Genomic DNA, 72,089 nt, shown 5'->3' with positions numbered 1-72,089 from the left:
AAATCATATTTGGGATGCAGTTGTTTGAAAAGCGCTTTGTGATTTGTCCCTGTTTATGTTCCAGCATGTTTTATGTCTATATTTGCCTTAATGCAGCTGCACAATTCATTACAACACTTACAACATTAGACCAGCCTTTAATGACTTTAAAGTACTCTGATGCCATTCAACTAAAAAACTTTTGAAAATAAAAAATTTGTTTACCCACAAGTCCATGTGGGTGGGGCACCTTTCTGACCTGTTATAAAATATTACTTCTACTACTACTACTTGTCTTAATTAGAATGTAAGGACATTTCTGTTCTTCTTTTCTTCACATGGGGGCGGCAGTAGCTCAGTCTGTAGGGACTTGGGTTGCCAGTTCAAGTCCCGGCACGGACCAAGTCCGGAAATTGGCCTGGTAGCTGGAGAGGTGCCAGTCCATCTCCTGAGCACTGCCAAGGTGCCCCTGAGCAAGGTACCAAACCCCAAAACTGCTCTGGAGTGCTCGCTGTGGGCAGCCCCCTCACTCTGAGACCTCTCCATTAATGCATGTTCATGTTCATTAGACAGAGTGTGAAAATGTAATTTCCCCTCACAGGATCAATAAAGGATAAATTAATAATCTTATTTTCATGTGATTTTGAAGTCGTAATTTTTGCACATGCACATAGAAAAAGTATTTTGAGTAAATTGTAAGTGTTTGCTAAATCAAATGTATTTATGTATTTATTTACGCACACAGGCTTGATATTCATTTTCAAATGGATTTTATTTATTTCAATTTTACATACTTTATTAATCCCTAAAGGAAAATTTGATTTACACTCTGTTATTGAGATATATGCGTCTCGCACACATAAGTCTGAAATACACATGCACAGACAGGACCTGTGGACATGCATTAAGATGTCAGAGTAGGGATACTTAACTACTACACAGGGAGTGTGCCAGTTCTGTTTGGGGTTTCTCTGGTTACTCTGAAGGTGCCCTTGCACCTCTCCAGCTACCAGACCAACTTCAATAATTTGGTCTGGGGACTTAAGCCGGCAACCCTACAGACTGAGCTACTGCCCAACCAGATGACAGTCGGCATTGGCAGTTCTAAACTGATACTATCAGGAAGGACATGCTTTTTGTTGGACTTTTCTTTTTTTCTTTTTTTTTCTTTTTTCTTCCCTTTTATTCGTGAAATAACAAAACAAACAGTGACACAAAGGACAAACCGGGGAGGACAATTTTACAGGCATACAGAAAGAAAAAAGAAAGAAAAAACAACAACAACAACAACAACAAAAAAACTGTGGGAATAGAGTAAAGTAGAACTGGGAAAACAACAACTGGGACAACCTTAGCAGTGCTTACCACAACAACTCCTTGTAGTCATGTTTTTGCTTGTTAAGTCTTACAGGTTAATTTATGTATTAGTATGTCCAAACTGATTACAACAGGTGTCTGTTTGATTTAATGCTAAGAGGTAAGAAAACAAACAGAAACAAACAAGCAAAAAAAAAAACACAAGCAAAATAAAAAACAAAAAGGGGGGGGGGGGGGGGGGGCAGAAAAAAACAACAAAAAAAACAAAACATAAAACTCAAGTTTATATTAATGCAGGAAGAAACAAAAACAGAAAAAACACTAGAGAAGTTGTATAAAAATTAACAGATACAAAGTAGTAGTGGAAACAGATATGGTAATTATTGTTATGATGGTAGTGAGAACAGAAGTGTTTTGTAGTTGATTGATTATGTTGATTGATTAATTGGGTTGAGAGCTCTGGCTGGGGGTCTTGGTTGCTGGGTTGATTATTGACAAGTCTCCCAGTAAGCACAGTAAAGGTGATAATGGAAGGCTGCACCCCAAAAGATTGGACAATCTGTCGATGACCCCCTCCCAGAAGGTACGTACAGGGGGGCAATCCCACATGGCATGATAAGAGTTATCTGTTGCGTTGAGTGTGCAGGATGAGCAAATGTCTGAACCTATAGGTCCCATTTTGTATATTTTATGTTGGGTGAGATGAGCTCTATGTAATACCTTGTATTGAATTAATTGTAAGTTAGTATTTTTGGACATTTTGAAAGTGTTCTGACAGATATGAGACCAGTATTCGGCATTGGGATTGATCAACAGGTCGTTCTCCCATTTTTGAATAGGAAGTGATATTGTTGTATCTAATTTTAATAAAAGTTTATATAGTTTAGATAGTACTTTTTTTGTGCCTTTGATCTTGTGTATTTCTTCTACCAGTGCTGGAGGTCGTAGGTAATTGCTTGTGGTATTGATTTTGGATTTGAGAACAGATTTTAACTGGAGATATTGAAGGTACTGGTCAGTCGTAATGCCATAAATTCTATATAATAAAGGTTTTCAAATGAGATGAGGTTATTATCATGGAAGATGTGATCTAGGTGTGTAATTCCCTTTTCTTTCCAAGTGACAAAGTTGAGAGGTGAATTGTTTAATGTAAAATCAGGGTTGTGCCAGATGGTGGTATATTTACAGGGAGTCAGTGTAGAGGTCAAAGTTGTAGAAATGGCATTCATTTTAAAGCAATTGTGATGTTTAAGGCTTGTGTTTAGGAATGGTAAGTCTGATAGTGATATACCTTTACATTGGGTTTGTTTTATTTCTGTCCATGAATAGTTTTGTGTATTATAGTTAATCCATTTGGTGATGTTTTGTAATTGGTTTGCGAGGAAGTAGAACTGGAAATTAGGTGCCTCTAGTCCTCCTGTGTCTTTACTTTTTTGCAGTGTAGTGAGTGATCCTTGGTTTTTTATTTTTCCAATAGAACTTATTTATTATGGAGTCCAGCGATTGAAACCAGTTGGTGGTGGGTTGGGTTGGGATCATTGGAAATAAATAATTTATTTTTGGTAATATTATCATTTTGACTGCAGCTATTCTACCTGTAACAGAGAGTAGCAGCTTCATCCAGCGGGTTAGGTCTCCCTATGTGTTTTTAAGCAGAGGGGTGAAATTTAATTTTAACAACTCTGACTGGTTAGTTGATATGTTTATGCCTAAGTATTTAATGGTATTAGCAGATAATGGAGCTGGTATATTTTGGATTGAAGCCATCCAGTCTTGTCCACATTATGTCCAATTTATTGCATAGTCTGATATCTTTGCAAACTGGTTAATGAGCTTGATGGATTCTTGTAGTGAGTTGGATGTGGATTGGAGGTACAGTAGAATATCATCTGCATAAAGACTTATCTTGTGATGGGTGTTGGAGATGTGAATACCTTGGATATTATCATTCTGGCGGATAGCTGCAGCAAGAGGTTCAACAAATATAGCGAAGAGTGAGGAGGAAAGTGGGCATCCCTGTCTCAGCAAATGGAGCTGAGGTTATGCCATTGGTTATGACTGTAGCCATGGCTGAAGTGTATAGTGTCTTGATCCAGTTTATAAACAGTTCTCCAAAGCCAAATTTTTTAAGTGTTGAGAATAAGATTGTGCGGTTTACTCTGTCAGATGCTTTTTCAGCATCAAGTGAGGCAATGATGGTTTTTAAATTGTTTAATTTTGAGATATTTATTAAATTAAAAAGTCTGCACATGTTGTCAGAGGAATGCCTACCTTTAATGAAACCAGTTTGATCAGGATGTATTATGAGAGGATTTTCTTTTCAATGCGAATGGATAAAGCGCTACTTATTATTTTAATATCTGTGTTAATAAGTGATATTGGACAATAGTTTGAGCATTGTGTTGGGTCTTTATCTGGCTTTGGTAACAATGAGAGGATGGCCGTGTTCATGTTTTGCAGAATTTTAGATGTATGCTGAGTTTCTTGACACACTTTAATGAATAGTGTCGAGATTGTGCTCCAAAAATGTTTATAAAATTCAGCAGGGAAGCCATCTGGACCTGGTGATTTATTGTTTGGCATTTGATTTAGTGCTATAAAATATTCATTTTGTGTGACTGTTTTTTCTAAGTCATTTGTTGGACTTTTCTAATCAACACATCAAACTGAAACTTTTTTCATGATCAGTGAGAAAAAAATGCAAGAATTTCTTTTGTCTATTTGCTGAGTGACTCAAGCAGGCTGCCCTTATTGTATGGTCCAAATGTCCAACAAAACTTGTAATTCTTAGTGGTTCCGGCAATAGCTCAAAGGTGATAACTGTTACACATAAATAATGGAAGAGGAAGAGAACTGTCTGCCAAATAGTCTGCCAAAGGCACTTTAATATTCACAGTGAACACATGAGAGCCCAACCAAGAGTCAGTTGGTGACTATGAATAAATCAAGATGGCTACTCCTATCCAACACCAAAGCCCATACATTAACCAAAGTAGTGGGCCAAATATTTTGACCATGAGACACCAGAACAAGTCCCATTTCCTGAAAAAGACGAGGCGGGATGTAGTTTTAGAAAAAAAGTTGTGGAGTGCACCTCCACATGATTATTTTAAACTGATTATTTTGACAGACTGAAGATGAACAGTTTTCTTTACCTTTTAGATATTCCATCTTCAGGATGCATCACTTTGAAACGCACTCTGTCCATTAATTGCAAGAAACATGAATAAAATTGCTCAAAAAGAATAATGAATATGGACATTAGGGTCATATGAAAAATAAAAATGCAGCAGAAACAAGCAAACATGTCCCTTGTGAATTATTCATAAAAAGAGAAACAGAGTCCCCAACTTCACCATATTTTACATAGGCCTACAGTATATTCTGAATAATGAAAGGTCAGCGTTCAGGGAAAAATCATTATGGATTCTTTAATGCACTTCAGCTCGAAGACACTTTTCTGTCTGCGTATGCATCCTCCCCAAAAGGCCATTTGAGGTTTTTTTCTCCTCTTTACTGCTCGATTTATACTTGCAGATGTTATCTGTTTGCTCTTAAATAAAAGTCAAATGGATAAAGTTTGTTCGGGCCCGGTCGACAGCTGAAAGGCTTTGAAGAGCTGGCTCCTCTGATGAACAAAGCAGACAGTGTGAGGAATAAAAAGTGTAGATTAAAGTTACATCAAGTGAAGCCTTCAATCCTGGTATACAGCCAACATAACACTCACACTCCAAGGTCCCGTCTGATTTTCTTATATTCTGTTAAAAGGGTTCTTATACAATGAGTCACTATGGGTTTTACCAGAAGGTAAAATGTGAGCCTCTGTAAGCAAACTGACCCATGTGTACAAACATTTTGGAAGCAGGGGAAATTGGCGGCACAGTCGGCAAGGTGGTGAATTGAAGCCAGAATGTAGATCGATGTCTCTTACATGTTTTATTTAACCAATTTTCAACCTTTACTGACAGATCCACGTCATCATAATCATTGAGACCGGCAGTTTTATTTATATGCGCACATGCAGTGAGCCGTTTTCAATAAGTAACTTTTAATATGAAAAGATAAAAACGTAAAAAATGACAACCTCAGAGGACCAGACTGTGCACTAACGTAAACACTGGTCAAAGAAGAAATCAAAATTAGACTAACACATAAAACATAGCGCCACCAAATTGTATTAGAATATTCAAATACTGTGCGATTATCATCAAGTTTGATTATTAGTTTTAATAAGTATGGCTGTGCTGTAAGACGCACAGAGAGCAAAGAGACACAGCGATGGCTTCACATATTTTGCCTTCTCTCGTTACTCAGCACATCTTCATCACCTGCACGTATTTATTCTGTAAATAATTAAAGTGTGGAAATTAAGTCGGTGCATCTCTAACGCTCTGATACAGAGGTCGCATTAACCGAATATTTTCCGTCTTTTACAGAATTTCTTTTAACAATGACTGAAAAATCTGAAAGCTGTCTGTCATTTTGACAGATAAGAATCACCGGGTGTCCACACCTCCTTTCTAATTCTCACGCTGCACTGTCATTTACCACATGTAAAGCACCTGCAGTAGACCTCCCAGTCCAGTTGGGGGTGAGTGTGCATAATTATTTAGTTATTGTTTTATCCTGTAGGCTTTCTGACTTCACGTGCATTATATCATTGTCTAGCTGCTGGTTGTCTTCATAGCATGGTTAAGCTATAGCCTATAGCTTGTGTGCTTCGGCACGTTACAGTACATGCACGAGCACAAGCACGTGGGTACAAAACGTTGAGTTTTATGACTGTATCTGACTAAAATTAGAAAATTAAAACTGTCAGTTTAACACTGCCTGGACTGACAAATACTTGTTTATTGTACCAACGAATCCAAATGTCAAACCGATGTGTTTCATTTGCAATGAGTCAGTTGCGGTACTTAAAGATTACAATGTCCGGAGGCACCACACGGAGAAACACCAGACTTTCCGGACAAACTTTCCCGAGGGTTCACAGGAGAGGGCTGCAAAAGTTGCAGAGTTTGATTGGATCTTATAACCGGAGCTGTGTCATGATGGTGCGGTCATGCACAGCCCAAGAGAGAGCTACAGCTGCTTCCCTCCGTGTGTCCTGGATCTTGGCAAAGGAAAAAAAGGCCATTCACAGACTCAGAAACCGTGAAGGACTGCATGCTGGCTGTCGTAGATGAGGTGATAAATGACGAAAAAATTAAAACGAGTGTGACATCTGCTTTTAAAAACCTACCCCTGTCAGACACTTTCTTGCTACAGATGTGTTTGAAACACTGTTAAAAGAACTGAGGAAGGCTGATGTCATATCTACAGCAGTAGATGAGAGCACAGACAAAACTGATACCGCACAATTGTGTATATATGTCTGTTTTTTTTAAAAAGCAGCTCTCGTTGCTCCCTGACTGACAGTACCTCAGGTTCTGTTTAATTACAACTTCTTTAGTGTTTTTAATGCACATGTCCCTGTCAGATGTGAAAATGTTTATTTTATTTCAAAAGGGAAACAAATGTTATTGCCACTGTGCACTTTTTTGTTTTTATGCACTTTGAGATGTGCTTGGGTCAGATGTGACCAATATGGTTATTTCTATTGTCTCAAAATAAAATTAAAATAATTGCTACTACCTCAGATTCTGTTCAATTGCGGCTCGTTTATTGTATTGTATGCACTTTTAGATGTGCCAGATTTGCTCCAAATTGCACATGTATAATCAGGGTTGGCCTCTGAACCCAGTCACATAGCAATAATAAATTGTAACCATAGCGCCCCCCTACTGCAAATAATAAGTACTACCTCCCATATACAATGTCAGATGAACAATGTCAGTAACTGGCCTGATCACATCTATCCGAATACAATTATGCCATTAACATAGCACCCCCTACTGGAAAGAGGCAGTGCTGCATCTCAGATACTTTGTCTGATCTGCTTCAAATTTCACATGTATGATCAGGGTTGGCCTCTGAACACATTGACATAACAATGGTCAACTTCAACCACAGCGCCCCCTACTGCAAGGACTAAGTACTACATCATATATACTTTGTCTGATCTGATTGAAATTTCACATGTATGATCAGGATTGGCCTCTGAACACATTGACATAACAGTAGTCAACTTCAATCATAGCACCCCCTACTGCAAAGAGTAAGTACTACATCCTATATACAACACTCAATTTCCTCCAAATTTCATAGCTGTCATGACAGTGCCAGCCTGAACTGCTCTACGTCAACATTTTATGTGATCTTCATTACGCTGCCTATTTCAACATGCCAGTACTACGACATTTACACAAATCGGACTGCACGGCCTGCTGCTTAGCCACGTTCCGCTGCTGCTGCACTCCCGTGGTCGCGACACACCCCGACATGCACCAGGGTGCGAGGGCCCTTCATCACCACTTGCAGTTTTAATTTTTATATTGTTCTCATCTGGCTGCAAAACAAATTTCCTCTCGGGGACAATAGAGTTGAAAGTTGAAGTCAAGTTGAAGTTGATCCTGGCACACTTGGAAGAGGTGTGCTTCAGCACAGTACAGTACATGCACAGGCGCACAATGTGGACAGCCTTCATTGTGGAGAAACTCAGAGTGTTATGGCTGAATCTGACTTAAAATGACTCAAAATAAGCCCCAAAGTTAGTAAAGTAGCTGTCATGTTCTCTGTTGTTCTCCGATGTGCTGACGCGGTTACATGACGTGTGTCCCTTTTTTTTTCTCTTCTCTAGTCCGTCTGTCTTTTGTATACTGATCATGCTTCACAATTACGTAAAGTAAGGCGCAGAGTCAACACCAGACTTGATTAAAATATATGCAAAGTTTTTGAAATATCCTGCAAATTAGTAAATAAACAAATGGGAACAAAACCAAAGACTTCATACTGGATGTAAACAAAGAGAGAAGGGAACGTGGCAATACACATTAAGTTTATAAAGTTATAAACTGTGTTTCATTAAAAGATGTCAGAGAAGCAACGTTTTTTTATTGCCTTTTTTAAAACGTATTTCTTTTACACAAATTAATGGTTTGCTTCTTTAACCCAGTAGTTTTGGCCTTTTAGACATCCAAAAGAATAAAATGTGTTCCTTCCTATTGTATGCAACCTAGTAAAACAGTTAAAATACAAAACAGACCAGAACAAAAACAATCAAACTGTGTGAGGTCACACCTCGACTTTCTCAGAAGTCAATCTGTTTGCAGAGAAACACTGAATGGTAATAAGAGGTTGAAAAAAGGCCTCCTCAAATAAACTACTGGTTTCTGGCTTCTTTCCAACTGTCAGCTCCCTGAGCTCCAGCTTTTTGTTCTACTGCACTGAACCCTTAACTGCTGATCTGTTTTATTTTTCCTCCAACTGTAATTATTCAGCATCACATGGAGCCAGCAGCAAGTGAACTGGTGCCCCAACTAAAACCAAATAAAAACGAAAGATATCCAACCTGAAACAAAAAAGAACCAAAGCCAAAGGTCAGAAATCAGAACTGTCTATTGGTAGAGGAAGAAACAAACTGAAACCAAAATGGAAAGAGATGTGGGCTCAAAAACCACAAACGGCAGTGAGTGGTGGAATTGACATCACGTGTGGAAGAAGAGGCTTCTGCTGAGCAGCAAGCTCCCTGCCTATACTGTTTGACCACAACTCAACACTTGTTATCACTGTTTTCAACAGACACCTCGTAGTACGATAACAGCAACAAAAAAAAAAAAAAGAAGAAATCTGTGACCATAATGCCCACCAGCAGGACTCAGCTGTTTCATGTTCTGGAGGTGATTCTGATTTGTGATTTGGCAGCAGGTCTATGGAGTAAAACAGACCAAAAGCTCAGACTCTTCTCTTTAAAACTAAAGTGTACATGTAGACATGATATCCCTTTATGCTTTTCAGGTCTCAAAATTCACAATGAATAAGAGCAACAGGTCCTGCTTTACACACAGGAAAGGTTTATAGAATATATAAATAATCATTTAAAAAATATCAGAAGGTACAGTGATGAGTTATCTAGGTATTTCTGTCATCTGTATGTATTATTAAATTGCATATTGATCAATATCGACTCAATATTGAATTGAATCGTGACCCAAAGAATTGAAATCAAATTGAGTTGTGAGGTTGTGGATAATACCCAGCTCTAATAAACATGCATGTGCCCATGTCCATTAATATTATGAATAACAGGTAATGTATGTGTCAAGTAGCAAGTCAATATTTCAATAAGTAACTGCTTTAGGACTGTGTTTGGTGTAAATGTGGAATTGTTACATGCTTAGTATGATCTTGATTTATGTACTTACTATTTATGTAGAACTATTCTACTGGGAATTTGGCTAGTAGTAATTTTGAATGAACAATCTTTCAGCTATTTACTTAAAACCACATGCTGGCACTATCGAGGAAAGTCAGGAGATCTCCATGTACATCAGCATTTCTCTGGGCACAGAAAATTGGCTGTACCAACTTTAAATGGCAATATACAGCATGCCGCTTGAATTGGAGAAAAAAACATTTATCCTTTGGACACAGTTGTTCAAAATAAATCTGATGAGACTAAAGCTATCAAATTGGATCAAATTTTGAAATCAAGTTTTTATCTGGATAAAACCTCCAGTTTGTCTTGTTCAAAACTTGAAATAAGATTACTCTGATTTTAGGAGCAAAATCAGCATTATCATATCCCTGCAGACTCAGGGTGGTTTTAAGAAAAACACAAATAACTAACATCTTTACAATGAAGCTTATTGTAAAGATAAAACAAAAGTGCTAGACCAGCAAAAAAAAAAAGAAAACAGGGGGGGTTATCTAGAAAAATGTTGAGATCCCACTTTTCTGAAAAAGAAAAAAGAATGCTCTTGATCTTAATTCACAGAACACACACACACTTTACACCAACACAAATATGAATCAATTACATTAAATACTAAATACTAGAACATTTTTGCAACAAAAACGTGATGCAGAGGGTATAGATCACATTGTGCACATACACGTCTCTTAAATCATGTACATTAAGTTTGAGAAATCATTTGCACAAAAAGAGTCTTAAGGCATGAAGAAGCTTACAGTCCGCATGTGCCAAAGTTAATACAATAAGCTTACTTTTGAGACTGTGTACCTTCTTGAGCAGCTTTGCTCCATCAAGCTCCAAAAAACTTTACGGAGTACTTCAAAGTTGCATTTCAGACTCTTGGGATACTCAAGGTTGAGAGCGTAAATCAATCCCATCAACAGCATACATGACATGGTGCGATTTCTACATCTGTTCAGTGCCTTGTCGCCCTCTATCACGAGAGACACATCTGCTGGATCCACCTCAGCTCTGGGGTCATGGATCACAAGCACCACCTTGGTTTGGTCTGTGTGGTCCTCGTGTTCGTCCTCCTGAAAAAAACAAAAAACAAAGAATAAGCACTTTTATTTAAGTTATGCGTACAAGCATGGTGCTTTTCAGTTTGATTAAAAGTTTATTTATTTGAAAACAAGGACATTTAGGTAAATCGGTCATTTATTACAAGCAGGTGAACAACAAAGGCAATCCAGAGTTCTTGACCCCATATCCTTAAATCTAAAACAGGTGCACAGTCACACTCAATCCGTTTAATAAAATTATGTCTGAAATGTAACAATTGTGTCAGAGTTAATTATTGATTAATACCATTGCCGCGTTCCCAGCTGTGCTGAAGATTCGCTCAGATGCGACACTTGGAAGCACAGACGCAGAGGTATTTACTGGCCACCTTGGACAACATCTGAAAGCCCCTTGAATTTAATTTCCACCATTGAAGTGGTTTTGCCTCCATTTCGATGACATCCTCCTGCAGGTATGCCACCAGCTCTGCCTGTGACCGCTCGACGATAGGGATTGGTCTCGGTATCGCGCTCCTTGCCAGTAGACTGGCCAATGCTGTTTTTTTTCCTCGGGGCCTGCTGCTCTCCCTCTTCTCGTTGAGCTCTCTCTCCCTCCTTCACTCTTATGTTGGCTAGACCATTTTTCCTTCCCAGGATAATCATGTCTGTCTCAACCTCCTGTTTTGTCCTGTCGACATTGCAGTCATATTGACCATGGTAACGGGGGTCTACAAAGGTGCATTTGCGCATCAGTTGTTGCACTGATTCATTGGCATATTTGACATCAAGCTTTACCAGCATCCCAGACTTTAGGTCAGCCGTTAGCTGCACATCACGTTCCGATGGGGTCAGAATGTCCTCTTTTAAGAGTTGGAGAATGGGGAGGATGGATGAGCTAGTCACATATTCATCACCCGACAGCGCATCTGTGAAGTTGCTGACTGGTTTCAGCGCCTCATTCACTGCTTTGAGGACATGAAGGTCTTGCCATGTCAGGGAGATTGATGACCGTCTGTCGTCAGCCAGCACCTGTCGAATGGCTTGAGAATGTTCAATGATTCGATCGATCATCTGTTGTTTTGAACCCCGAACGAGTAGGGCAGTCCTACAAATTTAAATTAAATAATATGAATACCGTATGCAAGGTTAAAGTTATTGTTGTCACCATTTTAGCATTATAATCAATGGTAGTAATAATCTTGTATGGAAATAATATCCCAATAATCATTAGTAGAATGGGGGGCTGGTAAGTGGTAAGCCGTGGATCTGGAGCTTCATGCGGCTCTTTGCCCCTCATTGGCTCCCAGTAAATTAACTAAAGCCTTTTGAGTCATATTTATTATTGTTTTTTCAAAGTGTTGTGCATCCAATAACGGTGAAAAATGCACTGCCCTTGATAGTATTATTAGGCTATAGCCTACTATCATTATTTTTAATATTTCTGCCAGACTGCCACTTAAATTTGCGTAATATGCCTCAGGAAGTGCTGTGCGCAACGGCTTCCTTTCCAGTCTTACCGTTAGGCTGTTGTCAGAAATCTGAAAACAACAAACAATAATGTTTAGAGATATTGGTAGAAGAAGCTGCACACTGCATTTTGTGAAAATGATAAAGAAAATAACAGTGACAACATGCACAGAGTGAGGCATGATATTATGCAAATTGGCAGTCTGGTAGAAATCTAAAAAATAATAATAGTAGACTAGCTAGCCTAATAATACTATCAAGGGCAGCGCATTTGTAGGGCATATGTGGTAAAATATATCAAGTAATGCTTATTTAGATCTATAAGTAATGTGAATGGGCTTAAAGGGGCATGCATAAACTTCATTAAAGGTGTGTTTTGCGGCTCCAGGCCGACTTTGGGCAGAGCTGCAGGCAATTTTGATGGAAAAGGTTGTTGGCCCCTGGCCTAATAGCATAATAATAAGCCTAATAATATAGCCTAATAATTATGATAATAGAGTTCATAAAAAGGTTTGAATAAGAGAAGCTGAAAATTAAACATAGCCCATTTGTTCCAATCAAGTGCATTATTTAGGCAGAACATAAAACCAAGTGAGCGGCAAGCATGTAAGATAATTATTAAGTAAGTTAACCTAAGCAAGGGACAGGTCTGTAATTTGGCACTATTGATACTAGCCTACCATCATGAGACTAAACTTCGGCAGTCCCAATTCTTGCTGCTTCTTTTCGAGTTCCCTCTTTCGGGGCCAGCTGTGGGAGAAGGCGGCTATAATGGACAGGCATACTCCAAGGGCCCTCTCAGTCTTTTGCTTCTGGTCTGACAGTGAATTTGTAACAGTGAGGTTGAGATTATGCCCAAAACAATTGAGCCATGGCCATTTCAAGTTTTTCGTTATCACGGCTGTGGTGTTGGCTGCGTTGTCCGTTATTATTGCTGACAGCTTTTTCTCATCTAAGCCCCAGTCTTCGAGGGCCTCGCGGAGGGCTTCACTTAAGTTGTTGGCTGTATGGTTCTCCTGGAAAAAGCTGGTCTGAAGGCATTTTGACTCAAGTTGCCATTCAAAAGTGAGGAAGTGCACAGTCAAAGACATGTAAGGGGTCATATCTAAAGCTGACCACATATCAGTTGTTAAAGCGTAGTTGTTTAAGGACATTACCTTTAAGCTTGCTTTCAGACCATCTAGCTCAAAGAACATCTGTTGAAATACCTCAAATGTTCAGAGTTTGTAGACCAGCCACATCAGCAAGGCACAGCTCTTGGTACATCCAGGTCTTCAAGGATCTGTTTCTTCACTATCTTTGCACTTGCTGGATCAGACATTATGGCTCCTCTGGTAACAACAATCTTCATCAGTATCCTTCACTTCAGAATCCTGGCATAAGGAAGTTAGAATCGACATGTTAGTCATCATGTTTTAAACCAAAAAGTTACACAAGTAGTGTTTAATGTCTGAATAGTCCTCCTTCCCCCAGAGATAAACCCCCAGGCAGTGGATCGCCATCCATAGAAGGGGGAAAACATTTCTGAAAAGTGGTTCTCAACAAAAATGTACAAATAAGTTCATTACAGGGAGGAGAACACTGACTGTTGACCAGTATGTAATTTTTTACAGTACAATATCATGTACAACTAAAATTGATTCAGAAATGTATGATTTTCAAGTCAGACATATCTATCTGTTTTGCATTATAAAATTTAAAGTAAGAATTAAGAAAAAAATAATCAGTCAAATTTTTAAAGTATTAAATGAACAATTCAAAATGTTTAACACAAAAATAACTTTACCATTCTGCCTTAAACATGTCATCGACTTTAACCCAAAAATATCATAATCTACATTTGTCACAAGTTAAACTACACATGAATGGCGGCACAGCCACACAGCCTAATACAAACTTTAAATAATAGCTAAATATAAACACTGGTCCACTTACCTTTTTAGTGTCGAAACAAACAGCCGCATGCTGAGTAACAGCACTCTGCGAAACACAACCAAAAGAAAGAGTACATTGAAAACACTGAAAGCTGGGGCAGTGAAGTTCTCGCAACATGTCAATGCTGCATTAACGTTAGCTTAGGATAAACATCACATTTATTTAAGTTTAGCGCTGTGTTAAAAATATTTTTGGAACTGTGTGCAGGTGCAGACTTGAAAAATAATGCAAATAGCTACTCACAGAGTATCTGAATGATTTTTCCTGAAGAACGTCTTAATTCATGCGCAAAATACTTATTTACTCCCATTATAGAGCTCTGGCAATCTGGATTTGGTAACCCTTAAAGTCTGTATCTGGATGAGTCTGATCAAATCGAGTTTTTATTTGAAACACCAGCACTGTCTTTACAAGTTTATATAATATATTAAAAGTGCGTAATACTTCTCGCTAGTGCAGCGAACAATGAGCTTAATATCAAACTTCTTCTTCTTGATTTCTTGAAGTGTTTTCTCCTCTGACCAACAGAGTTTACAGCATTTGTCCCCTCCTCCCATGCAGCAGGGTTTATTTTGTTAGCAACTTCTCCACAGACTTAAAATGTATTTGGTTAACTTAGCGCGAGAGTTAGAGCTAACATTTTATTCAACCTCATCCTTCTTCGAATTTTAGTTGCATCAAGCACCTTTTCTTTGTTCTCTTTGCCATTATTCCTGGGAGGTAAATATAGTCACGTGGTTATTAAAGAGGTGTTACCACATATGGTTCATTGAAGGTGTTTGTGAATGTAGATGTCCTTAATGTGCAAAAGCCTGCTGATTAAGTGCATGTTAGATTTATCAACACTTATTACTTATTGTGTCTGCATGTTTGATAAATACATATTTTTTGTACTTCTGCTCAGTTTAAATTTTTATTTATAAATTGTAATGTATAAATTGTTTTTGCAGAACTTGTGCAATGTTGTTTTGCATTGGTATGTGCCTTTCTGTTAATGTTTGGATGTGTTTTTGTATTGTTTATATTTATTGATTCAAGTGGAAGCAGCTAAACGTTTGGCAGCACTTTGAGTCCAAGACAAATTTCCCCCGAGGGGACAATAAAGCATGTTGTATTGTAGTGCAGAATTCAGAACACTTTCAACTGCTGATAAACGAGGCCTATGATATAAATTGGAATACTTAATATTCAAATAAAGTAGATTCCCAAATCAGGTTTATTCTTATACAGATTGAACCGTTTCAACAATTTGGCCCTTGTGATCTTTACATTTGTAAAATGGTGTTGAGAAACTTGAGTTTAGATCCAGGTGCTATCCCCAAAGCTAGAATCATAAGCTGATAGCTAATTAATCTTGACTTTATTGGAAAATAAGACTCCCATTGAGATATTATAATGGCTCATATATGGTAACATTTTAATTTCCATACCAACCAGTATGCTTATTGGGGAGTACACAAAGGGGAGTTTGCAGTAAGTGGCTCACGATGAAGTTACAACAAGTGAAAGAACATTTTACTCCCCTTAAAAGGCTTGATTCATAACAGCAGCCGGGAGCCTGCAGAGCTGTGGGTTTGTTAATGTAGTGATTGATAGCTCATGATACGTTTAAGGTTTATAACATAATGTCACTATAATACCCAGAAATGGAGCACAAACATCATTCAGTCTCTGCACCTTTTATTTCAATTTCTCCCCCTCTTTTCATCCAATCCCTCCTTAAACCTTTTCATACTGTTTCCCTCCAAACATCTCAATCCTCTATCCTCTTCTTTCATTCCACCTCTCTCCCCCTGCTCTCTGCCTCTCCCTGGTTCTCTGCCATCCGTCTGCCTCTGTGCCTTAGGTGCCGCTTGCTATTTGGATGATTTAGTCCGAGAGGGAGAGAGGGATTTCATTAGCTGTTTACCTGAGGGCCTCTGGTACCTGTGGCGCTGTAAGGCTGCTTTATTAAAAAAGCCCACATTTGGCTGTGGAGGAGCACAGTGGCTCAGCAGGTTAAGGTTCAACCTGTGCATCTGGCCATGGGTTCAAGTCCTTGGAGTGGGCCGGCACCTCTGGGCCTATGATACCTGCATAGCTACAAAGATGTTTTATAATCAATCAATCTTTATTTGTATAGCGTCAACTCATAACACTTTACAAAAAAGCAGGTAAAATACCTTACTCTTTATTTTTTAATATTACAAAAGAGCAGGTAAAAAGACCATACTCATCTTTAAGTTACAAGAGGCCCGGCTTAATCCATCATGAGCACTTTAGCAACATTTAGCAAGAGTTACAGTGGTAAGAAAAAACGTCCTTATTAAAAGGCAGAAATCTTCATCAGGATCCCAGGCCTCTGACGAAACAGGAATGTTTTGAGTCTATTCTTAAAAGTACAGAGTGTGTCTGCCTCCCGTACCCCGACTGGAAGATGATTCCAAAGGAGAGGAGCCTGATAACTGAAGGCTTTGCCTCCCATAGTGCATTTAGAGACCGTCGGTACCACGAGCAGGCCCGCATTCTGGGAGCGTAATGTTCTCTAAGGATAGTACGGCACTATTATCTCTTTAAGATAGGATGGTGCCTGACCACTTAGAGCTTTTGTGAGAAGAAGGAATAATACACGTGTAGGAGCCAATTTAGTGTGTGTGTATTTATGTATTGTATTTCATTGGGTTTGGGTTATGTGTTTATTTATTTACTTAATTTGGACATTAGGTGGTGATTGATCATTTGGGTTAATTGGTCAGGTGGTATGGTTGAGTGTTTATATGTCACAGGTGAACAGGAAAGGTGGGCATAGGTGGTGGGAACATACGCTTCTTACCGTAACACAACATAAGGCAACGTATTTAACATAACAAAAGAACGACAACAAGCAGTCTAATCTCGGCAATAAGAACTCATCATATCATCATCACAGTTTGTCTCTGCTTCATATGTGACAATAAACTGGAACATCAGAAAGTAATTTAATTTTGGAAATGTGTTTGTTTTTTACACGTCAAGAACTTTCCACACACCTATGCAAGTGACTAAAATCAAGATAAGAAATTTGGACGTTCACTACAGCAAGGGTTTATAGTGATGACGGCAGGGGGTCAACGGGTTAGGGTGCATTATGGGCTGTGAGTTCGAGTCCTCCGAGTGGTTGTACACCTGTGGGCCTCTGATATCTAAGAGGCCATTTAGTAAAAAAAATCTGCACCTTGCTGTTTGGGACATCCCTCTAGGTAACGATGCCCACTGTGTGTTCAGAGTCCTTTTCAGAGGAAACACATAACCAGTGAGAAAAGAGCTGAGCTCACCTGAGGGCATTTGCTGCCGGTCTCACTTCAAGCCTTTTTTATGAGCTGTGTGCCAAGTTATTAAAGGGAAAATCGGGTTTATCATAACTTGAGTCATATTTTCAGGACTATCGTCATGATGTCTGTTGGTAATAATAGCTGTAAGATAGAAAAGTCAAACACGACAAGCAACATGAGCACACCCTGTTTTTTGGAAATTTTATTTTTATTATGTCATGTCTTTTTTGAAAGTCACAGGTCAAAATACAAGTTTCAGGTTACATAATTTACATACTAAGCAATACTACAGGTCTATTCGGCAGTGGGCATTACCTTGATTTGCACATCCTTGCGTCTTCTCTCCTTGACTGACCTGGGAATCATTCTCCCTCTGCCATGATGAAAGGGTCTTCCAATTCCTTAAATGACCCTGGAGTATAGACGAGAAACGAGGAGAGAGGAGACGTGTATTCTCCGCGGGAATCTTTTGACCAAAGACTTGACGTGATTGGTTTGGAGATGCAGCATTTAGCAAATTTACACATGATCATTTAATTTCAATGGAATTCAAGCTTCAGTTTTCATAAATAACAATAATCTGTGCTGACGTGAGAAGCTTTCAAAAATTAAAAGATTAAAATAAAGAACCAAAGTAATACCACTTATAACCAGCTATGTTAAACAATTAACATGTAAAAAAACAAGCATTTTATGACTAAGATATCCATCCATCTATATTTAAAACAAACTAAACTGTTTTCAATGTTTTTTAATGAGGGGGTCATCTATAGGTCAATCAATCAATCAATCATTATTAATATATATATATATATATATATATATTATTTTTTTTGATATACTTTATTAATTAAGAGGAAATTTGGGTTTTACACTCTGTTATTCAGGGATATGCTTCTCACACATACAATAGGTCCGAATCACACACCTGCACAAACAGGACCTGTGGACATGCATTGGTGGAGAGATGTCAAAGTAGGGCTGCTACGCACTGTGATGCAGCGAGAGCACACCAGAGCAGTTGGGGGTTCTGTGCCTTGCTCAAGGGCACCACGGCAGTGCTCGGGAAGTGTCCTTACACCTCTCACTACCAGACCAAATTCCATATTATGGTCCGCACTGGGACTTGCGACCCTCCAGGCGACCCTCCAGTTTCCAAACCAAGTCTATACAAATTTATGTGGGGCGGCGGTAGCTCAGTCCGTAGGGGACTAAGCTACCGCCGCCCCACATAAATTTGTATGGTGCCAATTCATAACAAGTGTAATCTCGAGATGCTTTCCTCGCGTTCCTGTTGTCCACACTTCCTTGCTGCTGAGGTTGAGGTCTAGGATTGTGGTGGTTGTGGGAACTCACAGACCGATGGTGGTGGCTGGGTGTCAGGTAGTAGTGCCAGATCACCTCGCTGATGGTTGGGGGAGCTCCATCTACTTGAGAGCCTGTGCAGTTTATCATCAGGATGCTATATGTGTGGTCGTGTTTAGAAATTTACCATTTCTCATTTGGTAAATTTGTTTCCTCTGTCCTTCTGCTTCTCCTCAGGTCTCTCTTACAATTCCTTGCTGGTAGAAGCTTAGATGCAAGGAAATGACATGAGTGAGTGGTTGGGATCTTAAGAATGAACAGTGCCTGAAACACAGCCCAGTATTGCAAAAAATATGTTATGTTGAATGACAGCAGTGTTATAATTGAAGGTAAGATATCAAAATGTAATGCTACTTCACTGTGCTTTATGCAGTGCTTTGACAAATATGCCTGGGAAATATATTTTATAGATAACCTATATATTACATATCATAATTTACTTTATTTAAAAACACATTTACAAAGTGCTTCACAGTACGAAAACAGCACAAATTGACAGTTCAAGTCAAAGCATATCAATCACAAGACAGGGATCAAATAAACTGAAATAGAGATGGATTTTACCAGCTTTCAGATTCAGCAGATTTGATAGATTGGTGAAATTGAATCCAGAAGGACTAAAATACCAAAGGTGCACTTTTTGTTTTGCAGCAGGATCGGTGAACGTATAAAGGGCTGAGATCTGAGAATCAGAGCAGTTGAGAACAAAAAGGTTGTTTTTTTTATTAGTATTTTTCACTGACTAGTCAGTTCAGGTTAATGTTATTATGATAAAAGTGATGCTATAAGACTGTTTCATCAGGAATTTACACCTGCATAGCAAACAGGGAACAAAAAAAACCCTTTCTTTCTGAGCAGAATTAATCAAAAGTGGATCACTTGAACAGAGATCTCCCTCCTGACAGCGTTTCATAATGAAGCCGCAGCAGTATTTGTGTGGCTGTCTACCTTTAGTAAGTGGCAGAATGAATCAAGCTTATCTTTGTAACGTCAGCTTTAATCAACATTGCCAGGCATGTTCTGTGCCCTTTGACATCATTTGTATGCAACGTTCAGCTCTCTGCTCTCAGAGACAGCTGTGGATATAACAGGTCAAACGAAGCCCCCTCACACAAACATGGACACAGACTTGCACTCGCACATAATTATAAACAGATGAAAAGTTTGCAAACATGTCAGTTCTACACATGTTAACACCCACATGCTTTTGTTTTTTCTCATTTGTATTATTGCTAAAATATTTTTATTATGATTATGATTCTTGTTATTTGTCTTAGTTGAGCAAAGCAGGACTGCCTCACATTAGTCAACTGGGTATCACGAGATACAGTAGCTCTGAGTCAAAAAAGACCCCAAGGCCTCCTTGCAAACATAAGTAGACAGGGCACCCAGACAGGAAGAGACATTCTTGATATAGGTAGCACTGGAGCCAGATGGAGTTATAAAAAGCATTTCACAGTTGGAGTCATTGAGCTGAAGACATAAAAAAAAAAAAAAAAACATCCAACTCCAAATCCATTTCTGACAGACAGGGCATTACGTGTGAAGTGTTGAGTATCATCAACGTAACAACGAAAGTCTATGCTGAGCCTATGCAGGATTTGCCCCATGCAGCAAGTAAATAGTTAATAATAGGGGACCTGTTTATACATGCAACTGCCCCCTGCTTGGGACCAGGCTAGCCCACCTAACGGTTAAAGCTGCATGTAAAGGGATGTGACTCCTGACCGCTTACTCCTTCCACACCTACGGCACCTAGAGGAGCCCAGAAGGTGTGTATGACGGATTCTAAATGATCCCATAGTGGAACTTCCAAAATTCAAGTTTTCCAACTTGCTTTAACTCATTTATAGAGAAATGCCCTAGATACAGGTTCACATGGGGTTTAAGGTGGACAGGAGATTACTTTTTTTTTATTGTGATTGGTATTATCCAAGTATGTGCAATAAATACAATTGCAACATGCACTTTAGACCTTTTGAATAGAACTCTTCATCCTTTTACTTTTCTTTTAAAAACATCAAGCATCCTACACACAAAACACCTGATGCCTACACCCCATCAAACACCTTTCATCCAGTAATATTAAGCCATCACTGCAGTATCTTGCTCATGCTGGGGTTATGCTGTACATCTTTTACGAGTCCCGGTTGAATACTAACTGTGCCAACTAACTGCCAGACCTAAGCCAGATATGTCTATTATGTGTTAGCTACATCATAGAGTGTTGTAATACTCTGTAGACGTCCAGGTTTGCTTTGATGAGGCTCCAGAAATAACAAGAAAAAACAGTCAGAAAAGAACATTCTTACAAGAATCATGCTGAACAACATGAAAGGAGCACACTCGTTGTGTGAGTCTTCCTCTTGGCGTAAGTTGGAAGAGATAACGCTGACTGACAGGTGGCCCAGTGGAAAGGTTGCTTTGGAGGCCCATCACTCTGGGAGAGGCCTCCGAGCTCCACATTGCCTGAAAACCGCCAGCGCTACAATAGGGCAAGCATCCTGGGAGAACTCTCTTCCTGTCTGTACTCCCTCACTGCTCAACACAAACACACACACACACACACACACACACACACACACACACACACACACACACACACACACACACACACACACATACACACACACACACACACACACACACTCTCCTGTTTCACACAAGAAACAGAGATCACAGAAGGTGAATGGTGCCACAGCTGGAGCTGGAACATCCCTTCTTCTCTTCCCCTCAATCACCATTGGTGTCATTGCTTACAGTTTCTCTCCCAGTGACCTTTTTCATGTGACCTTTTCTCCTGAACTCCTGTAATCCTCCCACCTGCTACTTTTTCTCCCTGTCTTCTCCCCTTAAGCCTCCTCCTCCATCTCTCCATCTTGCAGCCACCCCCAACCCATAGCCCCTTTCTGTCATTTTCCCCCTCCCCCTTACCCCCGTCACCCCCGTCACCCACAAGTATTTCTGTCACCTTTGTCTCCTCTCCCTGCGTTCACCCTTCAAGTCCTTTTCTATCAACCTCTCCCCTCCTTTCTATAACCCCCCTCTTATAGCCATAAGAACGCCTGCCTATCAATTCAACCCAGACCTTCCCTTCCCCATAGCCCCTGCTGCCTCCTGTCAATCTACCTCTTTACATGACCTACTTACATTAACTCCTGCGAAATATCATTCCCTCACCACCTCTGGTCTTTCTTTTTCTTTCGTCTCGCTTTATCAGTCAGCTGGTTAGCAAGCATGCCATAGCAGAGTTGGTCAAGCAGCCCGAGCTTAGCCATCATAATGCGGTTTAGGATGAGATCATCATTCTTTTGCTGGTCCATACAGGCTTCAGTTTGGGGGCCAGGTCTGTGGTACATTAGGAGGTTGATTTAGCTCTGTACTTCAGCTACTGTGACAGCTAGTTTGAAGAGGTTTAGAGAGGCCGCGTAGGTGGGTCATGCAGTGTAAGAAGTTGCAGAACATGAAAACTGCCGGATTCTGGCATGTTTGGAAGTAGTGGTGTGCTTGGCCCCTCTGCACCGGAACTACCCCTTCTGCATCTGGTGACTGAATCTTCATGAAGAAAAAAAACAAACAAGACAACGATTATTCTTTTCATTCATTTTTAGACTCAACCTATTAGTCAACTGACCTAACCTTATCAAATTAATGTGCACACTGTTATTGAGTCTACCTTTTCAAGTTGCTGGGTGAGTCCCTGGTTTCCTCACATAAAACAAATATGAATGAAGAGGTAAGAAACACAGGCTGTGCCCCATCATTTTGAAGCTTTGCTTTAAGTTTGCAACATTGTGAGCACTTTTACATTATAATGTATGCAGCCTGACAATATATTCAACCTGTGTTGCCATAGAGCTGCTCTTGAAGGCATCCTTGTAAGCTTGTTCCAGTTGGTGGGCCATGCAGTGGATGCCCAGGACATGAATGTTAGATCCTCTAAGCCTGCTCACTACACCTTTACATGCCTCTGTCATCACTAATGCACCATCAGTAGCACATATGACCAACTTGGACTGCCACTCCACTTCTCCACTGGCCTCCCTTATCATAATGTCAATTGCCTTGGCAATGTTTTCCACATCCTGTATCCCTATGGAGCTGCCTCCACCTTGCCCCTGTTGCACAGGCACACATAGAGCACCCACTGTTCCATCATAGCGGTCCGTCAGACATGATGGAGAGGAATCATGCTGCCGCTATCTTTGACTGTAGATGTTTCCTCTCTACTTCAGCTATGTGCTGGCTTGCTTCCTATTGATGTATGTGCTCCCTGTGCTCATTCCTTTTCTCTCATCTAAATAAAATTAATGGAGAATGCGTGCTATATCCAATGCATAACCTAAGCTAATGCAAAGTAAGTTTTAGCGTCCTGCTAACTACTGTCCATGTTGCTAAACAACATTAAAGGGGCTATATGTAACTTTTTACATGTATAAATCGTTTGTTATCGGCCATTAACAAGCGAACGGTTAACTGATGTGAAAAAGTAGATGTTCACTGTCTATCTTTGTTGCCTGTATAAAATGTTTCCCCGGGTCGTATTTTCTGCGAAAGCTCCAGGAAGTGATATTTTATGCGCGTTCTCAACGTCCTCCTCACTCCGCTCCGCTTACAGAGAACAACAGTACAAACTCACCACACACTCCCGCTACAGCCAGAGGCCGTCTTCCACACACTTCTATCTGCACAAGGAGCTCTCAAAGGCGAACAAACTCATCACACACTCCTGCTCTCAGCCAGTGCCTGCCGGGACTGTGGTTTGTAGGATGGAGAATGAAATACATACACACAGACTCCTTCAGACTTTCACATGTGTATGACCACTTACCTCCTCTGTAAACATTATGCCGGTAAATATCCAGTGTTTCACGGCCGATGATGATGCTCGTTTGTGTAAGTATGAGCACGTATGACGAGCACGCGAGGGAGGTTACTGGTGCAGTTTGCCTAACGGCCTGCAGTATCACTACAAACGCAGTATTTTTGAAAGTTACATAGCCCCTTTAAAACTTTATTCTCAGTCTAACCATTCAACATTTAACCCAAAGCTGCTGACCATAGAGTAAAAACTTAATTTGTATTGCAATTCATAATCCCGAAAAGGCTATCCTTTTTTTGCGATGGCGTGCACATCCCTGAGCAGAATGGTCACCTTCTCCAGCTCTGCTGTTTTCTGGCTTGTAAGCAACTTCATACAAGGCTATCCTCTGGGGCTGATTTTCCCCAAGAAATTAAGAAGACGTGGTCTTTGTCTTTTATGGCCTCCAGTCTGAGATTTTTAGTCCTCTCGATGAAACTGTTAAATCTCTTACTGCAATCCGGAGCGTGTTGGTGACGCACATAAGGCAACAATATATTATCTGGCTTGTCTGCTCGAAAACAAGCCACGCCCGACACTCTCCACTCTTTTCTCTTCTCCATGTTTCATTGAAAAAACACTTTTAGACTCTTTGGCCTGTGTCTGCACGGCGGGTTAGTCTGTGGTCCTTTTCACTCCTGCACTGTAGCGTCAACATTTTTTTTCGGTTTGATAAAACGTTGCATTCCGTTACCTTGAAGGTTGAGATGGGGAACCCTGCCCGCTGTGTATCAGCCATTAAAGTGTCTGAGAGAAACAAACATACTTTCGAAGCCAGTCAGTGTTTTGGAATGTAACAAATCCCCGTAACAATTGCATTATCTGTTTGTATATGCTACCCGCAACATTGGTTTGTGAGTTAAGAAAATGTACCCACTGCATGAACTCACATTTGGCAGGTGATGGATGTTAATTTCCAACCTTAGAAAATGTAACCAACTATTTAAAAATAAGTAAATCAATGTTAACAGCCTACTTTTATGTGATGCTGAGCAAACAGAAAATCAGTTAAGATCCTGTATGATCCTGTCGGCATGTAATGAGGATACACTTTTGTTCCTCTTGCAGAAATTTTCACTGTGTCTTTCTGATTGTTTCTTATGTTGTGGGAAAAATTCATTTAAATATAACTTCAATCTGCCAACGTATTTCATACAGTGCCTGTTCTGTGTGTTCAAGGGCACAATCAAAGGAGAGAAGTCAAATGAACCGGCTAGAGTTTGGGGGGTTATCCCTATGTCCCTTCAGCCCTATGGTCCCTCTTTTTTATGAAATCCCCCGCCCCCTACCCCCAATCAAAATAAGGCTCTAAATGTTCCCTCACTTCGATGTACTTCCGACGACAATAAACTTTTGTCTTGTCATGAATGAGTGTACAAGTCTCCTAAACTCAGCCCCTAAAAAGGTTTTGCTCAAACTTTGTGTAGAAACTAGAGGGCATGAATGTGCAGATGCATGTCACATGATAAAAGTGTAGCAGCACCATCATATTTCATTACATCTCTTCTTTCATTTCAAAATCCAAAATGTTTTTTTCCCGGCATTTTGCAGCCTTTTCTGGTGAAAACCTTTAAAGTCCACTTATGAGGGCTGCTGTTGCCAGTTTTCCTCTCACTCTTTTCTCTGGCTGTTTCAACCTTTTCCACTCAGTTCAGGCCTTCATTCATGTCATTCAGCCCTTTTGTAACAGTGTGGGGAGAGAAGAAAAGAAACACATTTGAGAGCAGATTTTCTCATTTTTTTCCGAACCTGGCATTTTGTGGGACCAAAATGGCAGAGAAAAGGAAAAGATGGAGAGGAGCCAGAGAGGTCATTAACTGCTTTCTTTCACTCAAGAGGAATGGGAAAGAGGGATGATTATGAGGGCTTGTGGACCTATTATGCCAAATATTTAGGTGTGCTGACACTATAATAGATAGTCACAAAAACACCCTATTACATTCAATATATCAGGTGATAACAGAGAGTTATGGAGCTCAGCGTAAGTTCACACAGGAAGATTGTTTATATTCTCTCAAACATCAGTTCATTATTCTTTGTCTCTCCCTCTGTATCATTGCTTTGGTGATCAGATGAAACGACTGTTATCGACCAATCACGCCTTCTGCTTTCAAATATAACAATCTAGGGTGGATTCCAATTGTCCCTTTAATCCCCTTTCACTATCCTCTTCACCTCAAACCCAGGGAAAACTTCATGAGGTTAAGGAAAGATGTTAGGAGAATTCATAAAGCATTAAGAGAAAGGTGATCACGTTGCTCTGACAATCTGACCACATTTCCACTAGGCGATGTAATAATGCGACGGCGGAGGTTAATGACGTGGGTCTGCCATGGTGAAACTACAATGTTACGAAAATAGACGACTTAAAGCGCTCTTAAAAACGTTCCCCGGTGCCTTCTTACTGGTGAAATACTCCTAATTACCACAAGGTTAGAATTGAAATAAAATGAATAGAGGCTACCAGGCTACTTTACTTTGATCGTTTTACAACATCAGCATAACGTTCACCTAGTTCACCTATGGGTTTAAGATTGTTCAAAGTTTTTTTCAAAGCATATTATTGCAATGGTAACTTACATGATCTGTGTCCCTTTTCGGTCATGCCTCCCTAGCCTTCGACTGCATGACAACAACATGACGGAGTCTAATCGCCAAAGACATTGCACATATATTGTTTCCTTAACTTTTAAATAAATCATTGTTCACTTTCAATACTGTCTTACAGCCTCTCACTCACTCTAATATACCAGCTTTGAATTAACACAAATAGCAAAAATATATGTGTGTATAACAGTACAGCTTGTGTATTCAACACATACAATCATATTTAATTGATTTTGTGATTATTGGTCGAACACATTTTAGCAACTGAAAAAAAAACAAAAGCAGACTCACAAGTAAAATTGCATTCAAACTTGAAGTGATAGTTTGGCTTATTTTGACATGATTTGACTGGACTATCTTGAACTTTCTTGAGTTAAAACTAAATGTGTGTGTGACTGTGAATGCCCAATCATGAGGCAACAACCCACAAATTGACCCAATTAAGGGACAAACCAACTAAAAAATGACTCTAACTAAACACCACAACACACAATCCCTGACCGATGGGCACAGCAGTCCCAACTCCAAAAGCCTCTCTCCTCCTGAACTCAGCACTGAGGCCAGGTGCACCTTGTTAGGCAATCAGTAGCTTCACCTGGCAAGAGAGGAAGACAACATAAAAGGAGAAGGGACAAACAGCGCAGGAAACATACAACCTTCTCTTAATTTATTATTATCTTAACTGTTCCTTTAACAGCATATCCTTATTTAACATGGATTACAGCACTCAATAAAAAAACTGATATGAGCAAAACTTAAAGGGATACCCGTTGAAACATGAATCTGTATTGACATTGGGTCATATATGTAGTAGAAATGTGAAATAACTTTTGAAATTGGTGCCTTCTTGAACGAGAAAAGGCAGAAAGTGTCTTTTTGGCTCATGTGGATGAAAGACAACAACTCCCAGAATGCACAGCACCGCAGGCCACTTCCACTGATCTAGAGAACAACGGCGACCAGAGCAATCGCTCTTCCGCCTACCAAGCTAGCTACTAACAGACTGAGGCAAAATTCATTTCACACACAAATTCTAGTGACGAGTTACTTGGAAAATACGTTAAGACTTCTGAAGCACTCTTCATTTGTTTTTCTTTAGAAATGTTGAATTATTGTTTTATACCGGGATGTTCAATCAGACCAACGAAACCCCCTATGGGCGGTTTGAAAAAATGAGGAACTAGCGATGTACTTTTACCCCTTCTAAGCAAAGAAGCCTCCGATGATGCAAACATCATAATTTTGATCCTCTCTTTTCTCAGGGGAAAATGAGGGCGGGATGCACGACTATTCAAAAATACTACCAGGTTTTTAATGATACAAAGCTTAATGGAAATGGGTGAAGTATCCCTTTAAATATTAAGGACTGATTAAGAGGTAAATGGTAGCAAAAAAAACACATCACATACAACCCTTAGCAACCTTCAGCAAAATCTGTTGCAAAAATACATACATTTATTCTACTTACACTTAAAACACAGTTTATACAGGCTTTTGACATGCTTTAAAGATATAATATTTTTACACCAACATATCTTAACTAATTAAATTAATGTTTAATTTTTTTTGCACATTACTTTCATTACATCAAAAATGTACGACAATTATTAAAGCCAGAGAAACCTGTCGTTTTATAGTTGTGACAGGATGTGTCTTGTCGCGGCGGATGCCATGACTGACACGACATGTTGCCATAAAAACATCGGATGTTACTGAACTGAAAGCTGCCATACTGTCGCTGTATGTGTTGATGTGATACAAAGTAATGTTACACTTGGATAAATTACCTTGTTGGTAAACATATTCTCATCCTCAGGTCCGTTTTGCCCATTGGTTTTGACCATGGTCAAGGAGAAATAACAGTAACAGGGATGTAATACTTCAGCACATTTCCTGTATGTACGTTAAACAGCAGCATGGTGGTGACTGATGCAGCACTGCCTTTACATGTGGCTGTGACACAAATTATGCAAATGTGTTTAATGTGTGAAGCATAAATACATCAAATGAATTATAATCCAACTGCAATGTTGTAGTGTGCAAAAATATAGTGTGAAAGTATTTTTTTTATGTACTGTAAGAAGGTTTAAAAAGTTATAATAAAGTTCTCTGGTACGCTTCTATTTTTTTACAGTGGAGGAGGCGTGTTCATGTTTCGATTGACAGCTGCTTTCAGGCAGCTAGAGTGCCTGTGTAATATTGTTTGGGAAAGATAGCAGTTTTTCCTATCAGCCTGCAACAGATGGTAGAATTGCATCAATGCCTTGTGAACGTTTGTTTTGTCGCTTGTTCAACAAGCTGAACTTCAGAACAAGATGAGCGTTCTTGATAAAGGGAGACTAGCAGGAGAGCCTGTGTGATGTTTTGCTCTGACTTTGAAATAATAATGCATTAACTACATGTAGCAACATTTCATAGACAATATTGTAATAACTTTCGAACAGCAGAAGGATACTTTCCTGTCAAATTAAATGAAAAAAATGCATAAGTGATTGTCAGAGCAGATATGTACGTTGTGACCATAGACTGTAAATATTACTGGACGAACCCTGAGTGTTGTCGCCCGTCTGTTATGGAGGCATCAAATGAGTCTAATCGACGGGTGCATCGATATTGGAATTGCAGTCTCAGTAGGGTCTCAACCTAACTTCAGATCAACCTAGCAACAGCATTAAGGCGGGACTTAACTCCGCCCATTCAGCTCGATGTTCCATTTCACATCAAAGCCAACGGCTATACGGCTGTTATCCATGCTGCTATCCTGCTATCATCCCCTACGGCTTTCCTGCTCGTATGGACTCAGAGTCATCTCTATAAACAGTAAGTTAACATTTAACTTTTCTACAACACAGTTAAAACGAATTAGCTTCAACCCCAATATATCATTCAAGTCTTAAAACTACACTTTGTTAAAGGTTATTACAGGTAGTTATTTTTCACAGCAGTGGCTTTGTCTGGGTTAGCAGAATAAAACGTAAGTATAGTTGTAACATACAATTTAAGAAACAATTTGAGGCTTATCTTTACATTTAAATAAACATTGTGTTACAAATCATTACTTGGGTGTAATTACATGTTTAAGGTTAAGGAGTCTGTTTGGAAATGATAAAAGACAGATATTTGGTGCTTTTTTATTTTCTTTAATTGTTGTTGATGAACCTACTGTTAGACCATAGACTGTAAATTAATATGTGAGACATCTAAACTAGACAAATGATGTGCTTTATCATCAAATACAGAAGTGTTTTAATGTTAACAATTAAGGGAAGTATTAAAAACCAGATTGTTTATATTTATAAAATACATCAAAAAGAACCAATGGATGACAGTTTTAAGAGGTTAAGAAATGGGGACTAGCAGGAAAGTCCATTCATATCTTCTGAGACATTCCTAAGTTAGAAGACAATATTGGCAAACAAAAAAAATAAAATATGGAATTCATAACAACAACAGGTTGACTTGTAATGAGGTTTATTGCAGAGGAAGGGAGATGAGACGATGATTCACAAGGTCTGCAGAGTGAAAGGGTTGATGGCTGATCAGAGTAGAGTTGGGATGTGAGCCTGGTTGATTGAGAGACTTTGAATCCTAGAAGGCAGGTGGGTGAACCTAAAGTAAAAGAAAAAAACAGGATGAATATCAGAACAAAACTAGCACAAGAAAGTATTTAAAAGTCTATCAAAAACTACGCCTGAGCCGTATTCTAACGGAGCTGAAACAACGATCTGGCGATGAGTGGATGGAGAGCCGGGGTACGTATACTGTTGAGTTGATGAGTTGATGGAGAGTAGGTGTGCAGGTCTGAGGAGTTGGATGGAATGAACAGCAATCTTTGAGCCACAGAGTGTTAATTGGATCACCGCGCCCACAGAAAGACAGCCATGACACTCTCTAGTGTCCTACATCGTACTATATGAGAGAGAAAAGAAGATGTTGAAACACTGGTTTTAAACATTTAGTACGGCCTGTCTTGGTTGAAAGCCCACTCACCACGACAAGGTGCAGGCTAAGAGTAGGAACATATAACACGGGACAAACATACAAGAAACTGTAAAGCATAGGACATGTGAAAATGAAGAGCAAACATACAACAACAGTGGAAAACGTATGTACAATTACTGAATCTGAGGGTAAGCAAAGGGATAAAATTAACAACAAAATAAATCAGGAAATTAAGCAAGAGTATGTAAAAATACTCACTGAGCCTAGGTTGTGACAACGTTGACTAAAATATGCATATTTTTTTTTACTTCAGTTAGATTTGAAATCTGCACACCTACCCAAATATAGCCAATTTAATTTCTTCCCCAGTTTTTTTTTTCTTTTTTTGCTCAGTGTTTGTATGCATCAGCAGCAGCGGGTTCTTCCTCAGTCTGTCCTGCTGTCTGCTGTTCCCTCTGCCTCACTGACTCTCGGCCCTTCTGGCTGCATGTGAACTAACCGGCATATGCAAGGCCATTTCCATGCTCTACCTCTGTCTGTCTGCCTCTCTGTCCCCCTCTGTGTTCATGCATAGGAACATGCATTTGTGTGCATCCATGTAGACAAACTACTTATGGAAATACCACCGCTCCCCTGTCTTTCATACTCTTCCTGTTCACTCAGTATGCACACAGGTAATTCTATTTGGATGAATCTATATGTGCTTTTATATAACTCCTTCCATCACTTTGTCTTCGTCCATATTGTGACAGCTAGCTGAATATTCGTACTACTCATTGTAAAGCATCGCACAAAACTGTCTTATATCAAGAGTAACCCCTGTGCATGTTTATGTTGGTCATGTGTCAAGACTGGATATGTGGCTCAAAATATTAAAAACCTATTTATGACACCATAATACAGAATGTAGTTATGCATCCATCGAAAATAAGTGAAAATAATCATCCCACAGCTTAGTTTAAGAATAGCTAAATTGGCTGATAAATCTACTTCAGTGTGAGCGTGGTCCAGTGCATCATTACGGAACTGCACCCCCATTGTTGACACTTATTGTCTGCTGATAAAAACAAGTCATAAACAAATAACCCGAGCCAATCCCCAGAAGCTGAAAATGTGCAACCACATCATCCGCTGCCATTATTACTTGGCCACAGGACAAAGCTAAAGTTTGGTGTAAATGGCCCGATAGCTGCGGTGTGACATTTCACTATGATCAGTACACATCATTTATTTCAACAACTTACCATGTACCATGCCTTCTTCAAACTGACCTCTTGAACTATACAGTCCATAGACCGTATATAGAATCGACAGCGCAAAAAAACTCTCCTCAAATGAAGCCAAAAGATTTAGAGCTCCCTCTACTGACTGGCTGCAGTATAAGTCCTAAACTCCACCTCTTCCAATATAACAGGACATATATAAAGAAATGAAATACCCCAAAACTGGCTGTAGAATCCATAGCATTGAAGAGTTAAAGAGAAATATATGACCCTGTGTGTATGGTACCAAACAAGTCAAATCAAGAGTAAATTTTGGTTTTGTAATCTTTGGGGGTTGACAGTCACATGATCTAAAATGAATTCAGTGAATATATTTCTAGTGTGAGAAGATTTGTTAAATCTGTGAGTCTTTCAGCTCAATATTAAAAAGAGCTTTTGTTTTCAGATACTGCTGGGTTTTTTTGCTGCTGGTTTTCTGCATGTCTGTGGATTTGTACAAATATGACTCACATTTTTTAAGGCTATACCTCTTTGTATCTTCCTGTGATTTTTTTGTCTCCTCTCCCTCTTTGCAACCTGCAACAGGCTTTTGCTTTTTTTGCATTGATGTATATATTTCACCACTTTTAAAGGTTCCCTATCTCTGCCCACCCCCTTCCTCCATTTCTCTTCCCCCTCCTCAACTCTCAGGTGTGTTATTTATGAGACAGCCTGCTGGCCTGTGAATGTCTTTCCCTCCATTTTATGCTCAACTCCTTCAGAACTCATTAGACTGTGAAGGGCAATCTACCCACCGCTGAAAGAGAGGGAAAGCGCCAATTTTTCCTCTTCTTTTCCCCCCCATGCCTTACAGCCATTACATATGGATGTTGGCTTTCAAAGGTGGGCTGTGTGGCTCTCAGCAGAAGTGGGGAATAGTTGCTGGTACAAAATCAATCTGGATTACAGAGCTGAACTATCTGGGTGCCTTTTCTCAGGTGTTGTGTTTGCTTCTCTCTTTCTCCTTGTTACATTTTCAAGTTAACATTTCAGGTCATACAATCTCATACACGTGCTTTAAATAACAAAAAGAACCTGCAGGGCAACAGAAATTATGAATCTACTCAGTAATCTAATCTGCTTTATCATTTTACACTTACACCATACACTACAAAAAACACTTGAATTAAAATAAGAAACCTATTTTACAACGAAACCTCTTTACAATTTTAATTTCATAGAACTTCACTATTTTTGTGGCCAAGATTAAAGACTCCAATAATTATCATGAATGATTGTGAAAAACAGTGAAGATAAGAAATGGCCTCACACAAGAAAAGTGTGTGACCACCTTACATAAAATGATCAAGACAAATGAGCAGGTTCTGTCTCAAGCTAACTTTTTATTTTATCTTTGATTTGGAACCTTTTCTGGGACAGTGAAATCATTTTTTGAGTCATATGGTTTATTTTTTTTTTTTTAATATATACTTTTTTGTGACCTTTTTGGTAAATGGGACAGCGAAGAGCGGCAGGAACTGTTGGGAGAAGACAGTGCAAGGGACGGACTCGTAATCCCGATTAATTCAGTAGTGTTGAGCTTGTATGCAGAAGATTTCACTATTTTTTTTAAAAATAACCCAAGGAACCCTTATTATTGTACTAAATGACAAAGCCTCTTCTGCGTAAGTAAACTGGGACATGAGTGTGGCCAGACTATCCACCTGTTGGAGCAAAGAGCGGGAAGGGAAACAAAGGTGCAAATGGCCTACATGAACCTCATTTGGCTAAACCAGCAATGGTCAAAGAAAGTATGACAGGGACTTGTTGCAAACTGTATGGCATAATGGAGCATCACTCTTTAGGCTGAGCAGGTGGATTGTACATTAAAGGCATGGCATGTGTTTGCAGCTATAACAGAGCCCATTGAAATACCAGGAACATGCTATATCAATAGCGTCTATACTCTATACTAGTCAGAAGTTCTGCTGGACAGCCTGAGAGAGGTTTCCTGTCAAGCTGGGTCATCTGATGAAGATGGCCAGGCTGTCAGTAGTACACCTCTGTGCACACCTGCTTGAGGTCCTGATGCCTGTCAGGGAACAGTTACTCCCCCTGACTGATGGGAGCATGTACAGCTGCCTCTTGTTGATTGTCAGTGCTGCTGTGGGCAACTAGTGGGAGGTCAGAGAGCAGCTACTGTCCCTTTCAACCCCTGAGTTAAAAGTTTAAGCTGCAGGGAGGCACTGCACAACACCTCTTCTTAAATTCAATCCTTGGCAAGGTTTAAAGGGGTCGAGCTGGGCTGTATTTTATTTTGATGCAGACTGAGCCCTGAAAGGGACCCAATGTTCCTTGCATAACTTGCTGATAGCTTTTTGGTATAGAGCTGTTTGAGTGTTGATACATAGTTTCTTAAAGTCTTTATTGGATGTTTTCCTTTTATTGCAAAGTGCTTTATGATGTGCTATATCTTGGTATACATCACATAAATCATTATGATGTTGTTTTTGGATGGAAGAGAAACATTTTATTTATGTCTAAGTTTTCTTTATCCTTGGCTTTCAAACCCAGTAAGAGAGTTTTTTTGGTTTCTGTCTTCCTGTCTTCTTATTTTCCCAATTATTTCATTTTATAATAAAGAAAAGATACATTTTGTGTATGAGTGCTTTTCATGGATTTTAACTGTGATATTATTCCTGCTATTTTAATCTAATTTGCAGCACTTTAGTGAACTTTTGTTTTAACAAAATAAACTAAATAAAAGATTGGATTGGAAAATACGTGGTAATACAGACTGCTGGTTTGTTTCAGCGAGCTTACGAGCTTCTTTAATGTTTACAGACACGTTCTGAGATATTCTGCCAGAAGGAATATCCTCAAGTGCTGAGTATCTTTGCATCAGGGCTAAAACAATTATCTGGATTTCCAGGAGGAGCCGAGCACAGTATGGCGTGGGTTCTCTGGACCCCAAGCAGATGACTGAAGGCCTGGTGGCAGCTTGCCTCACTGTGAAGTAAGAAATTACACTCAGTATGTTTCCTCATATGCATGGCTTAGAAAGCATCTCTGCTCATATAATGTATCCCTAAAGGAACTTTTATTGCCTCAGTTTGCCCCACCTGCTCCTCCTCCTCCTCCTCCCTTGCTCCCCTTTTCTTCCTCCTCTTTGCCTTCTCCTCCTATCCTCTCTCTCTTCTCTCCTGTGATCTTGCTACCTTTCTGTTTATACATTTTTTCCTTTCTTATCTTCTGTCAGGCAGGAAAACAACCATTTGGGGTCCTGCCGTCAACAATTTCCACTCTCTCACAAACACACACACACACACACGCACACACACACACACACACACACACACACACACACACACACACACACACACACACCAATTTCCCCTGCTATACCAGACACCCTGCTCTGTCTAATATAGCTCTCAACACAATCTCACATCATCCTCTCATCCCTCCCTCTCTCTATCATCTGCAGATCCCTGCCTTCACCCTCACCCTCTTCACGCTCATAATGCTACCTTCCCTCCTGCCTTATCCATTCCTTCTCCACTTTCTTGCCCTTCCTTTCATCTTTTCCTCATGTCTTTAGTTGCCAACCTCCATCACACTCATTCCTCTCCCTCCCTCCATCCATCTATCTATCCATCTGCGGTAATGAGAAAGCAGGGACTGCTCAGCTGGCCTGATCCCGAGAGAGTGTGTGTATGTGTGTGTTACTATGGCCATGGGAATTGCATTTCTGACAGGTTCATTTGCCTTGGCACGGCTCCGCTCTGGTTCTTGTCGATCTGTGTGAGTGTGCGTATGTGTGCGGCCTTGCCATCTCTAGGTAGGAGATCTCTAATGTCACACACACTTACAGCCTTACTTGTTTCATCAAATCAATCTCTTCATGTGTGTGTGTGTGTGTGTGTGTGTAGTTAAGTGAATGTCTGGGGCATCTCCTTTAGGCAGTTTTGACAGACATCTTACAGGCTTTATTGTGACCATGAGTCAGTTTAAGTGGGGTTTACTCAGTGTGTGTATCTGTGTATTTATGAGCGCGTGTGTGCGTGATCTGATGTGGCCGTGATTTTGCGTCAGCTTGAATGTGTGCCTGTGCAGTCATCACTGTACATTGTTGTCAAAAGAAATATTCACGTTGCTTAAACTCTTCACCCTTATGATACATGACTGTGCCAGTTTTATGTAGAACCAAAGGACAAGCTCTGATTAATGCCAACAGTCTTCAACTTTTCCACTCTAACTCAGTTGACAGCCAGCAGCTGAGGACTCACTGTGTTTGTGCACAAATGGAAACACTCCTCTCCTCTCCCTTGTTGAATTAAAGGCAATGTTTTAATGCAGATTTACAATTCACTTAGCAGACGCTTTTATCGAAAGCAATGTACATCAGAGAGTAAGTACAACACTAATCTAGTCATACCACTGAGGCAGTGGGAGCAACATGGGGTAAAGTGTCAAGGACACATCAGACATGATGCTCAGCTGGGGATTGAACCATTGACCTTCTGGTTGGGAGGCGACTAATGTACCAACTGAGCTACAGCCGCCCCAGATTTAGTTTTAAATTGACACAAATACAATTACTATTCACTCCACTGAAAACCTGTGTCCTCAGTTTGAAACACTCTTTGTGGCTCTAAAAATAAAATCACGACTCTTTACTACCACTTTGTCCTTAGGTGGGTTAGGGTTAGAGAAGAATTTATTGCAATTTTGCATTTAAGCATTGACAGTGGTTTTTTTTGTGTGTGTGTGTGTGTTATTTTTTCTAATGGTCAAATGTATGACATTAAAGATTTGATGAAATACTATTTAATTTTTTGTGTAAATATAAGAGGTAAAGAAGACCAGCACTGGATTGGATTCACTCTGCCTTATTCGAGGACACTTTTAAGGACCAAACGTACAACATTGAGAACCTATTACATGGCAAGATTGTTGTTGTGAACAAATTTCAGCTACCATTTCTCATACAAAAAGTTGTAATGCTGAATGTTTTCTACTGCTGACCATGTCACAATACAGGCAGTTCTTATGTGTGATGTTGTGATGGCACTTTAAGGGCCTTTCAGATAGGTCGCGGTGTGCGCTGCGCAGTAGGGCAACGGCGCAGATTGCTGAGTGACCAAGAAATTAGCAACTTTTTTGACGCGCAGTATGTTTGTTTCTGTCCAATATTTAGTAGAAAGCTCTGATCTTTCTTCTGCTGAGGAGGAGGAGACGAGCAGCACAGAAGGAGAGGTTGCGCGTTCTCAGGGCACAACAGCATTTGGAAGAGTTTAGCTGCATCTGGTACACCCAAACTGTTGGACGTTTCATTTCAAACTAGATATTTCTCTCTGATGTCCCGGAAGATGATGTCACAGAGCACTGCGCCCAAGTTTTAAAAAGTTTTAGCGTATCTGCACCCAGCTCGGCGTCGCGCAGATACACTCTTGCGCGGAGCAACACATAGATAATGAATGGGCTTGACAGGGGCATACAGCGTCCACAGCGTCATTTCTGAAATGCCCTTTATTCTTTGGATATTGCAGTGTCTGAAAATTGACAAAACATTCTTGCAGGTGTTAAAATAAATCTAGACCATACATCATTCTGTTGCCATTGGATATAAATGTCTTAAAAGTCGCCTATAAAAGTATTTACCAAAATGTTTTGTACTGAAAGATTCAATTTTAAATTGATGTTGGTCTCTGTGCCCATTGGATTTTCTCAGCCCTTGATTGTGTTTGAAGTCAGAGCTTAAAAAATCTCCCAACAGAAAGTGTTTCATATAACCAGAGTGGAAGTCTGAGAGGTTACACTGAAATAGCCGTAGAGGACAGAAGGCATGTGATACTGATGTGACATTGACAATAATGGTGAATGACATGTTTGCAGGACACAAAAGGCAAATAGAAACTGAAAGGTGAGTAGCTGCCGGTAGAGTCAGGAGCTGATGTCATGTATGACTAGTTTAACTGCATGAGATGTGGCAAACAAGGGGAAACGGGATTAACCAGTGTCTCTCCTGGACACAATGTGAGAGAGTGTTTGGTTAGCTGTTAGCATACAGAATAAAGCAAAATAAAGATTTGACTGAAGACAAAAGTGGAGACAATTCAGATAAGCATCAGGGGACAGGAGAACAAAGTCAAATATTTCTACTTTCCCTTCATATCATCAGGGGTGGACACAGTTAATAACATTTTTTACTGCACTAACCGTTAATCCATTAGCAGAGACGATTGTTCACATGAACAATTACCGGTATAACCAAAAAGCAACAAAAACAGCTTTTTGCAATGTCAGTTTATAATATGTCAGTTTTTAAGAGGCCAGGTTGACTTAGAAAACTCTGATTTACGCATGTCTGTGTTGAATATCTACAAATCATAAATACTTTGATTTAAATCAACCCCTTGACCTGCGTGGTCGTAAGTGTGTTTTCTTATTATCACCTTCATTTAAACAACTGCTGTTTTGCGTATATCACTCATGGCTAGAAAGCACAAGAACACAGGAAATACAAAAGATAAATTCTTCCTGCTTATTCCATCTCCCCCTGTCCCATTTTTCTTAACAATGAGTAAAGGTTTTGCAAAGCGTCTTGAGATAACACTTAATATGAATTAAAACTAAACAAATAATGATTGATTGATTGACTGGCAAGAACCACAATCCACACATCTGTCAGACCACCGACAAAAAACAAGTCTTTCTGATTCATTTTGTTCTTACAGTCTGAAGGTCTGCTTTAGGTTACTCCTCTGATCATAATATTCCAACAAAACGTTCCTGCTGCATCTGGAATGAACCTCGTTATCTAAATCCAGAGAAAGATTGAATCCACTTCTGTTCAGCTGTTTCTTATGTACTTAGTCACTCTGATCTTTTAAATGACACCTCATTTGACCAAGAAGGAACTTTCCATTCACTTATCCTAAGCTACTATAGGCAATGACCGCCAAACAGGGCTTTCTTTCTGAATCAAACATGATACAGATGTTACAGCTAAAAGAAAGGGATAACATCAGGGTCGACAGTCTCATATCTTTGGAGAGTCGGGATAAATGAGGTCAGCTGACTTGAGTTGGAGAAAGGGAATTCTGGTAACAAAAATTAAGTTAACAGAAACCAAATTTAACGGAAGTTAAAAGTTCCAATAATCATATTTCATATCTCCTTAAAAATGTAATAACAAATTCAACAGAAATGAGTCACGGTTAAAAGATTAGCAGACATGTGCCCAACTCTGGATGTCATATTTTACTGTATGAAGAGACAGGAACTTCATGTTAGCCTGGCACAAAAGTCACCTGCACCCTCTTTGTTAGAGAGGGTATGCTGTAAAAATATATATATATTTTTAAAAGTAAGTATTTTCCTCATAACCTTGTAGGCTTTTCTTCACTTTGAACAGAGCTAGGCCAGCTATGTCCAGCAACAACGTACTGTAATCTTAAGAATGGCTAACAAGTTCCCTTCTCCAGCTTTGGGAAATATTACGTATGTCCTGATTTATTCCACTTGTTAACAACATGTGATTACTTGTATTGTTCAGAACGATATTTGTTTTTATACATGTATTAATGTTGGTTTTATTGACAGTGCTGTTAAAGAAATTGTCAGATGAGTGATGCTTGAGAGCAGCTGTTGTCTGAGAATGATGTGAGTGTTAACATGACACTCAACTAGCAACATAAGAACACACACAAAAAAACCAAAAACAATGAATGACATGAATTAAAGTGAAATAAAGCTTACTTCTCTCTAGCTCTCTAACTCCTCTCTGTGCATCATGGCAGCACATGTTTTACTAACAAAAGGAAAGATGAAAATGTATTCTTCCTCTTTGTGTAGATATTTTTCTCCTGATGAAAGGAATGAAGGAGAAGAAGAGAGAGAATTGCTAATGTAATTTACCAGGCTTTGGAGTGTAATTTCTATGCCAGACACACAGTATGCCCTATGACACACACCCACAGCTGTTTGATGATGTGAGTCATTCTCTAGACGGCGCAGAGGGGGGAATCTCAGTCTGAGAGCAAGAAGATGGTAAGATGGAATCTAACTGGAGAAAACAAACGGTTCAGGGTTTTGTTTGTCTGGTCTTTTCAGTGTCGACTGTAATTGACTTCCCCCAGTGAAAAGAGACACAAAAAAAAAGAATAATGGAGGGAGAGACGCAGTAAAGAAAGAAAGAAAGAAAACCCAATTTCTTAGAGAACAGCCGAAAGGAAAAATAAGGTTGGGGGTCTCAAATCCAGCTGGAAAACAGGTATTTACTCTCTCTCTCTCTCTGTGTGTGTGTGTGTGTGTGTGTGTGTGTGTGTGTGTGTGTGTGTGTGTGTGTGTGTGTGTGTGTGTGTGTGTGGTCAGCTACCTCAGGCAAATCAATACACACTTACACACTCAGGGATAGATTGATTAAAAGCAATAGTTTGAGGTCTGAGTAACGCTGATAAAGCAGAGAGTGAATCCTTGCGGGCAGAAATAATTGAAATACAGTGATTTGAATACAGAATTTCAAACAAAAAAAATGCATTACTCTTCTTATTTTAAGGCTAAACATACACATCTTCATATTAACCACTTAAAAAACAAACTATGTCACAGTTTCCCAAATATACAGTACATGCCAGTTTTACCATAGCATGTAGCAGTGGTGTGTAGTAGCAACCCAGTCTCATGTCAAAATGTGTAATACCTACGTTGGTCCACAGTGCAAAACGTAGTAGTTTCACAATAAGGGCTCTAAAATTGTGACATGTCTACGTTTCCTTTTGCCTATTCTTTTGTATAGGCATACTTCAGGTCACGTGACTGCCCAGTTTTTCCCTGGCGAAAAAAAAAAACATGGCGGACATCCCTTCTATTTTCGGTGGAAAATGCAATATTTTAAGATAGTTTGAGGCTTAAGTGTCGTTTTGATAACCTTTCTGGCAACAAGTGTAGCTTCATAATCTTCATTCGGTTTATGTTTATGATCTTTAGTTTGTTAGTTTCTACGAAGATTCTTTCAGGTCTCGCTAGAAAAACGTTGGACTGTTACGTTTTCTACTGTTGCTATGGTGGTAGCTATTGATGCTATCGACAGCGAACCGGAAGGAAGTGGACGTTCAGTTCGCAGCTCTTTTTTCAGCGGCTCTGGTTCCGGAATTAAATTTTCCTATTCAAATCCTCCATTGATTTTTCACAAAATCCTTATATCAAGAGATTGGCACCTGGGACCAAGACAACAAGCTACCCCAACACTCGTGACTATAGTACATTCAATTCGGCACCAAAACGGCGTTAAAAATGGAAACAAAGGTATAGGTTCAAGACTGTGTACATCATTTTCGTCCAGAGTCAAGGAACTACCCATCCCACAATCCATTGCGAATGATATTGTTTATTCAATCTTTCAGGTCTCACCAGAAAAAAACGTTGGAATGGTACGTTTTCTACTGTAGCTATGGTGACGTTCGGTTCGTGGCTCTTAAAACGGGTTACATCAGACCCTACACATCAAACTAAGCTCCTATGCAATAAATAATGATTTCTGTTACATTTTTATGGATGTCTTTCATTACAACCAAATTTAATAAAACGATTGGAATAGATCGATGTATATTAGCAACATTATAAACTAGAGATCCGTGACATTCAGTAAATATATCTTTTGTAAGCCTTTTATAATCCTAGTTACAACCTTTTTTTGGAAACGGAAAAGATTACAATTATGGCCCCATTCAGTAGCAAGCTGTATGACTTGACTCTGAGGAATTGTAGTCTTTTAGACAAATCTCAGTGTTTCCCTTACCTAAGAAGTAATATATATTTAATTGAGGTTACACAGGGGAGTTTAATTGGATGGTTAACACATGTATGTTATCAGATATTTAAAAAATAATTGATACGTTTGTTAAAATGTATTTTAACCATATATAGCAGCTCCCCCTGTTTTGTTGCTGAGTTATAAGCCTTCAAACATGCCCTTGGTCAAGGTTCAAAGGGCATTATTTCAAAACAGGGAATTGAAACCTCATCTTCACATATGTTACTCTCCAGGATGAGACCTTTCCAACGATGTATGTCGTTCAGCTCTAAGCCAAAAACTTAAATATTCTCATTTCATAGGGGTCTTGCAGTCATACTTTCATAGAGCGCTTTCAAAGCCCAGTACATAAAATGTTTTTTTTTTTTTAAATTTAATTTTGTTTGTTTGTTTTGCGTTGAATCGATAGTGCGCGCCCCTCGGCCTTTAAACCGACAGTGGGCGTGACTGCACGATTGCACATGTCTGCAGCACACTGACAGACCATAGCATAATGGGCTTTTTGAATGGGTTTTTGCTTAGATCCCTGGAATGGGATCTTTGGTTAACACAGATTTAAGATATGTTTTTGCAACCAACCTTAAAAAAACATCAGTAAATATCCCCTGAAAGATCTAATAAAGAGGTCGCTCACAAGTGACGATTATCAATACGTCATTATTTGATGTCAGTGTCATGCGCCCATTTGTAGTTCTTATCGCCGGCCGTTTACTTTATTGATTGCATTTTCTGGTATTAATCTAATCCGTCAGGATTATTTTGTTAAATAAAATTATATAAATCACACAAACTGTACAGTATTGTCTTTATGTATCAAGGATTGTTACATGTTATAGTTTATAATGTTGCTTATATACATCAATCTGTTCCAATCGTTTTATTAAATTTGGTTGTAATGTAAGACATCCATAAAAATGTAACAGAAATCATTATCATCATTATCATAATCATTGATGTCTAGGGTCTGATGTAACCCGTTTTAAGAGCCACGAACCGAACGTCCACTTCCTTCCGGTTCGTTGTTGATAGTGTCCATAGCTACCACCATAGCAACAGTAGAAAACGTAACAGTCCAACGTTTTTCTAGCGAGACCTGAAAGAATCTTTGTAGAAACTAACAAACTAAAGATCATAAACATAAACCGAATGAAGATTATGAAGATACAATGTACATTTGTCGCCAGAAAGGTTATCAAAACGACACTTAAGCCTCAAACTATCTTAAAATATTGCATTTTCCACCGAAAATAGAAGGGATGTCCGCCATGTTTTTTTTTTCACCAGGGTCAGGTCACCGGGCAGTCACGTGACCTGAGGTATGCCTATACAAAAGAACAGGCAAAAGGAAAGTAGGCATGTCACAATTTTAGAGCCCTTATTGTGAAACTACTACGTTTTGCACTGTGGACCAACGTAGGTATTACACATTTTGACATGAGACTGGGTTGAAATCGGGCCTTTAGACCGAACAACCTGAAATGAACTTTATTATACATGAGATCATTGTGCCTAGACTGTCCAAACCATGGAAACAACGTCAATACGACTGTGCTTCTGTTCAAGAACAAGAAGACCAGCAAGTAGAAACATGGAGTGCTGTAGTTTGGAATGAAGGACAAGTGTGTCAGCAGGGTCAGGTGATGCTGGAGGCATGGTCTGGACGAAGGCCCGAACCTCTGACAGCACAATGATGAATTCAAAGGATTCAAAGGAGTCAGATGCAACAGAGGCTGCACAAATGTTCTAACATGTTCTTAAAGGTGCTCACGTCACAAGACATACTTTTGTCATGTTTCTGCAAGGGTGCACATACTAATCAGCAGATCTCAGACCAGAATTACTGATTAAACTGAAGACAGGCCTCAGATATTGCAGTGTAACAGTATATTTTAGTGGTAAGTCACTGTGGAGCATATCTTCACAGCTTTGCAGATTCAAATGTGATGCAGTTTTGATCTCGAAAATGTGTTTGAATTAACATATAAAGATATCAATAACATCAGAAATGAAACTAACTCACCAAGAAACAACCAAATATCCAAATCTGCAAATGATTTTCAGACATCAGAGAAGATTAATATCCCGAAACCTCACTTTCTCAAGGATATTCACAAACTGTTTTCCAAATTAATATGTCTGCTAGTGAGTGTGTGTGACTGAGCATGTTAAAAAGATCTGTCTAGAGGCAAAATTACAGTTTTGTGTGTGATACAGAAGCTTTACTTGATATTGACATGCCAGTTTGGATGTGAACTCATTCCTGAACTCCCACCAATTCACAGCTTCATGGAGAATTGTAACACAGTTTGCAGTTCTCATACCCCAAGACTCCTGAATGAACTGAGACAGGACAAACAGGGCGGTGTATATTTGTGGTAATCAGAGGCTACACAGAGTTTCTGCTGTCGAATATTTCCAATGTTCTGCTGGCTGAATCTCTTAGCATCCCATAGATGTATATACACATAAGTCAGAGCTTATTTAAAGCAATTTAAATACGCAGGATGCTGTGCTAAACCAATACGCTGAGGTTTCTGGGGGAGAGCAGAGGAAAACAATGGTGTTCAGCTACATCCTCTCTAACTTAGACTGCAGCTTTGTTAATTATTGCCTCATCCTCTTTGAAAGTAAAGTCAGCATTTTAGCTTGCATCATCCTTTCATGCAGACTCAACGTGCGCAATCATGTCACCTGTGAATGTTAGGCAGTGTAGAATGTGTGTTAAATGTGTATCAAGCACTCATTAAGTCCACAGTGTTAGTAAAAGCACACATAGAAGTGAGAGAAAGTGAATGAGAGCAGCTGGCTTTTGATCAAAGTTTGAAAATACTATACTACAGGAAGATAAGCATCACTCAGGGAGGTGTGGGGAGGGGGAGTGTTTGAGAAAGAGAGGGTGGGTGAGGGAAAAAGTAATAGGGATAAACTGAATCAATGTGAGTGAAATAGAAAGAGAGGAAGGAGGAGGAGAAGGAGGAGGAGGGAGGAAAGACAGAGGTAGTTAAGAGAAGGAGAGAGGGGGCAGGCTTTTGATCATGTGTAACAATACCCGGCTGTGAGGGCTGGTATATGGTTGCATCAGTTTTGCTTCATAAAGGAGTCACTGAGAGATATGAGCGCAATACAAACTGGAAGAACTCCCCAGTCAGAACTCTCACACGTGCACACACACTCAGATTTTCTCTGAGTCAAGCCACATCCTGCGCTCAGCCTCTCTGTGTAAATTCAATGAGCTCTGCCTGCTTGCATTGATTCAACACCCTCTCACAATGGGAATGTGGCAGGCGTATGCTTTCATGTCTGTGTCTAAGGCGACTGAAGTCAAGGATCCTAGGTGCTTGAGAGAGGAGTGAGGCTGCGATCAGCACAAAGCACAGCGAGGGTCTTTTATGGATCCGTTTTGTCACTGACTACTGTTTTGCAAAAAGCAGCTTTATGCAATGTTAGACATGTGTTGACCATTTATATCACAGTGTTGGACACATGCGCTGCGAATTCAACACGACATCAAGATGTAGTGTGGGCATAAGTGCTGGTTAAACTGCACTGGCGCTTTAACACCAACAGCAAACATTGTTTTTTCACCAAAATCGTTGCAGTCTGAAGGTTAAGATGGATCTTTCTCATTGTTGACATTAAAAAATATTTGCCTAGAAAAGCTCACCAAGTTTGGAATGAAATAGAGCACTGGTTATTGGTGGCATTGTGAGTGAAACTGCTTTGAAATAATAATTTATTGCATTATTTCAAGACATTAGCACGCATTATCCACAAAGCAGTTTTTTTTTTCTTCATTCATATTCAATAAACTTCTTTTAAAACATTAGACATCCATATATCCTCCACTAAAACATAAGGTCAATGAATTGTTTTAATTTTTTTGAACAAAACAGATGATAGCCAAAAAGAGGAACAAAGTAAAATAATTTGAAACAATATGGAGAAAAGTAATACAAGCACTCAGCTAATATTTTTCTGAGTTAATCAGCCTGTTTCTTTTTGGTATATCCTTTCCTGTATCGTCTTTTTTTGTCTGATGACAGATGGGCAAAAATATCACGAAGGAAAATACAATTGATTTTGGCATAAACAAAGGATTTGTTTGATGGTTAAGTTTCAGTTGGTGAAAGAAGAAGACAAGCAAAGTTTAAATAGCTTATGCGGAAACATGAAAATAAAAATAACACTTAATAAACAGCCTCATATCTCTTACTTTAGGTGAACAGCTGTCGGCAATGTTTGTAAATGGGGGCTCCCATACTTGCCTTACTGTTACAGCTGAATTGAATGTTGATATATTGGCATAAATATTACAAACAGATGTGTCAGGTCAGGTCAAACTGTCCACTTTGAGATGAAGAAAACAGTGAAGCAAGACATCAATACAGAGTTTACAACAATCCACCTTAACCAGCCAGAACATGGAGACTCTGGTGTTCAAAAGCTATTTGCACAGGTGTGTAGGACCAGCCAATCAGCAAGAACACAAGACTCCATTTTGCAAAAAAAATGACATGCCCCTCTGATAACAGTTCAAATCAAGGTCAAACCATGAGAGCATCTTTGTCTGTGTATTTTTGCTGGTTAAACATGATTAGTGATCTCCTCCCTCAGACATGTCGTCATGGTTCATTTCTCTGCCATTTTCAACTACTAGAGGCTAACCAGTGTTTAGATTGGTCAGGATTGCCTCAGATTCTGCTTGACACCATCTATCTGTGTTACGTTTCATTTGTCCATCTGTCCACCTCCACAAAGTGTCCACTACAATGAATGCTGTGAGCTAAATTAAAGAAAAAGCATCAAAAGGATATGTAAAGAATTACAGCAGTTGTGTGAATTCCTTAAGATAGGTGAGGATTTGTATGCTGTGATCAAGTGTTTTTGTGTGTGCAGCAGATACTTATTTAAAAAAAAGAGCATCAAATGCTATCTCCTGAAGGCAGAAGGCACCTAGCACTGAGAAAGTTCAATTTTTCTTCCTCACTTGCGCTAACAGGTAAAAACAGGTTCTCCACTTGACCCTTTTCATATTGCAGGGAAAAATGTCCCCAAAAAGCAACACTATCTGCACTTCATATTGTGACTGAGAATGAATTTTGTGCTTACATTGTGAGATGGAAAATAAGCACAGAAATGGGACCACAGGGAGGAGATGGAGTATCCACATGGCCACACACAGGTGTTTTAAAATGACTTATGAGCCTCAGAGAAACCTTAAAATGACTTATGAGCCTCAGAGAAACCTTAAAATGACTTATGAGCTTCAGAGAAACCTTTAAATTGTCTCGCACCTTCAGATGTGTTTTTTTTTTTTCTCTGTCAAGCTGCAGTCAGATCCACATCCGCTCCTCCTCCTCCTCTTCCTCCTCAGTGCCCTCATTCCACCTCAACTCTCACAAAAGAGACACACAAATATTACACACACACCCACACACACACATCTGGTAACACTAACATCAAAACTCCAACACACACTCACAAAGAGAGGATATTGCAGTGATGGACACCAAAGCTAGAGGGTCAAATGAGTCCGGACATTGCATCAGGCCAAGGACTTATAACAGCTCAATACATCAGCCTCTGTGATTGTGTGCCTACACATTTTTTTTTCTTCCCACAGGCGTTCAAGAACCATTTTGACACACTAACAACCACTAATAGTCACGAGTACACACAGATAAACACACAATCAGACACAAACTCCGGCACAGATTGTAACTGACAGTTGAGTCCCTGGATGCGTTGAAACACAACCACGGCGTGATAGTTGTCACACTTGTTTGCTGATGCCTCTCCATCCATCTCCCAGCTCTTGCGTCTATTAGTTAGATGAAAAAAGGGATAGAGTTGTGACCTCTTACAGATTGCCTGAACCCATCCCTTCATGCAATCTCTCTTTCATGCCACCTTTTTGCTTTGTTTCTTGCCGTCTATACCGTCACCTGTCTATGCGATGTTCTCTATTCACTTTCCACGCCTTTTTTTTATTTCCCCCTCCTTATCTCCCATCCCACTCTGACACTGTTTCCGTGCTTGGCTTTTCTGTTCAGAGAAACAGGAGCCTTCTAAGAACCAGAGCGCGATACACAATGCAAAGGCTTCTGCGCCACTTTGAGATAGTGAACAAATAACCTGAAGAAACCCGTCACAGCTGGAGAGATCTTAAGCAGCGCAGTGTGATCTCATGGTAATTTCTAGAAATTTATACGAAAGGCAGCTCAGGCTGGTTTTGTTAGCACTGTATGAAAAATTGAAAAGAAGAGAACCACTGCAGAATCTCATTATGCGAGGTGCCTGTGGGGCTGGTTAGAGTGGTAAAAAACAATGAACAAGGCACTACAAAAAGAACCAAAATTTACTCTTTCAACTCTCCACCATGCTGTGTGGTTTTACAATGAACAAAACTTGAACGTGGTGTAAACAACATTCTCTGGACTTAGCTTTGCTGTGAAAATCTGTCACTAAATTTTGACAGGAATTGTTTTCAAGACATGATGAAATGTACATGAAGTCATGGTCCTCGCACCATGGCTTTTGGCATATGCTTGGGTGGTTTGAAGAAAGTTTGCAAAGTATAATATATTCCTAGTCTGAAGTCATGTTGTCATAAACAAATCTTTCTTCACAAATATGATAAAATATGTTCGTTATTCATGACTTTCCATCCATCCATTTTCTTATCCGAAGTCGTTTCCTGGTGGCGAACAGGCGAAGCAAGTCAACCCAGACTGCCCTCTCCCCAGCAACCATGTGGGATTTATAATCCGTCCAGGGTTTCTTCTTGTGCTTTAAGCACGTGTTTAATTTTGTTTAACATCAAACTAAATTGATATGCAAGTTTAACACCACTGAAAAAACTAGGATGTCATCGCTTCCTGTCCATAGAAAATTATATATTGAGTGCACATTTAAACACAGGATCCGATGCCGATGAGTTTTGACATGTTTGTTTTCTCAAAATCATGTGGATCATTTTATATAGCGGATTTCTTTGTTCTCTGTTGCAGGTCAGGCTTGGTTTAGAGGGAAAAAAAGGAAGTATTAGGCCTGAGGGCAGGCTTTATAATGTTGGGGGTGTGGCAAGTTCAGGTATGGTGAAGCAATTTGGGTGGAGATACACTTGATAAGGTTTTGGAGAACTTTTGGGTCAGAATAAAAAACAAAATACTTTGTTAAGGTAATTTGACCTGTATTTTAATGGTAATGATAATAATCAGCTGGTTAAGGCTAAACAAAGAAACTTACAGTGATTGCCTGTAGGAAATAAGAAACTCATTGAAACTCTCAAGTTTCTCTGTCCAATCAACCTTTTCCTTTTTCATTTTACTTATCCCTTTTTTCATGTCTTCCAAACTTTTTGCATTTAACACCACATTCTTATTTTTCCTAGCTACACTTCACTCTCTCTTTTGGTCAGCCAAAATGGAAGTCCTCTAATTGAATAATTTATTAGTTGGCTGCTCCAGAATTTTTTTATTTGGGTGGACCTTAAACTCCCTAAAAAACAGACTACTCAGTCCTAAAAGAAAGACAAAGAAATGAAACAATTAGAAAATGAGGCACATGTATGTAAGTTGCAAAACAAAAGGGATCCAGTGGTGAGCGTGAAATTGGTGGAACACATTAATTAAGGGGTCAAAAACTGATGGAGATACCAAATGTTGAAAGTGTAGAGAAAAGTATGAAAGAAAGATTGACAATGAGATAAAACAGCTTCTTTTGATGTTAAATACAAAAACTAATAGGGTACCCCATGCACAGCCATCCTACGTACTAAAATGATAACTCGTTTCTTTATTCAGGTCGTTTGGGCCCATAGAGAGAGATGAATCACTGGGTCCCTTCTCACTCGCCTTTTCCAATTTATTGGCAGAGGGACAGCTGAAGTACCAAGTTCAACAATTCAGTGTCTATTCAGTTGGCCATATTGGAGAGGACATTGATCACAATGTTTAAATTACATTAATTGTTATTCTTGTTATACAAGTAATTATGTTATATCATATATGCTGAAAAAAACACATATTTTTGATAACCACTATAGTCTTTGTTTGAGGATATGCCATTGAATAATCTACATTGTGACGATCAGTCCCAAGGCCAACAAACCTGTATATGCCCATTTGATTATGCAGGACAGACCTGAGGAAGAAACAGGCACACACATTGTTTGCTCACAATAAAGCACACTCAAGAAGTGTTCCACTTGCAATTATGTATTTGTTTTCTTTAAATTGTTATGTGCATCACCACCAATTGAAAGTGGGGCTAGCAAGGGGAGAGGATGTAGGGTAGGTTCCGAAATCTGGCAGCAATTGTAGAACAAACAGCTCTTAAATTAAAGCTAGGTAGATTTATTTTTGCCAAAGAGCTTTTGATAAGTATTGCCGATTTTAAACGATTACAAGTAACAATAAGTCCAGTTATATTACTACAGAGCTATCGCTCTATATAAGAAAACATTCATTGCAGTTTTTCGGCACACTTTAAAAAAAAACATTTTCTTTACTTTCCTTATGTGTAGCACTATCTCATTTCTCCCTCACTGCCACTTAATGTATATTTTAGGTTTCTTTCCGCCATTCTCTCTCTCTCTCTATCTCTCTCTCTTTCTCTTCCCATGTATCTCCATTCCTGGCTAGCTCTCCTGCCTCACAGCCTTCCCTCAGGCCTAGCTTGTAGTTTTCTGTCCATCAGCACTTTGGGGAAATCGAGAGTGGGGGAAAGATGAAAAGGACCGTGCACAGGGCCTTGAGGGCCGCCGGCAGAGCAGCGGAGAGGCGACAGGAGAGGAGAGAGTGAAGAATCTGAAGTGCAGTGAGAGCGAGGCCAGCAGACTTACACTCCTTCATGTCCAGGAGATGACAAATGGCTGTCTAATGACCTGAGATTAACTGGCTGAGAGGTCAAGATGAAAAGAGGCCCCTTGAAGACAGAGGAGAGAAAAAAAGTGAAAAATATTACGCAGAGAGAAAGAGCAAGTGAATGAGAGTGAGATGAATAGACCTCCCTCCTGAGTGCAGGGACTTTCCAGCTGTTGTGTGAAGACTGTTGCAGTGAGAGGAGGACATAGATGGATGGCAGAGTTTGTCTTGTTTAAACCTTTTGCAAGCTCTGCCATCGGGAGCAGTTGGCTGGTTAATCTGACAGAAAGGAAGTAGTACAGTGAAGCACAACAATCATTTTTAAAGGGGACATATTATGAAAAATCCACTTTTAAAGTGTTTTTGAACATTTATTTGGGTAACCTGAGTCTACAAAACGTGAAATAAACCCATCCAGTCCTTTGCTTGTGGTCTGCATGAGTCTTACAACACAGAGAAAAGTGCTCTGTTTCAAATTTACCTATCTTTGCCCACAAGCGGGATTCTGGTAAAAAAAAAAAAATCCCCTCCCCTCCCCTGATATCTCCACCCATGGACTCCATCCCCAGCCTAGAAAAAAACGTTTGCGCAGGTCTGCCATTTTTATTCTCCCTACTAGGAAAACTCAGGGGGGCTCATTGTATTTAAAGAGACATACACAACGAAACAGAGCGTTCTGAGAGAGCTGGTTTATACAGGGTCACAAACCTCCTCTGGCACTTGATTCATGTTATATTTTGACCAAAGGTATAATATGTAATATTTAATACTGCATATATTTGGCTTTTCTAGGCAAAAGGAAAAATATGAAAATGATCATTGTAGGATGCTTGAGAACACACCTCTTTACGTTCTACTATAAAACTGTCCGTAGAAGTGGCTTGAAGTAAGTCAGTGGAACTTAAGGAAAAGAAGTATACAGATCCATATAAAAAAGTATTTAATTTATGTATTACACAACACTCTCCATATGCAAATAGAATAGAATAGCATGTCTTTATTTTGATTGTACCAGGTATTTGGAGTAATTAAAAAAATAAAAAAACATCATAACTTTTATTAATAAAAACAGCTGAGTTGTAAAATGAATCATAACAGCAGCAGTAGAGGTAGATCAGAGATTTGTCATGTGCAAAATGTGCAATAGTGAGACACTACGGCTCTTGGGATGAACATATTCTTCAACCTGGAGGTTGGCAGGGAAGGCCAGTTGGTGGGTGTTCAAATAGATGCTGACATGGGTGAGTGGGATCCTTACAGATGTTGAAGGTTTTCTGTGGCAACATGAGCTGTAGATGTCCCAACCATGAAGGCAATGCAGTTGATTTTTAATACACTCTGCAGTTTTGGTACATCAATGGCAAACTGTATTTATTGTTTTTTATTTTTAGCTATATTTGGCAAAGAGTTATGAATTAAAGACAGATTCTTCTCTGATTGGTAGATAGAGAATATGCTCTGTGTGTCTAATATTGCTGTAGATTGGTCATTTTGTTTGTTTGTTGTCTAACTGTTAGTGTACAGTATAATGTATTGCTCTCAGTAAACAGCTGCTCTGTACTAAAAGCATCTTGGCTGAGTGTACTGTCATAATTGTGTATCCGTTTTAAAATGTATGCTCTCTGTTTGTAATGTACCTTAATTTATCAACACGTTTTTAAAGTAACTGTTATTTCATTTATTTTTAAATTATATTATTAATTGTACTCTGTAATCACTTTTCCGTTTTGTCTGCACTCCTTCAGTCTCTCATTTACTGTTTATCTTGTGTGTTTGTTTGTGTGCATGCTTGTGTGTAAATGTCGATTCATTTTAGTTTCCAGCCAGAGAAAGAAAGAGAGACCCTTTCTGTTGACCCAGGCTGATAAATTATTTAACTCAATAACCCACCATCTGTATAGGGGGGGTCAGAGGACAGTGCTATGAGAAAGCTTGGGCATTAAAGGTGTGCACCACACTGGTGTGCAAAGGGACCTTTAACCCATTCAGAGCAATGTGACAGGCAGGTGGGAGCCCAATAGCACACATTAGGTTTATTCCTTCTGTCTGAAAATGACTCCAGCATGTGTGAGCGTGTGTGCAGAATACAAAACCTCCACAGGCGGTTGACAGGGAACAATTGTAACTGTAAGACCACCAGTCTGTTTCCAACTCAGTGTCAGTATTCCCACCATTAGTCATGAGGCCTCACTAAGAGCCTCTGAGTCAGACACTGAACCTCTTATGGAGAAATATTCCCTGCATTTCACCGCAGGCAAAATGCACCTAATTTGGATCTCCCATTGATATTTTTCCTCTCCACTTTATTAACATTAGTAAGAGGTAATCCATTTACATTAAGCTTTTCATTTCAGTCCAAATTCTGTCAATAAGTCTTTGTGCTGCAGCGGCAACCTTGGAGCTGTGTGCCACAGAGCTATTATATCTGGGACAAAGGTTTCTTTGGCCACAAGAGGCCAGTGAAAATTACAGTGTAACTATGAATGTAGTGAAGCAGGAGGGCAAACAGCACTGCACTTGTGGGAGTATTCAAAATAAGCCTTGAAAAATGTTGCAACAAAAATTCATACCAGCATGTAAGAGATTGAAATAGTACAATGATGATTAGGAATGCAAATCACATCATTCTATTGTGATACCTTTTTTGTAAACTCCTGAGGCTGGGGTCAGTTTCTCAAAGTTTGACTAATCAATCACAAAATGTCTGCGCTTACATAGAAGTGATCTTTGTAGAAACATTTTTAAGTTTTCAGGCCATTAGCCTAGCGGTTATGTCGCCCGCCCCATGTACAGAGGCTGTAGTCCTCATTGCAGCGGCCGTGGGTATGAATCCGACCTCGGCCCTTTGCTGCATGTCATCACCTTCTCTCCTCACAACATTTCCTTGTCTTTCTTGTCTGTCCCAAAAAGAACAAAAAAAAGTGCTCACCTTTTGATAAATACATCTTACCATGATTGTGTAAGTTCAAATTTAATAGTCATGAAAACATAATTCACCATCTCGTAGAAGTTGTCAAACAGTTTATAATTAAGTTAGAGATCGATTGATTAGAGCTCTGAAAACATCCAACAACAATTGCCCAGTTTAAAAACTTGTTGACGGATTTATCTTCTTTTGTTCATTTTAAAATCTTTTCTGACTTTTTCCTGACCAGGTTTATGATGCAGGACATTACCTCATGACATGTTTGCTGATGTAAACTGCTGAAGAAGCAAATAAAGAATCTGGCTTCCGAACAATATTTTACTGACTTCCAAGTTTACAGATTTGGAACCTATGTGTCACTGTAGTGTGCAAACATACGACTAGTGTGAAGACACTTGTAATTCAGATTTAACACAAGTACCAAAGCAAGTTGTACCTTTTCACAGTGGTTACACATTTGGATGGGAAGCAATGCTTGCTCGTAATTGTTTTCTATTTTTTAAGTGATACAGAACAGTGCAGGACAAGTGAGAGACATTACAAGAGCATCACACACATTTGGGGATGTGACAATTTGTTATAAAACTCAAGATGGCAAAATCAAGACAAAACAGAAACGAGCAAGAATTAATGACAGATTTAAATGTTGTAACATTGTATGTTGAGGGTTTTGAAGGGCTAATAATAGAGAGACAAAAAAATTGTCCTTCCACCTCTCCCCCTCACCTTCTAATTATTGTTTTTGCTTATGAAAAAGACACAATCATGCAAAATTTCTCGTTTGAATAGATTCATGGTGTATTTACAGTAAAAGTGAAATAATGTATAACATAATGTTCAGGTTAATGAATGGTACTTGTGAAGACAGTTTTAAACAAAATGCTTTCCACTTTTTAAATGTTTTTTGAAGATTTATTTTTAGGCTTTTTGTACCTTTAATGGAGAGAGTTGGAAATCAGGGAGAGCGAGTGGGGAATGACATGCGGGAGAGGAGCCACAGGTGAGATTCAAACCCAGGTCGCCCACTTGGAAGACTATAGCCTCCATACATGGGGCGCACGCACTAACCACTGCAGGAAGAATGTTTGATGTTTTACACACAAAACAGTAGAAATCAAGTATGTCCTCTGTAAATGTCTCTCTTTGAGTAATGACTGTCAATGAGTGACAAGCTCGAGTCCTGCCAGCTGTAACTGTTGTTGAAGCCATGTTTACATCATGTTTACATGGTGAAGATATATACTACTAGCTGAAGATATATATTTAGCAGCAAATGTTTTTGGTAAGATTATTTGATCTATGATTATTTTGTCACCCACATTATAGGGAATTCAAGTCTTGGGACTCAGTGTAAGGGCTCCTAAATGAAGGACAGTGCAGCCTTATTTTTTTTCTTTCTTTGAACGTTGAACCATGTTTTCATTTTGCTTTGATTTTTAAAGAGCTCTTGATCAGGAGAGAAATGTCTTTGTGTAAAAGCAGGATGACAGAGCAGCTTTAAATACTAAGCAAACGATGTGATTCAAAGTTTTTGTTTGTCTCACAGGATGACCCTTCACACAGTAGTTTACCATGTATGCAGACGTATTTATATTCCAGTGTAAGGGTGTTTCATTTGTGACAGTGCATGTATATATTATGATGACAAAGGAATAATTCAAAACATTATTTGTATACTATCATTACAGAAGCATATATGTGGGATTAGTATACCGCTGGTCTAATAAACACAGAATTGTAGGGCTTTCACACTTGCAGAAAACTCCTGAAAAACTGATATTTGCTGAAGGAGTTGTTTGTGTGAATGCAAACAGACACATTTTTCGCTCGGACTTCACCCAGAGTTTCTCCTGCCAGATCCCTAGTATTTTCTGCAGCAACTCTGAGTGAGCTGACTAAAGAAAGCAGCAGGATATAATCAGGAGGATTCACCTCAAGCCAATGGGAGGGGGGTGTGACGCTTATGATTGCTGCACGGTGCATCGAGTGTATGTACGAGGGTCTCTGTGCACATGATTAAACGGCTGATAAACATTTTCTGTTCATCTGTTTTTTCTTCACAGATCTTTTGTTGATAGTGTGAATCCGTTGTGGATTATATCAATGCCTTTATATCAATGCTACACATACACCTACAGTAGTTATCCTGTCTAATATGTCTACTCTCAATTAGCATCTATCAGTATATGCTGTGCAGACAGTAATCTCCTTTCCTCCACCTTACCTCTGCTGTCATTGACAATCAGTAGACCTGGGCAGAGCTACAAGACAACAGAAGAGGTGAAGGGACAAACAAACATGGAAAACACACAACCGTAACAATAGAGGGTGGTTGCTGCTCTTTGTGTATGGGAGGATAGAAACCCAGCGGTGCAGCAAAGATTGCAGTCAGGTGAACCCTGCCCAGTGTGTCTGAGGTGTGCCTACAGCTCTCGTTTGGTCATTTTGTGGCAAAGTGGCCTGGTCCACCTGTGGCAGACTTTGGTACAGGCTGGACAAGAAAGAAAAGGCCTCAGATTCATATTTTATTGTATTAGAGGTTGAGACTTCAATCCACATTAACCACATCTGTTCAGCATGTGGCATTGGCAATCCTGCTATTACATGATAGTGGAGCTCAGCCCACAGTAACATTGTTATTACACACCCACAGCCTTCGAATATTTATTGAGACACACACCTTCACTGGTTACTTGTCTATAATTGAGGAGTTTTTTTTAATCAAAAAACAACTCACCATTAGGTGAGCTTTGATGCAAACAAATCACATCTTTATGCTGCTCACAGCCACACGTGGCGTGGTTTGGCATTGATTGAGTGTGAGTGTGTGTTTGAGTCTGATTACATCAGCTGTTCAAGGAATGTAAAGATACAAAAGAAAGATATAAGACTTTTTAGTAAGCCTTTAATGGAACAGGTATGCCAAGTTGTCTGTAGATTTGGGAAATACATTCAAAAGTGCAGCATGTTGCTGGTTGTGCATTGCTACCCTAAAAAAAAAAAAAAAGTTCATAAGCCAAACAACAGACTGTGATTTGAATCCCACAACAGAATGTTTTTAAACCTAACCAAAGAGTCTTTAGAGTTAACAACAGAGTTGTTTATTTGGATGGTTATTTAACAACCACCATTCATCTATTAAAAATCCCTGGGCTCTGCCTCTGTCGACTGTCTGTCAGTACCAGACAGCACTTACCACTTACTGAAATTACTGACTTTGTTACCTCCTTTCTAGAGCCTCGCTTTTGTTGTGCTATCTCTCAAATGTACGTCGCTTTGGACAAAAGCATCTGCTAAATGATTTGTAGAACTTTAGAGGCAATGGCATAGCTTCTTCTATTCAATTATCCACAAACTTTTTGTTACTCAGGTGTTAAAACTCAAGGTTAAGGTTTTGAGAATAAATTCCTGCTGTTAAATGTTTATGTGTCTATTTTTCTGAAGAAAAAAGAAAAGAAAGCTACATGCCCTGTTTGCAAAGGGTGCTCTTTTGAGCCACCTGTTCCCAAAAATCAACCTCTCCTCTTTGTGGATTGCACACAAGTACACCTCAGCAGTTCCTAACCCCCAAAACAAGCTCTCAGCTGTGCTTTTCTGCAGAACAAGCGCTCCTGAGTGGTGCCTGTAAACAAAAAAAAGGCCCCCCCACTGTACGGAGGTTACAGGCGACAAGTGCCTCAGAGGGGTGGCAGTTGAAAAAATCAAACATTGCTTTGAGTATCTGTTTATCGAAGGGGCCAGCCTACACACTCCAAATACAAACTAAATATATAAACAAGTGCCCCCTCAGCTTTGTGTACACATAAATCAAGTGTCCCTCATCGGCAATTGTGCCCTGCAAACACTCCTCAGCCATCCCTGACTAAAAATTAAGAGCCTCTCAAAGGCAGAGCTGTAAGAAAACAAGTGCACTTCTGTGGGTTTTTTCCTGCACAACAAAAGACCTTTTTTCCAACTTTGTACATCAAGCACCCCCTCAGCTCTAGCTGGTCAAAGATCACACTTATATTTCACTTTGATGGGGTACTTTCTTTCTTTTTTTGTTATTGGACTCACACCTCAGCAGGAATTCAGACCCAATATATCTCCAACACTGCCTCGTCCCTGGGATCCATCTCCACCACTGACGTTAAATATTTTTCTCCACAGAACCAAATATGACCTGGATCTATTTTTGTTTATGAGTAAACCTTGAAAACAATACAAAAATGTTCTCATGCAAAATTACACACTGGACCTCAGTTAGGGGTTTTGGGGATTCTCCCCCCAGGATTTATTTTTGGGGTAAAAAAAAGGCTGTATTTTTAAGGTATTCCATTCACTCTGGAAACTTTAATTACATGAAATTATTTATTTATCAGAATTAGATTTCGTTTATTGCATACCATTTTAGCACACGGTAATCCAGCAGTGACCAGGTTTACTGATCTAAGGCAACAATTCCAAAACTTTGCCATGACCCCCATATGTCATTAGCCTCAGGTGGGGACCCCCCACACATTTGGTCACACAATTCGTACTTCATATATTAAAGTCATACTTTATGTGCTCGCTTATAGTGACACCTTTTAGATGCCAGAGTGGCCTTCTGTGGTTTTGGCTCTTTTGCAGCTCAGTCATGTTCACTCATGTTTCCTGCTGGTCTCAGGCATGTGTCTGTAGAACGAGGCTGCAGGCAGCTATTTTTCAGTTTACAGATTCATCAGTGTCACTCAGAGCAGCTGCTTGATTCTGATTGGCTGGAGTGGTTTGGTCTGTGGATTATTTTTTTACATTGAAAGATTGTCATAAAAAAGAACACATATTCAATATGCATTGATTAATAACCTTTTAAAAGACACATTATGATGTAATAGTGCTGGGATGAGACAATATGGTAGGGCTTTTCGGGGGCGGGATTTTTGGATAATAAACTTCTATTTTGATTCTATTTAATGCACTCTGGGAAAATGTATGTAAACAAAGCCTTATTAATGGAAATTAGAGATATGTATCCCACATGCTAGCGTAGAGAATAGGTTGAATGTGTTTATTTTACCATTATCTTACTGTTATAGTAAGAGTTTTTTGATAATCATACACATTTTTAGATAGGGTATAGTTTAATCAGTTGTGTGTGCACTATTTTCTTCTTCTTCTTTTTCTTCTCTGTTGAACCTTCTCTCTCTTCATCATCTGTGGCTGTCAGTTTGTCGGCCTGAACAAATTGCATAAAAGCATGCTTTGACATAACACAATAACAGCGCACAAATTAAACAAAAGCACCGATCATGATGAGGAGACATATACATCATCTGATTTATCAATATTTTGCAGTAGTTACTTCAGGGTCTTACTTCTTACACACAAAAGAAAGAGCTTTGTTTTTTTTTCCTGCCAGGATCTGAGTACTCCGACATCTCTCTTTTCGCTCATGCTGCACCCTTTTTGTGCCATAGGAAAGGCCCTATACTGCTTATGCCTTGAGCAGGCCCTGGAACTGTCATCCCTCCCTCCAGCAATATTTCATAGTTTCCCCAGTGGGATCATAAGCATAAAATACTTCTATACGTCTATACTTTCATGTAAGTAGATTATAAGTAACGGCAATTTACTTATACATATTTAATTAATTGTATTTGTTTAAAAACTGCATTTTAACATATACCTTGTACTCCTTAAATGTACAGAAGCACAGAGTATTGAACAGTATGACTAACTCAGTCAGTACCTCTGTACATTTGGCTGATGATATTCAGTAACTTGTACAGTCAAATTCATTCATGCTTTAAATGGGGCCACTCTACCGAGACTGCACTACTTTCGGTAAAAGAATCGCTATAAGAATCGTTCTATTCCATTTCATTCGACACAGTTAAGAATGAAATCCTTCTATCTACGCTCTCTGACCTTTGCTGGTTCACGTCCTACGTGTGTCTTGGAAGGGAGAAGTGTCCCAAGAGCACAATTTATCCACAGGGGTGCCTCAAGGATTAGTGCTTGGTCCTCTTCTCTTCTCCATATACACCACCTCACTTGGTGCAATTATCCGCTCCCATGGTTTGTCATACCACTGCTATACTGACGATACCCAGCTCTTCTTGTCATTCCCCCCATGACGTTACAATCGCAGCAAGAATTTCAACATGCCGTGTTTATATCTCTAAATGGATGAATAAATGCTGCTTTCAACCCATCCTGCCAAAGACTGAGCTCTTGTCATCAGACCCAATCCCTCACATTTTTAAATCATGGGCAGCAGCAGGTTAACCCTGACAAGGGCCAGTATTTGAGCACAAGAAGCTGACTAATGCAAGATACAAGTATGCAATCTGCTTTATTTGAAAAATAAATGAGCAGGCTATGAAGAGGGAGTCCATGGCCGAGAAACTGTTAAGTAACAATGTAACTGATTGGTGATTTTTGGAAAGAAGTTAGAGATCTTAACAAGTGTAAAACATATCTACCAAGCACCATAGAATGTATTTCTGGATGGATAATATTACTGAATTACAATGAAAAGTGTATTACTTAACTTTATTTAAAAGTGAAGCCTATATAGCAGGTTATATGGAGAGCAATTGGGATTAGTTAACAAGTGTTTTAAGCTATAAAGAAACTGTGAAATAACTAAGCAAGCGGTTTAGATCATTTGACTGCTGAACACTTTTAATATCAATGCTGTCTCTTTTAGTCAGACGGCCTGGCAAAATTATGGGGACAAACCGGACAAAAGCACCACATTTTTTCCACCTAGTCTCCATCACCATAGCCTTCAATTTTTGGGGGGGAGCTGCTTCATCAAGATGGCGGTTCAGAGATGGCACGTGTTCCTCCCAAATCTGGTCCTAAACCGCCTGACTATTCTGTTATTTCCAGTTGTTAAGGGCAAGGTTGAGAAGCTCTGCAGTATAGACCGGTCTCTGCAGTTTTTTTAAGTTTAACCTGGTCTTTGAAATATTTCAGGGGTATCGTGACAGGAAGTGTCTGCAGTAGATAGTAGAATTTGGGAACACAGTTCATTTTAATGACATTGGCCAAGTAACTTTTCCTGGTTGAAACAAGGTCTTGGGGCAGTAGGGTGTTGGAGGAAGTGCCTCTGATTTGTCCCAGTTCACTTTGTAGCCTGACAATTTAGAGAACCTATCTATGGGTTTAAAAAGGGAGGGAATAGAAAGTTCTGGTTCTGTTATAAAAAACTAAAGTGTCATCCGCATACAGCATCAGTTTATGACTGACACTGCCTGCTTGAATGCCTGGAAAGCTCAAATGACGGTGGCTGAAAAGGCCTCTAGAGCACAGAACAGGTACTGCCACTCCACTCTGTCAAATGCCTTCTCGGCATCCAGCGACAGGGTGAATGCAGGCTAAGCATTGACCCAGGGGGCCTCATTTTGTTGATCCACATGATGACAATTAAACGTCTGGTATTATCAGCAGAGTTGCGGGTGCGACTGAAACCAACTTGGTCTGTTGATGATATATTCACTTTAATTTAAAAAAACTGCTTTGCCTCTGCCTGTCAGCACCAGTGTCTGATCAGACTTAAAGCTGTTCGTTTGGACTCTCTTACATTTTCTTCCTTCTCTCTATGTCCTTGTTGTGTTGTACTTACTCTCTGACATTTGTCACTTTGGACTAAAGCATCTGCTAAATTAATTGTAGAATTGTGGAATTGAAAATACATGACAAGAATTCTTTCAGCTACTGTAATTTTGAGCCTGTTCTGACTGACACTCTACATCTCTCCTGCTGTGCTCCCAGCTCCAAAGTTTTCCGGTGCACCTGAGGAAACAAGCACTGTGCTCTGTAAAACAAGTTATCATCAGCGGTTCTTGTCAACAAAACAAGCACCCCTCTACTGTTGAGGTTATAGATGACAAGTGCCCCTCAGGTTTGGTTGTCTGAAAATCAAGCGCTCCTCAGTAAGGTGCTGGGGACTGTCTGTGTCTGTAATTGCTCTGAGCCGTCAACTCAGTGGTAAACTGAAAGGACCCAATTAAATCCCACAGACTGGTGTCTGTGAGGGGTTGAGCAAGCAAGAGTGTGTGTGTGTGTGTGTGTGTGTGTGTGTGTGTGTGTGTGTGTGTGTGTGTGTGTGTGTGTGTGTGTGTGTGTGTGTGTGTGTGTGTGTGTGTGTGTGTGTGTGTGTGTGTGTGTGTGTGTAAGAGAGAGAGGGGGATAGGTTGACATACTGGAGCTTTCATATTGCTCCCAGCAGACTGAAAGCAGATTTGTACTGGTATCTTGTCACTATCTAATGCCGTTGGTGCTCTGAGTGTGTGTGTGTGGGTTGGCAACCATGTTCTGTTTTTACCCCCTACTGTGGTCTGGCATAAGTAGGACAACACACACTCTCTCTCTGTTCTTTTTCCCTTTTTCTCTTTTTGCTTTTTTTGTAAATAGATAATTAATCCGTAGAGCCGAACACTTTAGGTTCATCGGAAACCGGAATGGTTTGTTTTTGTTTTGACTGGAGAGGTTGGTTTTAAGGCACCCCCAAATGGCCGAATTGGACGCCACTCGGTTTGCCAGGCAAACAGCAACAGTTACTCCCGTAACTTTACGATGTAGCAGAAGTCCCCTTTGCAGTTTATCAAAATAAAAGCACATTTTATATGATGATCGGAAATAAAGAGACTGAGGCATAGGGCAATAAGAAAAGCAAAATAAAAGCATCACATAGAGCAGTTTTGAATCTCGTTTTTAGAGCTTAAGCGAACTGGGTTGCTCACAATGGCTGTTCATAAAGTTAGTGTCTAATTATCTTTTGTAACTTTGTCTTGTTGTATGATGAGTCAGCTAACATTAGTTATTGGACATTAAATGAAACAGAATGTGTTGATTTGCTAGAGGGTGGTAATATACTAGCATTAGAACACCCACACTTTTAAAATCGCTGCTCCACCCCTGCAGATACAACTGATTATACCCGACCTGACAAAAAAATAGTAAACTAGGATAAATAATGGAGATGCTTTTGAAAAATGTTAGAATGCAGAAATGTTTCAAGACTGATGCAGCGATGGCTAAAGCTTCAGTGTTCCTGAATGCACATCAACTCTAGGGAGGAGGGACAGGGGGAGACAGCTCTCTCTACCGTTTTGAATTTGGACTAGTACCCATTTCAAATGCTAAGTGTCAGAGTTAAATATTGCTCCTTTAACTTTAGTTAGAATTCATCAGTTATAGTTGACCTTAGTGATTAGAATTCCTAGAATTCATTTTTTGTTGGGTCCCAGATCCTGAACTCCAAGACTTATTTATTAGCTTCTCTTGATAGTTCAAAGACCCTGAATTGTTGCTTGAAGGTATAATCACGGATAGTTTTGTTATATTTTTACATCAGTGAACAGATGTGAAGAGACTTGAATTAAAATCTAGCAGATTTCAGGTTTCTCTAACTTTCTACATTTAAGAGGTAAACTTTAGTGCATTTAGATTCACTCAAAGTCTCTCCAACTTCCCTCCTAAATTTATGTATATTTTTTCCACTCAAAAAAACAAACACATCTTGGATTGATGTTTTCCTTTGTCGCTGGATTTCAATTAAGAATAGCAACTATCACATTTTCAAAAACAAGATAAAGTGAATGACAAATGGGGGATCCACCTCCATACTGACTTTGTGGAGCAAGAGATTAACAAAATGCAAAAAGTAATACTTTAAAAGTCAGGTGGTGGTTTCAAAATCCAACATCCTTTCCTGAATAAACCCCTTATCCCCCCGTCTCTCTAACATCATTAGATTAAAATGAAGATTAAAAAATGAAAGTTACTTTAGAGTTTCAGGAGTTGGAGGTCATTCTAGCTCTGTTAATTCATGGCTAAAAGAACCTGGCTAAAAGAATAGGAGCCATACCTACACACACACACACACACACACACACACACACACACACACACACACACACACACACACTGACACACACGCACGCACGCACGCACGCACGCACGCACGCACGCACGCACACACACACACACACACACACACACTTTCAGACATGACCTGTTGAAGAACTTTGTCAAAAAGGGAGAACCAGACAGACATAGAAATAAATACACAGGTCAACTGCAGCCAAAAATACAACTCCAAACTTATTGCAAAGTCTCAAAGTTCTATTTTTTTATAGACCAAAAACTTTGCAGACGTCACATTTATTTTTATGGTCTCATCCTTCAAAGAAATTGCGAAAGAAAGAGAATAAAGAATGAATTTTAACAAATTGTGTTAGAATCATTTACTGGTGCCAAGAAAAAAAACGACAGAAAGGAAGAAGGACAGGAAGCATCAAACAAAAGACAAGTCCTTACAAACCAACACAAGAGACAAAAGAAAATGACAAAGAGGTTACCATGTAAATTAATTAAACTAGAAAGAAACGCACAAACCATCAAGAAATCAAACCAGCAAGGACACAATCTCAAAAGAAATAAGGGCGGCATCAGCCTTGCCTGGAGAAAGGTTTTTTATTTTCCCTCCTCTACATCTTTCCACAACCTTGTTTCAGCTCAGTAAATAAACTATCCATCATCGTTAGCCATCTGGCACCTAAGCCTATCAGAACCCTGGGAAAGCTGTTACCGGGTGGCATAAGATTGCCGGATAGGGCCAATTGCCTCTGAAAGATTACTGCTTAAAACAAGGCCGTACATGTGTATTATGTTTGCTGAGCGAGCAGAGAGCGGGCGTCTGCGATGCCGATGCTCAAAAATAAAGAAAAAAACATCTTGAGCAGCCACCATAAATTAAACTGTAGACTCTGCATTCAAGCTTGGATTTATACTCCATTTCCCCCACAGTGAAAAGGAGATGTTTGGCTATCATGTTATTGAGATTCAAGAGTGTGTGTGTGTCATTTAATTCCCCAAGCCCTTGCATGCTGGAAACAGAAGATTGAGTGTGTGTTCAGTTTTGTTTGTGACTGAGAGAGACATACATCTTCATTGTTGCTGTCGGGGTGTTGCAAGTTGCATTATGTTTGTAAAACGGTGTATAATGTCTGCTAGGTGTGGGTGCTTGAACACAAAGCCACCACACTCATACATATACACACCATGTTTGTATTTTTATATACCTAAATATAAAAAAAAAGGTTTAGATGCATATGAACATTACATTCTTCATGTTTGATGATTACAGTAGAACTATCATAATTCAAATAGGCCATAGAAAAATATTTTTTAACGATAGCGTATAATCTTTGTATTCCCCTTTGTATTCTGTTTTGATTTTGGCTAAACCCATCTTACTCTCAGTTTACATATCCCCGTGTGAGCGAGTTAATTCTCAAAGCTACGGATGCTGCGAATGTAAAACAGGATTGATAACTTTTGTTTGTTTCAGGGACGCCGGGCTTCATTGACGATGTCGCACACTGCGTGCCGTATGTGTTAAATAAGAGAGAACAGTTGCAGATTTCTTGGCTCTGCCTCACACAGATTGTTTGTTGTTTGTTCTGTGAAATGTTGGGAGAAGGTGTTCTGTGACTGGAAGACGGACATTTTATTTTTGTTTTGTTTTTAAACCTCACTGGTTTGGATGCGGCAGCAGTTGCTCTGCTCTGGCTGTTGCAATGTTAATTGTTTAGAAATTGAAAAATCAGTGAAAACAGGAAGAATGAATCTGGTCAAATTCAAGAAAGAATAATAAACTCAAACTGCAGATGCAACCCAACAAAATATATAACTGCTTGCGAAAACTTTAGGGGAGCCAAAGTGAGACTGTGTGGTGATTTCCTTTTCTACAAAGACACTGAAATATTTTTCCTTTTTAGTTTCAAGGCAGTAGTTATTTTAAGAACCTCTTATGTTGCCCTTGAGCACCAGCATGAAACCAAACAAGCTGCTGTTTGGACGCACCATTGCCATAGTGAAAACTTACGCTCTACTCAAATTACACACCTCAAACCCCCCTTCCCCCCTTGAAGGAGACAAGTGCAAGTGGCAGACAAAATTGTCCTTGGCTCGAGCTGCAATTGCTTGTGGCCTGCATTGTTTAGTTTAGTTAACTTTAGTTAGCTTGTAGCTTCACATTGCATGTAAATTGACTCAGAATGACCGTGATCTAAAAACGATTATGTGACATTCCAATAAGCAATAAGTATGTTATTCTTACGTTCTCTAGCCCTTATCTAAAACTGCTTTTATAGGCAAGGGGAGGAGCAGGTTGTCCCGTCCATGTAAATATGGCTGTAACAACAATTGTGCCAGTGGGACTCCTGCGTCTTACTTATAGTAGACAGTCATAACTCAGAGGGCTATTAACATAGATTCATTGTTAAAGTTAAATGTAACATCTTCTCATTTAAATGTGAAAAAAAAGACAAGCTATACGTTTTTGTTGAGTTTCGTATTACATGATTTGAAATATTTTAATACAGTTTGAACCAAGAGCAATCTCAATTATATTCAAGGATTTGAAATCTGACAGTCAGGCGGGAAAACTGATATTGTGACGTAACATTGGCTATTTATACTTGCAGCTATTTTATTTCAAGATGAAGCCAAGTACCATAAATAGGGCAATTAAAAGCCCCAGTAGCAGAAATAAAACTTCCTCTGTGTATTTTTACAGCGCTATCCACTTCCTTTGACTCATGTTGAGCATCCCTCATTCCCTCAGATACAAGGTGTTGAATCATATCCAACGAGTTCCCATATGAGAAAATGAGCAGAGGTATGAAGTTCTGCTTGAGGCATGCAGCTCAGCTTTACTAAAGTACAACATTACATCATACTGTAAGTCTAGATGCCATAAAAAAAGGAGATAGTGATTATCATTCAGACCCACAAACAGCCTTTTTTTCCCAGTATTCCAGCAGAGCCTCTGTAAATTTAACCAAGAGAAGACAGCCTTCAATGATGGAATCAGTGACTTTAATGAGTCTCATATCTTATCATGTGAAGGATTTGTTTGGTTTTTCTTTGTTTGCGCCAATGAAGGCAAACTTCGCCTGTATCATTCTTCTCTGAAATACATCAGACTTGTTTTTATCTTGCTTGCTGTTACCTCCTTCAACAAACACAAGAGATTAAAGTAAGATTATCTTGTTTGGAGAGGCTGTGTTCATGATCCTGCAAATTGCATCCAGACTAACTAAAAGCTTAAGGATTTCTGTGACACTTTCCCTAATTAGTGAACGAACAGTTTGGTTGTCTCTGTATTGCATTCAGCAAGCACGACGCCAGTTAATTCAAAAACGTTGTTTGACTGAAATCAGAGGACAGAGGCATAAATTAGTCTTTTAAAATAAAGGACCTGACAGGAAAAAAAAGCGTTGTATAAAAGGCTGCTTCAGAATTAGACTACAGAGCACAAGGAGGAAAAAAAAAAGGTACATGTGATTACAAGTATCAAGTACACAGTCCATAAAGTTTGTATTGTGTATGGTATTATGATTTATGGTAAAAAGAAAAATAGTGTTCTAAATCCATGCTAATGTGACATATCATTTGTATATACAGCAAAACAATAGAAATTTCAAATCAATATGTTTATTCAAGTTGAATGATATTCTATTTACTCTTACATAATGTATTTTTTTTACATAATTTTGCAAAACAAAAAAAATAACAATAACAAACATTATTTGTTTCATTAATTTCAGTATGTAGATTAGACACATGGGGGAGTTAGGAGATCCACACACAGAATGGCAACAATTTTGCTCATAGAGCACAAAAAAGAAACTGGAACTTCTGTTTTTGCTTCTGTTGTACAGATATAAAGCCTTCAAGGGTTTTAATTGAAGTAATAACGGTTCCAGGTCATCATGTTTTGTCTTTTTGGACCAAGAGTTGGTATCTCATACAGCCACTGAGAAGATATGTAAAGTTGGATTAGGGTTGAACAAAGGAAAAATAACCAATTTGTTTCCTCAAAAATTGCTGCCCAACCTGAGATGATACAAAAAGCCAACTCATTGGGTTAAGCAAAAACAAGAGGACTGTAGCTTTCCAATACAAGGCTATTTACAAAATGTGGATTATATCAGAACTAAGGAAGGTAAGACTCAGAGAGTTGACTTGAATTAAATTATGTGCTGCCTCTGGACTGCTGGAAAAAAAATGGGCATATTGGAATCCATATTAGCAGGATGTTGTGAATTGAACTGAATTCATAAAGAAGATATGTGTATAGGTTGACATTCAAAGATCTTTGCCAATAGAGCACAAACAGAGCTGATAATGGACACAGGTCATGAAATACAGCAAGGGCAGCAATAAATGCAGTCAAGAGTAGAGCCTGCTCACAGTTAGAGTCTACAACTCTTAAGGGAGAGATAAAAGAACAAGATGAAGGCTATAGAAATTCCAAATCTTTAGTGATGTCTATATTATAGTCATTCTTTTTTTTTTTTTTTTAAAGATGTTTATCTTTTTTTTTTAAACTCTGGCTCTAGATGCATTCTCAGAACAATTTGTCATTGGATAAACCATTTCCCATTACTCTTACAAACATTGGTCACAGCATGGGTTCCCTATTAGTGTCGACTTTGTGCTCAGAAAGACAGACAAGAAAACATGAAGAAACACAAAGATTGGACGTCCATTTTCAAGTAAAGTTTTGTGGGTAAACAAAGTCAAACAATTCAAATCCTGTGTTAAATGTACTTTTGTGCATTTTTTGGGGTTTATTTTGTTTCTTTATTACAGTAGTTCCAATAAAGAATATACAATAATGACTCATCGGTACAGGTGATTGGTCTCTTAATGAATTCATGATAGAAGAAAATGAAATCATGGGCAACCAACAACTTTACTTACAACAACTAAATGTTTTTCACCTTTCAATTTTATTCTTAAGTGTCAGGGGGTACTTGTTGTGATAGTCTGCATCAAACTGAAAGTTATTTTCTATTTTACAAAGACTAACTTTTTTAGAAGAATGCCTCACATTAGAATGCAGTCCTCAAGGTTACCATTGAGTTGAATAAAAACCAACGGTACTTTACAAAGTGTCTCCAAGAGAGTTCTAATAATAAAGCTGAGGTCAATCCAAACTTGGGTTGTCAATTAATTTGCCTAACTTAGTCTGTCACATATCTGCACTTTAAATCTTTGATTGGGTTCAAATGTATACAAAGAAGTGGATACACACACACAAACACACTGACCTTTACTTTCTCCCTTAAGTTGCTTGCTCTGATTATTTTTCCACGGTGACGTCTTCACCTTAGAGGTTCATGGGAAAGTACATGAGATGAAGTATTAATGCTGTGACAGCGTGAGGCCAGACCAAGGTTAAAGTAAAGTGAGAGATCTTCCTCAGATTTTTTTCTGCTTCCATCTCTGGAGTGGGTTTAAGTGTTCAACCACAGCAGCAGGTAGATTTATTTTCCCCAACTTAAAGTGAAAAAGTTTGTTTGCCTTTTGTCCTTTTAGGGTCACACTGACTACTTGCAACATATGAAGTCTGTCATGGACATTTTGTGATTGATCATATTTGCCCCTGACTAGAAGTGCTAAAAAAATTAATTGGAATATGACTTAAATTCCTCCAAGAATTAGGATTATTTACCATCACCAGGGTCAGGGTTAAAGTTAAAATGTATCAGTTTAATCCCTAGAATTACTGCACTTATCCATGTATATATGATTGATCACCACAGTGTGTCTTTGACTCAATTTCAAAACCAAGAAAACATAAACTGGTATTAAAAAATATAATAATAATTATAGAAGATTGTCCATCCTCTGTAGAATGCTGCATGTGCTTGTTTTGTACAGTATTGTTTTGCACTCTGGGTACATGTATAGCTTTGATAACCTTGTTGCAATGTAGCAAGGAAACACTAAGTGAACTTACAGAAGCAGGGCTTTGCTAGTTATCAATGATAAAAAGTCAAGTGACCACAGAATATAATAGCTTCTCAGACCACTGTCTTTAGTTAGTTCTCCAAACTTTGCCTCTCCTTACTTCAGCCAAGTCTTAGGCTTAACTCAAAGTTGTTTCAACTTACTTTCACAGTTTATTATCTCTGGTTATTCATGTATATTGACAGTTATATTTGTTCTAATGCAAAAGGAAGGCTTTCTGAGCAAAAATACACATCAGACCTGATGTGTTATTTATATCCTTTAAATCTTAAAGTTCAACATAAACTTAAGTACAGTTAACTTTACAGGGAAAAAGAAAATCACATGTGTTGGAACCTGAGACACTTCAGTGAAGAGGATAGTTCCTCAAAACACCTTCACACTGTCTCAACCAGCCTCTAATAAAAGGTTTTAGTGCAGCGATGAAATGGCGTTGTTTTTTTTAGGTCTTCCTTTTTCACCCTGCTCACCATGAATTATCTTGTCAAAGACATAAATCATGCACTCGGAAATGCAGTTGTTAAGTTACATAAATGCCAAGAGACTCTTTAATGTAACCAGAGAGGTTGTTTGGCAGCTTGTTCTGATTCGCAACATTACAGATATCTGGGACTCAGAGTATCACTAAGAAAAATTAGATGGAAATTAAAGTGTCGAGTTTTCCCCTGATGACATTTAAAGTGGAGTTTATCTACTGAGAAAAATGTTTTGCTGATAAAGTTTCCCTCTCTTCCCCTGTCCTACCATCACAGCCTCTCTAAATATAGTCTTTTATCTCCATTATTTTTTACAGAAACATATTCTCCTCATTTTTCTTGCAGACAAAACAGAGATGCTGCATTTTTCTGTGAAAATGTAAGCCTAGTTTTGATACTTTTTGAAACTTCCATATTTTGATAAAAGTGTTTAGGAATAATTAGGAATATTTTCCTGAGCCTGCCTTATCCATCTGGTTTCAAGATACAGACATTTTAAAACTCACTGCTCTACAAAATACAGGTTTAATCACATTGTATTTTGCATTTTAGACTATTGGAAAGTATTTCACACTAGCTCAATCTCTGCCAGAAAGCCATAATCATCATTACTTTTACTAATTCATCACCCTTCTCATCTAAATCACCCCCCCCCCCCCCCCTTCCTATCTATTCTTCCCTTAAGTCAAACTAAAAGAAAACCGGAGACTCATAATTCACCTTCCATCTGTCATTACATGAACTAATGGGAAAATAGTGTTATCCCTCAGCATAATCCATAAACACTAATTCACTCTGCTGTCCTCTCTGTTCTAATTAAACCAGGTCACGATCTAAGACGCTCAGTTGCTGTCCGTAGACTTTAGCTCTGAATTTAACACGGTGGTTTACTGAAGGACTGCAACCGAACTGCTCAACTTGGGTGTCAACAATTACGTCAGCAGATGGATTGAGTCTACACTTCTACAATTCACTTAACATACGCTTTTATCCAAAGCGACATACATCAGAGAGTAAGTACAACACAAGCAAGGATCTAAAAAACAGCTTTGAGTCCAATTGGACACACAGGTGCTGACAGGCAAAGCACAACATTGACGGCTGTTTTTCAAAATAATTTTTAACAAACAGGGCACAGACTGTCGGAGTGGGATCCCATTAAAGTTCCCTTACATTCAACACTGGAGTTCCACAAGGTTGTGTACTGAGCCCTCTCCTCCCCTCACTATACACCTATGAGTGCACAGCACAAACACAATAATTGAGTTTGCAGAAGAAACCACTGTGGTGGGACTTTTAACAAATGAGGATGAGTCGGCTTACAGAGAGGAGGTCTCTGGACTGTGGTGCACAAGGGACAAGCTGACAAAACACATCTAAAAACAATGAAGCTTTTGATAAACTTCCAAAAGCAAAAAGGAAGACACATTGGAGAAGAAATGGGGGACAGAGTAACAACCTTTGACTTTTTATGCACACACATCTCCAAGGACCTCACATGGTCTAAACCCACAATATCTCTGGTCGAGAAAGCACAGCAGCGTCTCTTCTTCAAGAGGGAATCGATAAGAACCAACCTGTCTCAGTAGCTGCTTGTGGCCTTCTACCAATGCTCGAAAGCATTAACATCTATGTGTGCTAGCTGCACTGCAGCTGAGAAAAAAAGCTCTGCTATGAGTCAACTCAGCAAAGATCACCAACTCACAGGTACATTCCACTAGAGGAAATCTACAAAACCAGAAGACACATTTGATTAATATTTGATTGTACTTTTTTATGAGCTGAATGATGCTGATTTTATGTTGTATATATGCGCCACTTGAGGAGTTCCTTCATTTTGCTGCAAAACTGTTTATTCTTGCTGTTTATTCTTTATTCTTTCACAAAAGAGGAAATTAAAAAGTAAGTAAAGAGCTTTAGTCTTAGGACATCTTCACATTTAAGATCAGAAAAGAAAAACAATTTCTCACAAAAATATGAACCAGAACGTTTCCTTCTCTGATTAAAATACATCTAAGTTCACTGATCCTTCAAGTCTTCAAGTCAAGAGTAAAAACTTGACATTCTCCTTTCTGCCCCCCTTCAACTTATGTGGGACTTTTTTATTACTACTCAGTTCTTACAGCTGGTCATTCTGATTAAGGACACTAATGTTATCCCTCCATCATTATTAGACATTAATTGACTCGCCCTATCTTCTGCCCACTTGCGGCTTTATCTCGACTTGACTTGGCTTGATAAGTTCATGTTTGCAATATGTGCTGAGAGACTTTAAACAATCTCCAATCGTCACTTCTTTCATTATCTCCTCCACATACATCAGAGTGACTTTACCTTACTGACATGCATTTACTTTCTGAGAAATACAATGATGTCAGAGCTTGACTTGATACTTTGTAGACATTATTTGTAGTGTTGGAGGACATCTTGATTTGTGTTATGAGAGTTAAGCCATCTCTGTGTTTTTTCTTAAGGAAAAACTGAAATAGGTTAGAGGAAAAGAGGTTTCACAACATCTCAATTACTCAGAAAAGTGGCAAAGTCGATACCACAGCAAATGCCTCATAATGTCAATTTTCAGCCTTAACAGGCAAGCTGTATCCCCATTGAACTGTTTTTACAATTTGTGTCTACATACATTATGCCTCCAACACTTAAATTTCCTTGCATTTGGTATTTCCTCTTGCTTCTATTGTTTTATTTTAATTTATAACTAAATTGTTTTATTATGAAAAATAAAAATAAAACATAATGGAATGATGATCTTATTGCAGTTTAGTGACAGTAAGAGTTAAACTGCATTTTGCAAATAGACAGCGATAACTACTGATTCACAGACCCAATCCCAATCTCCACCTTTTAAGCCGAAACACTGAAACC

This window comes from Labrus bergylta, chromosome 10 (genome assembly GCF_963930695.1).
Source record: "Labrus bergylta chromosome 10, fLabBer1.1, whole genome shotgun sequence".
Lineage (NCBI taxonomy): Eukaryota > Metazoa > Chordata > Actinopteri > Labriformes > Labridae > Labrus > Labrus bergylta.
Note: the sequence above shows the minus strand (reverse complement) of the source record.